Source organism: Medicago sativa, chromosome 3, assembly GCF_051527215.1.
Source record: "Medicago sativa cultivar Bolivia chromosome 3, Bolivia_mono, whole genome shotgun sequence".
Taxonomy (NCBI): Eukaryota; Viridiplantae; Streptophyta; class Magnoliopsida; order Fabales; family Fabaceae; genus Medicago; species Medicago sativa.
The window spans coordinates 6,751,472-6,816,381 of record NC_140751.1 but is presented as its reverse complement, the minus strand read 5'-3'; the positions used below and the strand labels follow the sequence as shown (position 1 = coordinate 6,816,381).

Sequence of the window (64,910 nt, the reverse complement as noted above, 5' to 3'; positions counted from 1 at the left end):
GTCTTGTTGCTCATGTTTTTTTTGTTTTCAAAGTAACAATCCTTTCGCTCTGCCCAAGGCGAAAGTGATATCATTGTAAGGGCGTGTTTGTTTCGGCATTGCCGTTATCAATAAAAGTTGTCGTTTTTCTCACGACTCCTTGTTTTTTTTTACCTTTTAGTGCCTTTTTCTTGGAAATAATGGTAATGCCAGAAAAAACCAAAACATCTGTATTTTTCTTATTAATTTCAAAAATCTGCATGAAAAACTTTTTCTAAAATCATCCCAATCATATTATGCAGATTGAACCATAATAAACCCGTTGAACACAGTGACCCTATGGTTCCTCCAAATCTTGAATTCCCTGTATATGAAGCTGAAGATGAGGATGATGATGATGAAGAGATACCGTATGAGATCACTCGACTGCTTGAGCAAGAAAGAAGAGCCATTCAGCCTCACCAGGAAGAGATTGAACTCATCAACTTGGGTACTGAAGAAAACAAGCGAGAGATCAAGATTGGTGCTGCACTTGAGCCAGAAGTGAAGAGGAAGATTATTCAGCTTCTTCATGATTATCCAGATGTCTTTGCGTGGTCCTATGAAGATATGCCGGGCTTAGATCCCAAGATTGTGGAACATCGGATACCGACAAGACCTGAATGTCCTCCTGTCAAACAGAAATTGAGAAGGTCTCGTCCAGACATGGCTCTTAAGATCAAGGCTGAAGTACAAAAACAAATTGATGCGGGTTTCCTCATGACAGTTGAATACCCCGAGTGGATTGCCAACATCGTACCAGTACCAAAGAAAGATGGGAAAGTTCGAATGTGTGTTGATTACAGAGATCTGAACAAAGCCAGTCCAAAAGATAACTTCCCATTGCCTCATATTGATGTGCTTGTTGACAGTACTGCTCAATCCAAAGTGTTCTCCTTTATGGATGGTTTCTCTGGTTATAATCAAATACGAATGTCTCCTGAAGATAGAGAAAAGACGTCCTTCATCACTCCATGGGGAACGTTCTGTTATAAAGTAATGCTGTTTGGCTTGATAAATGCTGGTGCTACCTATCAAAGAGGTATGACAACTCTGTTTCATGATATGATTCACAAAGAAGTTGAAGTATATGTTGATGATATGATTGTAAAGTCAAGTGATGAAGAGCAACATGTTGTGTATTTGAAAAAGATGTTTGAAAGATTAAGAAAGTACAAGCTGCGGTTGAATCCTAATAAATGCACATTCGGTGTACGATCTGGAAAGTTGCTAGGCTTCATTGTCAGCCAGAGAGGCATTGAAGTTGATCCTGACAAAGTCTGAGCCATCAGAAAGATGCCGGCCCCTCAAACTGAGAAGCAAGTCAGAGGTTTCCTCAGGCGTCTGAACTATATTTCAAGATTTATATCTCACATGACTACTACCTGTGGACCAATTTTCAAATTGCTCAGAAAGAATCAGCCTGTTGTATGGAATGATGAATGTCAGAAAGCTTTTGATAGCATTAAAGAATACCTGTTGGAACCACCTATCCTTGTCCCGCCAGTGGAAGGAAGGCCTCTGATTATGTATCTGTCAGTGTTAGATGATTCAGTGGGCTGTGTTCTCGGTCAACAAGATGAGACTGGTAAGAAAGAGCATGTTATCTACTATCTGAGCAAGAAATTCACCGACTGTGAGACTCGGTATACAATGCTTGAAAAGACTTGTTGTGCTTTAGCTTGGGCTGCCAAACGCCTGCGTCATTACATGGTGAATCATACAACTTGGTTAATATCCCGAATGGATCCAATCAAGTACATCTTTGAAAAGCCTGCTGTTACTGGAAAGATTGCGCGTTGGCAAATGTTGTTGTCTGAATATGATATTGTGTACAAAGCTCAGAAAGCAATCAAAGGAAGTGTCCTTGCTGAGCATCTTGCTTGTCAACCTCTTGATGATTACCAGCCAATTAAGTTTGATTTCCCTGATGAAGAGATCATGTATCTGAAAGCAAAAGACTGTGAAGAGCCACTGATCAATGAAGGGCCAGATCCCAATAGCAAATGGGGATTGGTGTTTGATGGAGCTGTTAATGTTTATGGTAAAGGAATTGGAGCCATCATTGTAACTCCGCAGGGGCACCACATTCCTTTCACCGCTCGAATAACCTTTGACTGCAAAAACAACATAGCTGAATATGAAGCATGCATCTTGGGCATTGAAGAAGCCCTCGATCTGAGAATTAAGCACCTTGACATCTATGGAGATTCTGCACTTGTTATTAACCAGATAAAGGGTGAATGGGAGACTCATCATGAGAAGCTGATCCCATACCGTGACTATGCAAGACGTCTGTTGACATACTTTACCAAGGTTGAACTGCACCACATCCCTCGGGATGAAAACCAGATGGCTGATGCTCTCGCTACTTTGTCCTCCATGTTTCGTGTCAATCACTGGAATGATGTGCCTGTAATCAAAGTGCAGCGTCTTGATAGACCCGCTCATGTGTTTACTATTGAAAATATGCCAGATCAAGCTGATAGAGATGTGAATGATAAAAAGCCTTGGTATTACAACATCAAACAATTCTTGCAGAATCGTGAATATCCACCTGGTGCTTCCAACAGGGATAAAAAGACTTTGAGAAGATGGGCCAGTAAATTCCTTCTGGACGGAGAAATCCTATACAAGAGGAACTATGACATGGTCTTGTTAAGATGTGTTGACAAACAAGAAGCTGAGAAGTTGATGCATGATGTACATGACGGTACTTTTGGGACCCATGCTTCGGGTCACACTATGTCAAGAAAACTGTTAAGAGCCGGCTATTACTGGATAACTATGGAGCGTGACTGCCACAAACATGCTAAGAGATGCCATAAATGTCAAATTTATGCTGACAAGATTCATGTGCCTCCACATGCTCTCAATGTTATATCTTCCCCATGGCCTTTCTCTATGTGGGGCATTGATATGATCGGAAGGATTGAACCAAAGGCTTCCAATGGACATCGTTTCATTCTAGTGGCAATTGACTATTTCACCAAGTGGGTTGAAGCTGCTTCCTATGCAAATGTGACCAAGCAAGTGGTTGTCAAGTTTATCAAGAATAACATCATCTGTCGATATGGTGTTCCCAATAAGATCATCACTGACAATGGTTCCAATCTGAACAATAGCATGATGCAAGCTTTATGTGAAGAATTCAAAATTGAACATCACAACTCTTCTCCTTACAGACCTCAGATGAATGGTGCAGTTGAGGCCGCTAACAAGAACATCAAGAAAATTGTTCAGAAGATGGTCACTACTTACAAAGACTGGCATGAGATGCTACCTTTCGCCTTGCATGGTTACCGTACTACGGTACGCAGTTCAACCGGGGCAACTCCTTTCTCTCTTGTATATGGTATGGAAGCAGTTCTCCCTCTGGAAGTGGAGATTCCATCTCTTCGAGTGATCATGGAAGCAAAATTAACTGAGGCTGAATGGTGTCAAAGTCGGTATGATCAGTTGAATCTGATTGAAGAGAAACGTATGCATGCTATGACTCATGGACAGTTGTATCAAGTGCGAATGAAGAATGCTTTTGACAAGAAAGTCCGACCGCGAGAATTCAAGGAAGGCGAACTTGTATTGAAAAGAAGGATAAGTCAACAACCCGACCCAAGGGGCAAGTGGACACCTAACTATGAAGGTCCTTATGTTGTCAAGAAGGCTTTCTCTGGTGGTGCTTTGATTCTTACACACATGGATGGTGTTGAACTCCCAAATCCTGTTAATGCCGATATAGTCAAGAAATACTTTGTCTAAAAAGAAAAGAACAGCGTGGTAGGTCGAAAACCCGAAAGGGCGGCCTAGGCAAAAATGCGCTTCCCGGTGGATCGAAAACCCGAAAGGGCGATCCAGGCAAAAGTTAGGGACAAAAAAAAATGAATATGAAAGAGCTCGCTGAGATTGTACGCAACTCAGGCAAGAATGAGCGCCTCGATGAGCCGAAAACCCGAAAGGGCGGTTCATGCAAAAATGAGGTCAATAAAAGACAAGTAACTATATCTGGCAAATCACCATCACCCCTTGGGGCATCTGCAACTGTCAATGGTCATCTTCATCAGAGGCTTCTGTACTTGTGAATTCAAAATTTCTATGAAATGTAGCGGTCATCGTGTTCAATGTATCACCAACCAATAAAATTACCATTTTCCAAGCTTTGTAAATCCGTGAAGTCATGCCTTTGGCTGACTTTCACTCTTCTACATCAATTTGAGCCTTTCTATTGTTTGAAACTCTATTTCATTTCTACTTTCAATGCTATATACAAAACATTTTCTTTCCATTTGATAATGTCAATGTCTGAAACAAACATCTTTGAAAATTGAAAAAATCTTTTTCTGTCTATTTTGAAAGCAAACCTGAGCAACAGGGTACATTTCCATGAAACATGTGATAGATGTTTGGCAAGTGCACCAATAACTATCGAAGTAGTAAAAATATCGTTCCCACGAGGACTGTTTTTAACTTCAATTATTCAATTTCGTTATAAAAGTAGGATGTATAAAAGTTTATTTTGTTTTGCCACTAGGCAGTAGATTTGGTTTGATTTTAAGAAATCAAATAAAAAAGTAAAGATTTGATTAAGAAAATAGGAGAGAGATGAGATCAGGTCTTCGAATCCTCTATGTTTCCCCTAATTGGTTACTGCACCTATTATTACTAATGATTCTCTAGTTTCACGATAGTTAACAAATTAGCCCTAATCAATCCCATGAGTTAGGACCCTCTTTTTAAACTACAGCCCCTAATTCCTTAGGTGGTCTAATAATCATCAAAGGTTTAAGCACGTTAACCTAATATCACTAACAAACGATTATCCATTCCTAGACTAACCATGTTTATTAGAACAATTCAATTAGGTCTAAGTCGAAAGCTATGGTCAGTAGTCATTCGATCTCACAAAATCATGTTTATATTTGATCAGGATATAAAAAGCAGTAAGAACAATTGAATTGAATGAAAACTAGAATATCATTAATAAGTAATAGAGTTTCACAGCAACATATGATCAATTAGGGTTACATAGGTTCATCTCCGACCTAATCTCTAAGAGATTTAGCTACTCATAATTGAGTTTACAAATAGCATAATCAATGAAAGAATTAAAACATACATAAACTGGGTTAGAGATGATGAAATCCTCTCCGCTGCAGCCTTCTGGGTGTTAAAATCGCACTTTCGTTCTCCAAAATCGTAACCCTTGTTCTTCAGATTGAGTGCAGTATTTATAGAAGTCATGGGCCTGACCCATCAAAATCGCGCCGCGCCTTGTTAATTGGCGTGCCGCGATTTCCCCTTTACAGGAAGTGTGTATTTTTGCTTCAAAAATCGCAGCACGGCTTGAAATTGGCGTGGCGCGATTTCCTTCGAACAGACTTCAAATTTTAAGCTTTTTGCACTCCAGAACAGTAAAAATTGCATGAGAACTCTATCAAAATGTCACAATAAGTCCCTAATATTACGTAATGACAGAATGTCATCACAACCCCAAACTTAAACCATTCCTTGTCCTCAAGGAATTTGCTTGCAACAGTGACAAACGACAGTAAAATAACAGTTACCTGACAAAACGATAGTACCCAAAAGTTCATTCTCCTTCTAGCTAAAGATGAGCTAGTTTGACTTGTTCGCATCCACCAATTCACAACTCCACGCAACAATTTGAAATAGGGTTCTACCAGTCGACATGCAGGTCTACATATTACCATATGCTTGAAAAGTTTCTAAACATCAATCAAAGTCAATATCATTACACACTTTTGAGGTCTTTAGGGTTATAACGGGGCTTAGGTGAAAGGTGGGATATATTTGGATAAGTAGGCTACACAAAATTTGAGTTAGGCATTCCTACGGAAGTTAAAGCACAAAATTCAATCCTTCAATCATTCACCTTGTGGAATAACAATCAATGCAAAGGTACTAGAGAATATTTTTAACATTTAAGGACAATCGAGTTTGAAGTTACTCGGATTTTCAATGTTTTGTCCCTTTTTCATCATTCAATTTCTCTTTTTTTTTTTGATACACCATTTTTGTGTGTATTTTGCATGACAATTTCCTATTTCTTTCATTTTTGTTCTCTAGTACCCCCACCCCAAACTTAGTTGGTTGCAAATTCCAATAGCAACCCCAAACTTAATCTTTAGCAACATTCTACAATGCCTTAACTCAGAAAATACATTAAGGGACAAGTCCTAAAAGTCTCTAGGCTTGTAATGTAGTTTGTCACCGAACAAAAAGTTCTAATCCTACCGGCTCACAATTGGTTAAGAAAGGATAAATTCAACGAATTAAAACAGGGTAGGCTTCAAAAAGGCTCACAGGACCAAGCACTTTTGCCTCAGTGTGTAATTGACAAAGACCAATCAATAATAGAGAAACAATGCAAGTTCTAGAAATGTAGTTGCATGGAAAACTAATCTAAATATAAGTAAATTGAAAAACAAGATTTGGCAATGAACCTTATGGCTGAGATTTCTGGGAGTATGTGACTACCTAGCAACGCCGTACACTTCGCCTTTGAATCAAGTCACCCCTCCTTTAGAACTTTTGGAATACCGTTTCATCAAACAACTGTTACTAAACTGGAATAGGTCACAAGAAACAAAACAAATTCATTAATAAAACAAGTGCAGGAGCAATTACAATAGGGAAATAGTTCAATGGACTTCAACATTAAAAAGAAAATAAAGAAAATACATCAAAAGAAAAATGACTGAAGATAAAATACAAAGCAGAAAATGCTAATCCATCAGTAGATCAGCCCATGTTCACATCATCATGGTAACATCTCAGCATAGGTAAGCATCCGAGACTTTTTCCAAGTCGACCCAGGCCTACACATCGTGGTAATGATGTCATCAAACGTATCCTCTGTCATACCAAATCTCTCCCTCCTCAGTTTCTCAACCTAACACTCCTCCGGTGGTTGAACATTCAGCCATTCATTAAGCGCTTCAGGGCTGAAATCAATGGTCTTGCCCCAAACAAAAGATTGAAAGGGTGTATCGGAAACCCTTGCATTTGCAAAGAATTCGACGATCACAGTTTTGTTGTTTGCTTCGTCGATCATATCATTCAACCTCGTCCACCCTCTCCTTCGTAATTCAGCCTCAAAGAACGGATACTTAACAAGCCTTGTGAAGTCAAACTTTCTCTCCCCCACAACTTCAAAACTTTCCATGGATTGGTGGAACTCTTGGGCTTGGTCATTGATGAAATGAATGGCGTTTTCGGGTGGTTCGGATGCGGCACGAGGGCGTTTGGATTTGCTTGTGGATGGTTTTGGGTTGGTGGTTTGGTGGTGGTTTGGATTGATGAATTGATGATAGGATTGTGGGTAGATGATGTTTAGGAAGTGAAAAAGGAGATGAAGATGAGAAAAATTTGTGAATGGAAGTTTAGGGAAGTTTTGGTAGAGAAAGGTAGGAAGAATGGAATGGGAAAAATGGTGGAAAAGCTGGGTTTTTATAGACTGGTAGGCAAAATCGCGGCACGCCATATAACAAGGCGCGGCGCGATTTTGATCAAACAGGGAGCATGCTTTGCTTCCTCAGGCCAAAAATTTTGTTTTCTTGAAAAATGCCTGAGTTCATTGAATTTTTGAAAAACTTTTGAGGAAAGAATCATGCAAGACATCAGTACCTTGCATGATTTTCTTTGCAGGAGGTATACTTGAACAAATTTTTTTAAAACTTTCCTGCCTCGTATTAAAAAGAAAAGAAAAATATTTTTGTATTTTTGTATTTGAAAGCAATAAAATCATACCTGAAAAATAAATAGTGGGTTGCCTCCCACCAAGCGCTTTCTTTTACGTCATTGAGCTTGACGCTTCAACCACTATTAGGGTGGCAAATATGTCAGAAAGAACACATCATCCTTCTTCTTCCTCTTGTTTGGTAGGAATTCCATGAATTTGTAGCAAAGAAGTAGATGCTCCCATGCTCTCACTGTTAAACCTTTAGAGTTTAAGCTCTCCCACCGTAAAGAAGGACGTGCTTCCATCTGCACACGAGTGATTTCCTCAACCTCCGTTGGTTCAGACTTCGGGAAAATGTCAACACTCCTTACTTTGGGATTTTCTTCCACAACAACCTTGTGACATTCAGTCTCCATCTGAACTAGATTCCTCTGAGACTCATGTGCTTTCTCAACAAGATCACCACACTGAACATCAAACTTCTCAAATGAAACTTGATTTGACACCAAGAAATCATCTAAAATATTCTGAAGTTGAGTATTGTAATCGATGTTGATCACCTCTTTCTTCCCTTCACCATCACTACCTGGTTGATTCGCCTCATAACGACCACAACTCGAGATTTTGTTGTCCAAAATTTTGATCTTAAAAGATAGCATATATTTTTCATACTGCAACTTAGCAATCTCTTCTGTGTCATAGAGGAGTAACCTGTCTATCATAGCTGCAAAACTTGGATAAACTTTTCAGTAGCACAGTACAATGAGAAGAAAACAAAGAGCATAATATATTTTTTTTTTTATAAATATATATACAGAAATATAAATGACAGAAATCCTAAATAATAACGTAATTGCCTTGTTGAAATAATTCAACAGTCCCTGGCAACGGCGCCAAAAACTTGATAGATGTTTGGCAAGTGCACCAATAACTATCGAAGTAGTAAAAATATCGTTCCCACGAGGACTGTTTTTAACTTCAATTATTCAATTTCGTTATAAAAGTAGGATGTATAAAAGTTTATTTTGTTTTGCCACTAGGCAGTAGATTTGGTTTGATTTTAAGAAATCAAATAAAAAAGTAAAGATTTGATTAAGAAAATAGGAGAGAGATGAGATCAGGTCTTCGAATCCTCTATGTTTCCCCTAATTGGTTACTGCACCTATTATTACTAATGATTCTCTAGTTTCACGATAGTTAACAAATTAGCCCTAATCAATCCCTTGAGTTAGGACCCTCTTTTTAAACTACAGCCCCTAATTCCTTAGGTGGTCTAATAATCATCAAAGGTTTAAGCACGTTAACCTAATATCACTAACAAACGATTATCCATTCCTAGACTAACCATGTTTATTAGAACAATTCAATTAGGTCTAAGTCGAAAGCTATGGTCAGTAGTCATTCGATCTCACAAAATCATGTTTATATTTGATCAGGATATAAAAAGCAGTAAGAACAATTGAATTGAATGAAAACTAGAATATCATTAATAAGTAATAGAGTTTCACAGCAACATATGATCAATTAGGGTTACATAGGTTCATCTCCGACCTAATCTCTAAGAGATTTAGCTACTCATAATTGAGTTTACAAATAGCATAATCAATGAAAGAATTAAAACATACATAAACTGGGTTAGAGATGATGAAATCCTCTCCGCTGCAGCCTTCTGGGTGTTAAAATCGCACTTTCGTTCTCCAAAATCGTAACCCTTGTTCTTCAGATTGAGTGCAGTATTTATAGAAGTCATGGGCCTGACCCATCAAAATCGCGCCGCGCCTTGTTAATTGGCGTGCCGCGATTTCCCCTTTACAGGAAGTGTGTATTTTTGCTTCAAAAATCGCAGCACGGCTTGAAATTGGCGTGGCGCGATTTCCTTCGAACAGACTTCAAATTTTAAGCTTTTTGCACTCCAGAACAGTAAAAATTGCATGAGAACTCTATCAAAATGTCACAATAAGTCCCTAATATTACGTAATGACAGAATGTCATCAACATGCATGAATGAATGAATGAATGTCAATGTCTATTTCAATACATGTTACAAGCAGATTACTCCCCAGGATGATCTGTGGTCAATGGCAAGAATGAAAAAAAACAGAATGAAAATGACAGTGAAAAAATGAAAAAAATACAAATGAAAAGCTCGCTAAGTTGAAAACCCGAAAGGGCGGCTTAGGCAAAAATGAGCACCCCGCTGATTGACAACCTATGAAGGCAATTCAGGCAAAAATGGGGCAATGAAAAGAATCTATTCCCCGGTGAATCGAAAACCCGAAAGGGCGGTTCAGGCAAAAATGGGGTTTGAGAATGAAAAATGAAAAATGAAATATTGAAAAGCATTGACCACAGATGCGAACATCCAATGTTTACCCAGCACTGACACGCCTAGCAACGGCGACCTGTACCCAAGAACCTTCCAAAGGTCCTCCTTTACAAGTCTTATTGCCCTCACCCATGGTTTTGATACGTCTCTCAAACGACGGTCTCTCCAAAGAGGTTTTCCCCTGTGAATATGTCGCAGCACGAGCCACTACGTGCCCAATCTTCCAATGTCTTGTCTGCCTTTGTGAAATTTCTCTGCCAAATTGTCAGCCAATCATGCATTTTAAGCATTCATACATGCATAATCATGCATTTTATGTGCTCATACATCCAATAATCTTGCTATACCATGCATACATGTTGCATATCCAACTGTCAAATGTCAATATCCAATGTCAATGTCAATGTTAATGTCAAATGCCAATGTCAATGTCAATGTCAATGTTAATGTCAAATGCCAATGTCAATGTTAATGTCAAATGCCAATGTCAATGTCAATGTCAATATTAATGTCAAATGCCAATGTCAATGTTAATGTCAAATGCCAATGTCAATGTTAATGTCAAATGCCAATGTCAATGTTAATGTCAATGTTAATGTCAAATGCCAATGTCAATGTCAATGTCAATGTTAATGTCAAATGCCAATGTCAATGTCAATGTCAATGTCAATATCCAATGTCAATATTAATGCCGATACCAATGTCAATGTCAATGTCAATGCCAATCCAATGCCAATGTCAATGTCAAATTCAACTTTCAATTCAATTCAAATCAATGTCAATTTACTTTTGGGCCAACAAAAATGGTCATGTCTATTTTCAAATCAAGTCAATGACAATTTACCCTCAATTGGTATCTTGTTAAACCAGACTTTCAATTTGTATCTTGTTACTGGTCAAGTGCAAGGTTCAATCCAAAAAGAACCACGTACCTGCTTATATGTCTATGTTTCCGGTCAAACGGCAAGTTCGATCCAAAGAACAGTTTGTACCCTTTGCTTATGTTTTGTTATCGGTCAAACGGCAAGTTCGATCCAAAGAACAGTTTGCACCAACTTACATGTTGTGATATCGGTCAAGTGGCAAGTTCGATCCAAAGAACAGCTTGTACCCGTTTCTTGTTTGTATTTCCTCGGTCAAGTGGCAAGTTCGATCCAAAGAACAACTTGTACCCGTCTCTTGTTTGTATCTCTCGGTCAAGTGGCAAGTTCGATCCAAAGAACAGCTTGTACCTGTTTCTTGTTTGTATCTCCTCGGTCAAGTGGCAAGTTCGATCCAAAGAACAGCTTGTACCCGTCTCTTGTTTGTATCTCTCGGTCAAGTGGCAAGTTCGATCCAAAGAACAGCTTGTACCCGTCTCTTGTTTGTATCTCTCGGTCAAGTGGCAAGTTCGATCCAAAGAACAGCTTGTACCTGTCTATTTGTTGCCCGTTCTTTCTACCTTGATGTCTATAAATCCCTTGGTGGTGTGACACAGCCTGTAGATTCCGGTTCGGTTGTCTTGCATTCATAAATGAAATGTTGCATGGCATTCATGTTTTTGAAAATCTGAAAACGTATTTTTATGTCCAAAAGCAGTGCAAATGTTAATATTTAAGTATCTTCGTCCCGTCAACTCAAAGACTCCGTCTCTTGACCCTCCGGACAAAGAAACTTAAATAGGGGCAGCTGTTATACCCTAATTTTGGACCTAAAAATACTTGTTCAATTCTTCTCTTCTTGCATTATAAGTCATCTGAACAGTCTCTGATCAATTGCATCTTTCTCTGCATTTTATTTCAATGTTATTTGCAAAATTCACATAGAAGGGTATTTTAGTCATTTCCTGCATTCAACTCATTTTAATCCTTGGAAATTGTTTAAGTTTTTAAATTGGTTTGTATAAGTCCTTGTTTCAATCTCATGTCAAAATTCATTTCAAAAAATATCAGTTGAGTCGTTTTTTTTAGTCAGTTTAGCCCCTAGGGGACATTTTAGTCATTTCCTATGTTAAAATCCCTTTCAGTCCTTTAAAAAATTGTCTGAGTCTTTTCATTTGATTTGAATGAGTCTCTGTTTCATTCTATGTCAAAATCCATTTCAAAATTTGCATTTGAAGTCATTTTGAGTCAGTTTTGCCCCTAGGGGCATTTTAGTCTTTTCATGTGTTAAAACCCTGTTTAAATTCTAAAATTTGTCTCTGAGTCTTTTAATTTGTTTGAATAAGCTCTTGCTTTAATCCCTTGTTAAAAAAATCATTTTAAAATTGCATTTGAGTCGTTTTTAGTCGTTTTAGTCCCTAGGGGCGTTTTGGTCATTTCACATAATATTTCTGATTCGTTTTAATCTGCTTTGTTGTTTTTAATCGTCTCATTTTTACGTTAATTTTCAATTTACTTTTTCAATTCAATTTTAGTTTTAATTTTCATTTTAGTCCGCGCACTTTTGTCATTTACGTTTTAATCCCTTTTAAGTTTGTTAGGGTCCAAGTGCCATGTGTCCAAATGTTATTGGTCCTTAAGAGTTTGTTACAAGTCAAGTGCCACATGTCTCTATCCTATTGGTCCAAGGTCTATGACTTAGCCTATAAATTGGTCAAAGGGTCAATTCATTCATTCACCAATCATTTTTTTTTTTTACACAAAAAAGTCACAAAAATTTCTTTCTTTTACCTCTTCTTCTTCTCTCACGTAACCACCTTTTCCTCCCTCTCTAACAACCTTTCACCACCACCTCAACCACCATAACTAACTCATCCTCCACCACTCCTCCTCCCTAACAAACTCCTCCTCCACCTTTAACCACCCTAACCACCTCCAATCACCACAAAATCACCAACAACCACCATCACCGTGATCATCCAACGGCCACTTCCATCATCATCTTCATCCTACCTCAATCATCATCATCATCATCCATCAACAACACCGTTCCAGTTCATACAATTTCATCAACAATCGGAACCAAAACGGCAATCTCGTCAAGCTACGAATAATCAACAGCAAGATATCGATAACACCGCAGTTTCGAGAATCGGCGGAGAAGAAAGGGATCGAAACAAATAGAGAAAGAAGAGGAATCATCCTGACCAAGCCGTTTCGAATTCGCATCTATCCATATCAACGAGAGAAGCTAGCTGAATCGGAATTCTTGCTGATTCCCGTCGAAAGTCCATCGTTCCTCCAATTTTAGCTCAGGTATCACCATTTTCCTTCGCCAATTCCGATTTGCTGCACTGAATGTTCTGCTAGCTTAAGATTTGTTTCCTTCGTGTTTAACGCGCCGAAATCTTGCTTCACCATCGCTGATGTATGAATCCATGGGCGTTTGTTCTTGTCTTGTGTTGCGTGATAAGAAGTGATTAGGGAAAGATGAAAGAACGAATGTTTAAGGAGAAGAGGGATGATTTGGGAGATGAGTAGGCTTCTGCGAATCTGTTGGTGTTATTGGTATGAGAAGAAGCTTATTTTGTGTGAGGGAGGAAGGTAGTGTAAAGAGAGAGCTTTGAATGTGTTGATCCGTAAAAGAGGAGGAATGGGGAAGATGATGTTATGGGTAGCAGAACCGGGTTTTATGCCATATCCATGGTTTCAACCCGTTCCATACCGCTCCATACCCACAGCCCTGCCCATCTCTTTGGGCTTGGGCCTATTTCCCCTACAGTTTGTGTTTTACTCTAGTTCTTGCTGTTCCCACACCATTTCTTGCTATTTGCGCCATTGTTTTACCTAAAATCTTCAAAAATTCCTAAAAAAAAATGTTCAAATCGTTTCCTTGATTTTTTTTAATGAATCTTGATATGTTTGTATGTTAAGTATTCATTAAAAAATGAGGAAATAATTTGCTCTTTGTTAATTCATTTCTTTTTTCATTTGTGTTAAAAATCTTGCTAAAAACTTCCAAAAATTTGTGACTTCTCTTGCAATTATTTTTGACACTTGAAACTTTTTTTTTCTATGACATTTTGGCATGTTAAAAATGGGTAAAAAATGTATGGGGAATTTTCTTGTGATTTTGTGTTACTTTTTGCTAATTTTTTGTGAGACTTTTTGTATGATCTTGATTCTAATGCTTGGCACATGCTATTGTTTTGTGATATGTGAATTTGTGATGAGTTTATATCTACATTTAATGTGTTTTCTACTGAATGTTAATGTGTTGTGGATGGTTACTTGTTTTACAAGCCATATAAATAATTGTTGGTGGAAATAAAGTGCAAATAGGCCTAATTTCATATCATGATTCCTGGCCTATAATTTTCTTGTAACTCTTATATTAGGGCTGACCCCAAAACTCTTTGAAAAATGTTATAATGTGAGGGTTATGGATCTTTTACTTGCTTAGGAATTTTGGTATTCTATTAAGTGCATTTTTGCCACTTTTTGTTGTTTTTCACCATGTTGATATGCTTCATTTTCTTGCCATTTTTTTTTCTACTATCCAATGCCTATTATTACTAACCCTTTGTTCATTGTTTCATAAGCATCTCATATCATATTTTCATCTTTTCTTGCACCTTTATTTCTTGCAATTTAATTTGTACCAAGGCTTAGAATGTAATACTTAGGAGCTTTTGTAATATTTTACTTCATGCAATTTTTAATTTCTTGGCAAAGAGGCCATAGAATGTATCTAGGGTATGATGTAAAGGACAATGGACTCTAATGATGTACACCGACACAAACACCGACACATGCACACACACCACTTTAGGTATATAGCTAGAATATGCATGTTTAGATGTATGTTTAGGATTGTATGTTTAGATGAATGCCTAGGATTTATACTTAGAAAAATCATTTTCCAAAAAATATGAACAAGCATCATTCAAACTATTTTCCTAATAAACCTTGGGATCAAAATCCCATTGTATTTTCCTTTTCTTTTTCTTAATCAAATTTCAATGAACTTTAATCATGTTTAGACCACATTTTGCAAATGACTAATTCAACCTCACAATTTCCCAATCTCATGCCCTTGAGGCCTCTTTCTATTCTTCAAATTCAATTTTCAAACTTAAAATCAACCAACAAAAACAAAAACATTTTTTGGAAGAGAACTACGGTGGATTTGATCCCTTAATCGGGTACGTAGGCAAGGAACAAAATTCCTTCAATTCAACTAAAATAAAAATCCAAAAACATTCTTCTCCCTCCAATTCTTCACTTAGAAACTTTTAGGTCTAACAACATCTTTCAAAATAGCATTTAAAAATAAAGCGCGCGCGTAGAAATTAAAGACGGTTCCTATAGGATACTATAGTCGTTATGGGTGCCTAACACCTTCCCGTAGCGAAAACAACTCCCGGACCTCGATTCTCAAGGGTTTTGCTTACTCTTTCCCTTCCCAAGAAAAAATAAGATATCACCGGTTAAAAAGGTTCAAACGTAACCAATGTTTGGCACCCGAAAACCAAGATAAAACAGCATACTCCTAACCATGTCCATTAAAGTTTGGTTTCTTCTTTCTGACACCCCATTCTGGTCCGGAGAACCAGGCATGGTATATTGGGCAACAATCCCATTATCTTGAAGAAACTTCGCAAATGGACCCATGGCTTGTCCATCCTCAGTATATCTACCATAATATTCTCCACCTCTATCAGTTCTCACGATTTTAATTTGCTTTTTGCATTGTTTTTCTACTTCAGCCTTAAAAACTTTAAAGGCATCCAATGCTTCGTACTTATTATGAAGCAAGTAGACATGCATATATCGTGAGTAATCATCAATGAAAGAGATAAAGTATTTCGGACCTGGTATGTCCATATCTGGACAACATATATCTGAATGTATGATTTCTAATATTTCAGAACTCCTCTTTGCACCTTTCTTATACTTGTTAGTCTGCTTTCCCTTAATGCAGTTTACACAAGTTTCAAAATCAGTGAAATCTAAAGTACCAAGTACTCCATCATTCACTAGTCTTTTGATTCTCTGAATGGAAATATGTCCTAATCTCCGGTGCCACAAAATAGAGGATTCCTCATTTATAACACAACGTTTAGTTCCAACTTGAACATGCATAACATTATTAGTGGCATTATTTTGCAAATTAATTGAGAAAAGACCATCGGATAATACACCATTTCCAACAAAATTAGATTTATAAAACAAATTGAAAGATGTTTCATAAAAATTGAAAGAGTATCCCAAAGGTACAAGTCTTGAAATGGAAATTAAATTTCAAGAAAAACTAGGAACATAAAAAGTCTTTTCCAAATTTAAAACAAAGCCACTACTTAAAACTAAATTGCATGTTCAAACAGCCTCCACATGAGAACGCATCTTGCTTCCTGAATAGATTCCTTGCTCACTTGGAAGTGGTTTCCGTAGGCTTGTGATGTAATATTTTTACTGCATCAAGCTATGTAAGTATTTATTAATCGTCTCCTCAGGGACTAGTGTGATATCATGGACAATACAACATCAAATATCATTTTAAGTTTTAAGAGTATTTGTTTGTTTCATTTGTAACTATGTTAACTATTTAAGTAAAATTATAAGATGGAGATTAATAGGACTTGTGATTTGTTAGGATGAGAGTTCCTTGATTAAACATCACAAGTAACCTAATGATCATATATGGGTTCTAGCTTTCCTTTGATATTATCACAAATCCCTCAACAATATCATTCTTGTCCAAACAATATTGTGAAATCTATTGTATCGTTCAATCGTCGATGTCTCGCACTATTAAATGATTCAAAAGTCGTTCTTATCATCCAATAGATGATTTCTCACTCTATTGCATGATAAGAAAGCATTAGGTTTAGATACAAAAAGTGAATATCAAAACATTTGTTCTATGTCTAGAATCTATGTTTTGATAGATGAATATTCTAGATCTAGGTTTAGAAGTATTTTTCAATCACTAATAAATCAAGCATAAAGATTTAAATACAAGAATAACATCAATATCAAATTAAATACTAGAACCATATATTTATAGATCCAAAAGATTACATAGTGCTTAGATCAAGTACCTCTACTCCCAACAAAGGAGAGTTAGCCACTCATTTTCATGGAAGCCTTGCAAGAATGAATGGAAAGGAAGGATTCAATACAACTTGTGATTTCTCAACAAAGCAAGAAGAATCAACCCTCTATCACTCTCACTCTATAAGATCTAGTCCTATTTCTCCTTCAAAAGTAGAAAAAGTATAAACTATGAACACTTAGAATGAAACCCTAGAACCAAAAGAACATCTCTAAAAAGAAGGGAAAGTAGCTATTTATATACAACCAAAAATTTGGCTACTCGCATCGCGAGTTAATGTGCTCGCCACTGCGAGCAACATTTTCTTCACCACTAAGTATGTGCCACGTCACCAGCAGAGGACGAAACCGCCCTAACTCGCAGCTGCGAGTTGATGTGCTCGCTGCTGCGAGCAAAACATAGCTCCTGCCCCTGGCAGCTTCTTTGCTACTCGCCACTGCGAGCAAACACTTGCTTCTGCCATTATTGCCTTTTTTCTTGATTTTCTTCTTTGCTTGGTGTCTTGAGTTCAAATCCTGCATAATTGGATAGAGTAAGATATATAAAGCTTAATAGGGTAATTAGCAATTATCTCCTGGCTTTTCCCTCAATATCTTGCAAAACAAGTAACAAAAGTGCCTAAAATAAGACATGAAATAAACACTTCCTAGCACTTATCAAACTCTCCCCAACTTACTTTTTGTTTGTCCTCAAACAAAAGATTGAAAACCAAACAAGTTAATAGAACAAGACACAAATACAACAAGGCTTTTGAAAACTGCTTCAGATGAATGATTCAAAGTGAATGTGCAGGCAAGTCTAAGTTTCCAACTAGTCTAGAATTCTACTACTACTATGAGATGAGTCCTATGTACAAAGTTCATATCAAATCTTTCAAATCAATAATATATTTATTCATGAACCACACCTAACACACATCTTTGAAAGTAAATAAACAATTGAAATCAAATAAATGAGGGTTATGAACACACATCCATCAATCAAGTTAACATACCAATCAAGTTATATGTCCATCCAAATATCATTCCAAAAGGCACAAAAAACATGGATCATAAGGTCTTTGAGGGTTGTAACTTGGCTTGGCTTCAAAAGAAAGGACATTTGTGGGTCAATTGAATTCAAAAGGCCAAGCATAAGGGAACATTCCTTCTATTTACAAACAAAAACAAAATTACGTGAATCCCCTTAATTATACACTAACCCTTGGTGTTTACACATGATAAGCCTTGATCTTGACAACTTATTCTATTTTTTTGAATTTTTCTTTCTTTTTCTCTTTTTCTTTTTCTTTTGAATTTATAACACCATGTTGTCTTGATCAAAAATATAATATTATTCCACTTTACTTGACAAATAAATTACATCTACCTTTTCTCCCCAACTTGAATACAAACATACCCTATTTGAATGTTCCCCTATCTTATGGCAAAAGGGACAATACAACAATAAAAGTTTAGGGTTCAACAATTAAAACATATCAGAGTCCTAAAGTGCGTCAAGAATGAACTGGATTTTGACAAAAATTAAGGACAAGTTCATCAAGCAGTGTGCTTATGAATTGACAGTTCATAATTGAGGACTCCGATTCATTTGGCTCAAGTGGGTTAGCAAGTACTCGCTCTTCTCACAAGGTAGGCTCTTTGTGGTCAAGTATATTTCACTCTTTAACAAAAATTGTGCCTTGATCACTTCCATGCCTTCATACCATTCAAATCAATTATTGGATTTAACATAAAGCGACTGAGTTAAACAATGACTGCCGGTCTCCTTGCATATAGTACAAACAATTGGAGGTTTCCTCACCTTTAGGCTAGAACTAAGTGGTTCACAAACAAATATATTATTGCGAAGAACTAGATGACATGAAATTTATACAAAGTACTCGTGTCATATTCGAGTAAAAGCCTAGAAAAACTGGAAACTTATACCTTGGTTGTGCACCTTACCACAATTAAATATCATTATCAATCCTCTATTGTATGATAAGAAAGCATTAGGTTTAGATACAAAAAGTGAATATCAAAACATTTGTTCTATGTCTAGAATCTATGTTTTGATAGATGAATATTCTAGATCTAGGTTTAGAAGTATTTTTCAATCACTAATAAATCAAGCATAAAGATTTAAATACAAGAATAACATCAATATCAAATTAAATACTAGAACCATATATTTATAGATCCAAAAGATTACATAGTGCTTAGATCAAGTACCTCTACTCCCAACAAAGGAGAGTTAGCCACTCATTTTCATGGAAGCCTTGCAAGAATGAATGGAAAGGAAGGATTCAATACAACTTGTGATTTCTCAACAAAGCAAGAAGAATCAACCCTCTATCACTCTCACTCTATAAGATCTAGTCCTATTTCTCCTTCAAAAGTAGAAAAAGTATAAACTATGAACACTTAGAATGAAACCCTAGAACCAAAAGAACATCTCTAAAAAGAAGGGAAAGTAGCTATTTATATACAACCAAAAATTTGGCTACTCGCATCGCGAGTTAATGTGCTCGCCACTGCGAGCAACATTTTCTTCACCACTAAGTCTGTGCCACGTCACCAGCAGAGGACGAAACCGCCCTAACTCGCAGCTGAGAGTTGATGTGCTCGCTGCTGCGGGCAAAACATAGCTCCTGCCCCTGGCAGCTTCTTTGCTACTCGCCACTGCGAGTTAGTGTGCTCGCCACTGCGAGCAAACACTAACTTCTGCCATTATTGTCTTTTTTCTTGATTTTCTTCTTTGCTTGGTGTCTTGAGTTCAAATCATGCATAATTGGATAGAGTAAGATATATAAAGCTTAATAGGGTAATTAGCAATTATCTCCTGGCTTTTCCCTCAATATCTTGCAAAACAAGTAACAAAAGTGCCTAAAATAAGACATGAAATAAACACTTCCTAGCACTTATCAGCTTGTCATACCCTGCAAGGTATTCGAAACATGGATTGTAGAACCAGAATCAATCCACCATGTGTTATAAATAACATTAACCATATTAGACTCATAACAGACAAGTGAGATTGATTTACCTTTGTTTTCAAGCCATTTCTGAAACTTAGGGCAATCCTTCTTCATGTGTCCCTTCTTTTTACAAAAGAAACACTTGGATTCTTTCTTAATTCCACCTTGAGGTGGTATTTTTCCTTTCCCCTTATGTTTCGCTTGATTCATGTTCTTTCTTTCAGTTGCAACAAAAACATTCTCACTTTTTTCCATAGTCAACCTTCCTTCTTTTTGAACACACATGGTCAGGAGTTCATTAATTGACCATTTGTCCTTATGTGTGTTATAAGATATCTTGAAAGGTCCATATTCAGGTGGAAGAGAGTTCAGAATGTAGTGCACAAGAAAAGAATCAGACATATCAACCTCAAGAGTCTTTAGCTGTGCTGCTAAGTCCCTCATTTGCATGATGTGCTCACGCACACCTTTCACAGTGATAAGCTTCATGGATGAAAACTTCATTATAAGGGTGCTAGCAAGTGTCTTATCTGATGTTTTGAATTGTTCATCAATAGCTTTAAGAAATGCTTGGACATTATCATGCTGATCGACACAACCACGGATACTAGCTGAGATGTTGGTCTTTATGAACATCACACTGAGACGGTTAGACCGCTCCCACATTTCATAAAGATCAACATCTTTCTGAAGGCTAGTTTCAGTAACTGCAGGTGGTTCATCTTTCCGAATAGCATAATCGATATTCATCCACCGTAAGTGAAGAAGAATTATCTCCTTCCACACCTTATAGTTTTCACCCCTTAGTTCGGGAATTTCACACTTAAAATCAAAAAAATTCATAGGCTGCATAGCTGCAAAAATTAAACATACATGCTTATAATTAAAATTTAGACTACTAAACAAATATCATGTTTTACCAACGTAAATCATGTTTCAAACTATGAACCTAGTGACATAAAATTTACCTGTGGGCTAAAATTTTATTCAATTAGATTCATATAACCGAATGACCAAACTTTCAATTTATGTTCCTTTTTCTAATTCCTGAGGGTAAGTTAGAAAATATAAATTGATATTTCATCCTAATTAATTATACAAAACATAACAAAAATTCCTGTGGGATAAGATTTACCAAGTTCAATATAATTAATTACCATCAATGTCACAACTATGATCTTCTTAAACACTTAATATATAATTTTGCATAATTAAAGATGCTGTGGCTACTCCCTAATTAATTAAAATTATATAGATCATCTAGACATTTAACTTAAAATAAATTACATAAACCGTAAGCAATTTTTAATGTATACAATTGTATGATTAGGCATAAATATCATACAACATACAAACACTAAGTGTCATATTCGTAACACACATGAAATAAGCATATGATACTACCACCACGCAACAATGCAGGTACCAAATACAACATATAGTGATACAAATATATTTATGTTGAACTGCATCATGAAGCTAAAACTAATAAACCATGACTCAATTGCATAGCATTTTAGTATTATAATAATAAAATCAAGCAATGCAAATCAAATTGGTCGCAGCAATTAAAAAGTCTATGGCAACAGTAGTAGAACAGAAATGCAAACCGTAACTGCCAATAAATTATGATAATAATATATGGCACTAAAATTGGTAATACTAAGTGCTTGAGTCGGTTCGGGAAAATGAATTTAAAAATTATAAGCATACATCTTTGTTGTTTTTGGATTTCCAAACTGTTGTATTTGGATTTCCAAATGCTATTATCTACCGAAGTTGTTACTAGGTTGAGTCACGATCAGGTCGCTCTCTTTAAGACGTTTCGTGGCACTACCCAAAATTGTGCAAGGTAGACTATCAACCACGCCGCCTCCAAGATAAAACAAGCTCAGCTACAACTGTGCGGTTAACTACTGCACCTTAGAAAACCGTTCGAGAATTACACCTTCAAATATGGTACTAATATTGAAACCACTTTAATATGGTACCATTACCATTCTATTATGGTGCTAAGACCACTCAAATATGGTGTTACCACCATTCTAACCTTAATTTCTCCAAAGTATCAATATGGCACTACGACCACTCAAATATGGTGTTACCATCATTTCTCCTCAAATAAAAATATTGAATAATTTTTATATACCATTAAGATCATTCTTGATTCCGACGGGACATCGTTTATTCCAAATAGGGACTATGATCTTAAAAGCACTCTTTATTCCGAAGGGACATATATTATCGAAGGGACTATGAACTTAAGACCATTCTTAATTCCGAAGGGACATTAAACCGAAAAGGGACTATGGTCTTAAGAACACTCTTAAAAATATGGTTCAATCGATTGATCGAAGCCACTCGATACGGTACGTAACCGCTCTATTTGAAACCGAAAGGGACAGAAAGGAGTAGAAGCAGAAGAAACTTGTTAACACAAGTCGGAGGGAGAAGAGAAGAAAAGAATTCCCGACAACTCAATGAAATTCTTTTCGGTGTGTGGAATGCACTATGTGAGTTCTCTATTTATAGGGAAAATTCACAACTAATAAGTGAGAAACTTTGGGAACAAGTAATATGATAAACTTTGGGAACAAGTAACATATTACTTTGCGATTAAGTAATTCACATATTAGATCTAGTACAAAAATATCTTAATTGAGTACTAAAATATATTAAATTTAGTACAAAAATATACTACCTCCGTCCCTAATTATAGGACCCTTTTGCTAAAATCGCGGGAATTAAGAAATTGGATATTTATATTAAAGTTGTTTGTAATTACTATTGTTTTTACAATTTTATCCTTAAGAGAGAGAATTAGTTTATGTTTTCCATATGCTATTTATTGGTGATTGAAGAAAAAGATGTATAATAAATAGGGGCATGTATGTAAAGAAATAATTAATGTAGTTGGAAATAGCAAAGGGGTCTTATAAAAAGGGACACAAAAAATTCTCAAAAGGGTCTTATAATTAGGGACGGAGGTAGTATCATATTATGTACCAAAATATTTTAGCAAAACTTGGGGACTAAGAAAGCACTTTCTAATAATGATTAAATTAATTATTTAATTTATCATTTCCAAATAATAAAATATATATCAATATATATTTTTTCTCTAGTGCTTATGTACCCCCCATTAATTAGAGGTACACCCCCACTATATAAACACTACTAATGTGTGTGTTCCATCCGATGTGGGACTTCCACTTTTTTCAATTCACACAACACTAGTTCTACCCAACATGGGAATTTGTGTTTAGTCTTTTTTACTCAATTTCCACACATGTTCCAACAATCCCCCACTTGAATTTAAAAAATGGTTTCAGAAATAACGTCAAAAACGTCTCCATAAGATTTGCTAGTAAACAAAGGTGTCGCCAACAACTTGAACCTCTGCATAGCGAGTAAAATTCTGATTAACAAGAGTTGCTTACAACATTGAACTCTATCTCATACATAGAACCCACACACAAACCATTTCATAAGGTGTATTCTAAAAGCCCGTGCGTTTATGGCCTTGCACGTGTATCCCGGTTTTAACGAACGCTCTAGGTATTCTGCCCCGAATCCCATAGGAACCGGCCCTTAGTTCCACATTCGTATAGGTGAGTCTATCAAGAGTACTCCTGTAGCTATGTACTCCACTCCAAATAGAGTATAGATCTCATTAAGAGTTTCTATTATCTCATCCTTCTATCGCTGCAGGAATCATGCTTTCTTACTTTTAACATAGCATGTTCTATCACTTGTGACTTGTTATTACCCATTGAACCTATTTCTTGGGATCTCCAGTCATGTAGGTCGGGTTACCATCACTTGTGACCTTTGGGCATTAGTCCCATCCTATTGGATGTGTTTAGGACTTTCTTTTTAGTAATTCCTTTCGTCAAAGGATTGACTAATTCTTTATCAGTACGTACATGATCTACTTTAACTGTTCCTTTTGAGAGTAGCTAGCTCTCTAATCCTTTATGTGTTCATGCCTTAATTATCGTCTCTAATGATTCTCAATTTTTGTAATAGCTGCAGACTATCACAATGATTTAACACTTCTGGAAACAGTTTTATCCACTAAGGGATCTCAATTAGCAAGCATCTTGTCAACTTGCTTCTCCACTAGTTTTCTCTAGCGTTCTCATCTCAGATTCATTCCATAGTGGACTGAGTCAATATCATTTGTTTTAACAAACAACTCCTCTAGTGATGCTCAATATGCAAACACTAGTCGCTAAATATTCATCTGAAAGATGTTCTATTTTATATCTTGTACCATTTAAGTACAATAGGTTACTCCTAGTGAAGTAATCTTAGAGTCATAATCTTCTTAAGGCACCTCATGACTCTTTCTATAGCATGGCAATGCTTCTCATCCGTCTACTAGTAAACTTGCACAAGAGTTTTACGACATTGGCAATGTTGGGTCTAATACATTCAGTGGCTTACCTAAGGACTGCCAATGATGCTCGCATATTTTATTTGTTTAACTCCATCTCAAGTGTTCTTACACTTGGATCATAATATATGATTGCAAGTTTACGGTGAAATAATAATATTTCCTTAAGAACTTCAACTTTGTCTAGGTCTTTCTTATCAATGTTATTGATAAACAATGATTTCACATAATTCATAACATGAATCTTTAAATCAAATATGAGCAAGTCATCTTTATAGAGACTTATGATCGTGCAAATATTATTTGTCACTTTCATTCATTTTATACTCGTTCGATAGCATTAGAATGTCAAATATTTCATGTCATTCCTTAAGAGTTTATTTTAGACCATACAAATAATTATCTAACTTACAGACCTTGTTTTCTTGTCCATGAATCGCAAAACTTTCAGGTTGTTTCATATAGATTTCTTCTTCTAGTTCACCATAAAAAGAGGCAACTTTCACATCCATTTGGAGTACTATCGAGTTATGAACGGCGGCTAAAGGGACTAGTACTCTTATGGATATGATTTTCGTGACTGGTGAATGAATGTCGAAGAAGTCTATATTTTTCTCTGTCTAAAACCTTTGACTACAAGGAGAGCCTTGTATTCATCAACCGTACCATCAGGTTTTAGTTCCCTTTTCCAAAATCCAAATACAACCGATTGATTTTGCAACTATGAGACAAGTCAACCAAGTGTCATGTTTTGTTAGACTCTAGAAGATTCATTTCATCGTTTATTGCTTTTTGCCATAATTCAGCATCCAATGAGGATATAACTTCTTTAAGGCTTAATGAATCTTCTTCCAATGTATAAACCAAGTTCATACTCTTTAGCATTTTTAGCTTTCTTACCTCCTTGAGGTTCTATAACATCTCGTATGATGTTTTCATAACTATTTCTAATTACATGAATGTGATTAGATATAGTGCCCCCACTAGTTCTTAATATACAAGGGGAATTTAGTTTACCCCCACTAGTGCCCTCACTATTCTTTAATTTAAAGGGGTACTTACTTCATAGAAATCAACATCTTTTAATTCTATGATCACTTTAACATTTAGGTCATAAACCTATATGTTTCGATATTTATAACATACCTAATGAATACACATTCATAGGTTCTACTAGTGAGTTTAACTCTCTTGGGGTCCTGAAGCCAAATATAGTCCGGACAATCCCAAGTTCAAAAATAAGACAAGTTGGATTGTCTTTTCTTCAAAAAATTTCTTAATTAGAATTTTTGTCCTTAGACTTGGGTACTCAATAAATTTCAATTTTCGTTATAAAAATTGAACATTCAAGCATATCAATTTTATATTCCAAAATTCACAGTCATCAATAAATATGATAAAAACATCATTTTATCATTTCTAATTTATGTGTCATCAAATTCACACATATCATAATTTATTATGTTTAGAGATTCATATTCTCTAAATTCTGATTTATATGAACTTTTGGTTCATATATCTTGACTGCAATAAATAAAATTGTCTAATTATAACGTTGGAATTAAATCCAAGTTACTCAAGTTTAAAATTAAACGCTTGTTCACACAATAAATTTTGATATGTCAAATATTAAAATCACACAACTAATAAAATAGAAGGAGAGTTTAATTTTGAACATGTCATCAAAGAAGCAGTCTTTTTCCACAAGAATGCATGATACACAAGTCTCTCTTTAAGTCTGAGTTAACTCAGTCTTATTCAATAAAAATCTAAAATTTAGATTCTTTCTTATTTTTATACGAAACATTTGGAACAAAATTCTCAAATAATTTCTAGTTCATCAAAAAATCTTTTCGGTGTGATCCATTCTTGATTTTTCAATGTTCATATTTTTGTACATATAACAGGGACCATATAGATAGTAAATTATCCTCCTGTTCCTCGATCGGTAACAAAGTATCTTTGATTAGAACTGGACGGGTCAAAGACTACTCCAAAAGGTGAAGGGAAGCAAGGCGCTACTCACTCTCCATAACCATGTGATTACTAGTTTTTACGGTGTTCATTGCACAACCAACAAACGCCAAACTATATGGATGTACAGAGGGATAACTTTAGCTATCCTCAATTAACTTTATGCTTTACCATTAAAATGGATATGCAAATTTCTTAGTGTTGTTGTTTGAAACAACAAGCACTTCGTCGTTTCAGTCGATAAATGTATTTCTATAGCTTGATTTATCCTTAATATATTTAGGGACAACTTAACCTTAATAAGTAACTTCTTCGGTAAACATAGTAGATCGAAACGTCTTAAAATTGTTGTTTTTAGATTTCCAAACTGTTGTATTTGGATTTCCAAATGCTGTTATCTACCGAAGTTGTTACTAGGTTGAGTCACGACCAGGTCGCTCTCTTTAAGACGTTTCGTGGCACTACCCAAAATTGTGCAAGGTAGACTATCAACCACGCCGCCTCCAGGATAAAACAAGCCCAGCTACAACTGTGCGGTTAACTACTGCACCGTAGAAAACCGTTCGAGAATTACACCTTCAAACATGGTACTAAGACCACTCTTTAATACTGAAACCACTTTAATATGGTACCATTACCATTCTATTATGGTGCTAAGACCACTCAAATATGGTGTTACCACCATTCTAACCTTAATTTCTCCAAAGTATCAATATGACACTACGACCACTCAAATATGGTGTTACCATCATTTCTCCTCAAATAAAAATATTGAATAATTTTTATATACCGTTAAGATCATTCTTGATTCCGACGGGACATTGTTTATTCCAAATAGGGACTATGATCTTAAAAGCACTCTTTATTCCGAAGGGACATATATTATCGAAGGGACTATGAACTTAAGACCATTCTTAATTCCGAAGGGACATTAAACCGAAAAGGGACTATGGTCTTAAGAACACTCTTAAAAATATGGTTCAATCGATTGATCGAAGCCACTCGATACGGTACGTAACCGCTCTATTTGAAACCGAAAGGGACAGAAAGGAGTAGAAGCAGAAGAAACTTGTTAACACAAGTCGGAGGGAGAAGAGAAGAAAAGAATTCCCGACAACTCAATGAAATTGCACTATGTGAGTTCTCTATTTATAGGGAAAATTCACAACTAATAAGTGAGAAACTTTGGGAACAAGTAATATGAGAAACTTTGGGAACAAGTAACATATTACTTTGCGATTAAGTAATTCACATATTAGATCTAGTACAAAAATATCTTAATTGAGTACTAAAATATATTAAATTTAGTACAAAAATATATCATATTATGTACCAAAATATTTTAGCAAAACTTGGGGACTAAGAAAGCACTTTCTAATAATGATTAAATTAATTATTTAATTTATCATTTCCAAATAATAAAATATATATCAATATATATTTTTTCTCTAGTGCTTATGTACCCCCCATTAATTAGAGCTACACCCCCACTATATAAACACTACTAATGTGTGTGTTCCATCCGATGTGGGACTTCCACTTTTTTCAATTCACACAACACTAGTTCTACCCAACATGGGAATTTGTGTTTAGTCTTTTTTACTCAATTTCCACACATGTTCCAACAATCTTCAACCTCTTGAAAGGTCTGTTGACCCGATTGAAAACATAGCAGACCCAGTTTTAACAAATTTCGATTTCATAATCATTTTAACACCAAAAATAAAAATGTTTTTCTTTATGAGCTCAACGTTTCGGTGTATCTAAAGAGCTAAAATATGAAATTGAAAATTATCAGATTCAAGCAAAAAAAAACTCAAAATCAAAACACGAAAAGCAAGGCAAAGGTTTTCAATTGCTCTGATACCACATGTAAGTTATTTCATAAAGAACAAAAGAAATAACTACTTAAACAGCGGAAACGTAAATTAAAGGATCAAGGCATACCTCCAGCCATTGCTCTTGTTTGAAGAAGTTGAGGCTCTTCTAAACCTTCCACAATCTCACTTTGATGGTGCAAGTCTTCTGAATAGAGATGTTAGGCTTAGGGAACCAAAACAAATGAAGTGCACTCCTTTATATAACTTCTGCCATCAAGAAGTTACTGAACGTGCAAAACAAAACTGCTCCTCCACTCACTCATAATGTGCAAAACAAAACTGCTCCTCCACTCACTCATAATGGGCAGTTACTAAATTTAAGGGGGAAAGAATAAAGACCATTTTCTGATTAATGGATAATTACCACTATGTGCACTTAGTGGGTAATTACCACTTATTTATTTAAATAAATAAATAACTTAATTAGGGAAAAATCCAACAAAATGTTCCTGAAAAAACCTTTTAAAAACTTTAGCTATGTCTTACTCAGAAAATTTAGTTTTCTTGTCTTCATGTTTCAACCACATTGCTCTGGATCTCTGGGCCAACAAATATCATAACTTTCAAAATGGTCATTCAATCTGGCCTCCTATCTCTTAATTTCAGAGATGATCCTATCTTGCATCGACTTGCTATTTTAGATCGTCCAGTTTCTTTTTAGTTTGAACAATTTGTTTATATTTTAACTCACTCACAAAATTAAATTCCCTAGGTTTGGTCCCTACTATACATTTTCTAACTAAAAAAATAGTGGTGTAGCATGTGGCATCATATGACTTGATGAAGCAAAATTATTGACACAAGTGAAATTACAAGAAAGTCCCCTAAACTTTTCAATTTCAACTTTAAAAATTATTCATTTTTGTAAATTTAAATAATGAAATGTAAATGATTAATGCACGAATGATTTTACATCATCACCATTTAAAATAAAAAAAAATATGCCTACCACCCTTACAAATGTAATTCATGTCCTTCTATTTTCTCACAAAGCACAAACCTTCATTTTTTATTAAATAAACAACCTTTATATTTGAACATCTATAATTCTCAAACACTCATTTAACATTGTATTTTTATTTTCTTTAGGTAGAAACTTATAAAATTTCATTAATGATAATATATTCAATGCAATTTGGTATTTCTACCAATATTTGAAAACTATTTAAAGATGTGGCCACCTTAGGTAAACTGTAGACTACCTTATTTGCTTGGATCTCCTTAAAAATTCAACATAGGAGCTTATATAATTATTGTTTGAAACTAATTTTATAGTGATGGATAATCATCTCAAACTATGTGACATCATAAGTTGAGGATGAAAAACTACCCACCACCTTTTTAACATCAAACTCAAAATCAATAGATTATAAACACAACACTGTATTTTCTCTTTATATCTCTTTTTCTATCACATCATTTATTTGTTAGATTTATCTAATCACTCTTTTTATCACTATCTCTCAAGGTGTCAAATGGATTATGAATTTACACATAGTTTTTCTCAAAAAAAAAAATCTCACAAGACTTTTAACTTCCGTGTATTGACCGTCTCACAGTTATCATTACTTTTCTTTCTTGTGTGTGATGAATAAAAACGTGTTTCATAAATATTAAAAATGGGAGTGCTCCTGAAGATATACACGGAATTAAACAAAGTTGTGGGTCTAGTTTGTTGTAAAATTAGGCATCATATTATCCCTACAAATAATAATCAATATATAAATAAAAGAATCAATAAAATATAAACAAAAATAGGGGTGCAGATCCTCTCCATTTCCTTAAGAAATTGAGATCTTCAAGTTTGTTGAGTATGAGCTTGACACGTAGCACATTAAAACTCAATGGCTGAGATTTACTGAAGAAAAAAAAGTCAGAAAACATGGATGGGAATAGTGAATACGAAGAGAGAGAATACACTTTCTCCATCTCTCACAATTGTCTCTCCGATTAACGACCTCCGTCACTTCTGCCGTCGCCGCATCTCAAAGCAAAGCCCTCCGCCACTGCCACCGTCGCGCCTCTTTGCAAACCTACCCTTTCTAGAAGCCAGCACCATATGTTACTGTGACGACCCAAATCTGCCCTTTCTCGTTCATGTTTTCTAAAAGACAACAAAGACATGAAGGTTTTCCCTTGGCATTCTAATTCTTCAATTTTGACAGATACCTTTGAATACATGTTCAATTGTTCATATCAATTTAGAGGAACTCACTTTGTATTTTATTTTACTGGCTTATTCTTTTTGCAGATTTTGCTAGTGATGATATTCATAATTTGAGCAAGACTTTGGTTGCTGTTACATGTAATGCTGATACATATATGATAATATCATAGTTGGGGGGGTTACTGAGCCAAGTCCATAAGCAATGATGAAGTTCAAGGGATAGTTAGAAACATTATGCTCAACTAGTAAAGCCTCCCATCCACTCAAAAATTCTTCTTCCTCTTCGTGTAGATCAATGCATGCTTCAAAATCTGAGCAGAATTGTGAGCTCTGTTGATATAGATGATTCACATGCCTTAGGGCATTTTCCCTTATATGCCAAGTGCACAATCCATGAAATGTTTCTGGCATGACTATAGAAAGAGCCTTAGCCATTGCTGCATCTTGATCTGTTAGAATGGTTTTAGGCTTTTTCCCACCCATTGCTTTGAGAAAGGTTTCAAATAATCATTGAAAAGAAGGGATTGTTTCATCATATAACAATGCTGCCCCATAAACAATTGTTTGTCTGTGGCTATTAAGGCCAACAAATACTCCCAACGGACGATAATTCTTATTTGTCTTGAATGTGGTGTCAAAAGTGACAACATCACCAAAGTACCCATAATCATTTATCATTTGTGCATCGGCCCAAAATATGTTTGTTATTTGCTCTTCAACATCCATCTGAAACTCATAAAAGAATGAACGATTTTCACTTTGCTTTTTGAAATGTATTAGTAATGCACCTACTTCACCATACCTTAGTGAGTGGTTCCTTTTAGTGCGAAGCAAATTTCTATGGTCTTGTCTTGTGTAACCAACAGTGTTTATTCCACCAGCTTGTTTTGACACAAATTCATGAAAATCTTTTGGTTTCAATCCAGATTCATCAGCCAATACAATTTGGGATGCTTGTGACTCAGATATGTGTCGATGAGAGCGAATCATATAAACATACTCAGCTGGCAGAAGAAGGTGATTATGTTCCGTTACAAAGTCAATAACCTTGTATTTTCCAATCTTCCGATCAAGTGAAATAACCATACGTGCTAAACATCCTGTTCTAGTTTCTGCTCGAGCCTCTTTTGTTAAGTAATCACGTTTGTTGACACCGCGTCTACCCTCTTTGGAGCACACAAATTTTCTTGAAGTAAGAACTCCATCTTTTTTGCTTTTATTTGCATATTCTCGACGGATACCAAAACCACATTTCCTACTATACTCATTATAAAATTCATATGCCAAGGCCTCAGACTCAAACTCCATTTCCAAGTGTGGTACATTACTAAATGTACTCTCTTTTCCCTGTTGCACGATATCATTCACCAATTTTTCTACACCTTCAACCATTGGATTGGATGTAATATTCACATTATCTAGAAAATGGAAAAAAATATATAAAGTCAACATGTTAATATTCATAGACATTTTATATTAATTTTATATTGTCCAAATACTTTCAAATATTCATGTTCTACGTGTGTATATTCATCGACAAAGAACAAAATCTTACCGGTGCCCAGAGGTGGTGATGAATGGTGAAGATTTGCATCATGTTCTACGTGTGTCGTTTCTACCATTGGAGCAAGCTTCAGGTCTACAATACAGTGGAACAAGGACGACAAAAATTCAGAATCGACGTCGTCGGAGGCGAGATGACACCAACGCAGAAGTGAAGCAACGACACAAAAGTGAAACCAAATGATGATGGTAAGTCACAGTAATGAGGAGAAGGAGGTTGGGAACACCATAGTATTGGTTCAGACCATAGAGAGGTGAAGGAAGTGAAACGACGAAGGAAGTGAAACCGTTTTCTTCATATTCTCTTCTAATTTTCTGAATTTTTATTTTATTTTAAATAATTTTATTTTAAAATGAATCTCAGCCATTGGAGTTTTAATGTGCCACGTGTCAAGCTCATACTCAACAAACTTGAAGATCTCAATTTCTTAAGAAATGGAGAGGATCTGCACCCCAAAAATAGAGATCAATAATCTTATCTTTTTTTAGATTTTTGTTGAATTAGATCGCCGACCACAACTCTATCAACATCTTTGACAACCAAATTAAACCTGCTACCAAATTAACTATCAAGATATGTAAAACGAACAAGCAGTGAGGTAGTCTGAGATGTGCGTAATTATACGCTAACCCCCCAGGATTTAACAGACTCTTCTCGACGTAGAATCGAAGAAACAGAACTAGCAAGAATATATTTTCAGGAAAATGATAACCCAGAATTAATTTGTGAGGGATGGAGATCATAATTGTTTTGTTTCAATATTTATGAAATTAAGCAAGTGAAAATCGTGTCCCTTCCATATTCCATATTCTGTACGTGCACTATATTAGGCAGCACACATATATTTTCAATTGAGAGAATTAAGGTTTGGCTGACCACTATTATTTCCACATTCATGAGGTATCAAAGCAAAAGTGGTTACAAAACTTTGGAATTAAAAACATGTCTCAAACCTTATAATTAATTATAGTATGATAATAGTTTTCTATTAAAATATTTTTTCTCTATTTCTCAATTAAAAATATGGGACATAAAATATTTGAAACTTTTGAAATATAATCAAAATTTACAATATAATTAACACTACTATAATCTAGCGATATACCTGCGGAGTTTTCTGCGGAAATTAATCCACAGAAATACTTGCGTATCTTATTTTTTCTATTTACAGTGAACATGGAACATATATAATTTTAAATTTAAGTTCAAATGAAATATCCAATTATTATAACACAAATATTGACAAAAAAAATAATTGGACAGAGTGTGTAGAATAAGTCACATCCATAATTAACACTACTATAATCTAGCGATAATTAGGTCTTTGACAATAATATAAAAGAGACAATTAAACCCTGATAATAATCGTGCTCGTGAGCTTAACTCAGTTGGTATGGACAATGCATAATATATTCAAAGTTCAGGGTTCAAATTCCGGCCACCACAAAAAAACATGATAATAATTAAAAATTAAAAAAGAACAATAAATTAAACATTTTTTATGCCCATTTTCCAGATTCAAGTTTCTTCGATGTCAATTTCAATAGACTAATTCATATATAGTTTTTCTTTGGATGGGCCTCGACACGTAAACAATGAGATTACATTATTAAAAAAATACTTTTTTTTTTGTTCAGCAAAAAAAATCCTTTTATAAAAAGAAAAATTATTTTATATGATTACATTATTTTTTTTAAAGAATATATATTTATGTTAAAAAAATAAATTGATGCGTTTTATCATTTCTGTTCCTGTTTTGTTCGTGCTCCTTCTTCCATTTCCAATCAAACGACGAGACTCTTCTCTTCTCCTTACCTCAAAACCCTAACTTCTTCATCTCATTGTCATCCCGATACGCCGTCACCGGTCTCCGATTCGCCGTCATCTTATTGAAGGATTATTATATATTTTGACTAAATGTAAAAATATAAATATTTTTTGCTTTCAAACTATAACAAAATGGTTCAGGGATGCTATTTCATGTTTCAGCATCCTAAGAGCATTGCAAATTGATTTTATAACCAATATATACCTTTACTATTCTTTGTCATTTTGAACTTAGAACCAACATGAAATCCTTTTTACTTGATTTATTTACTCTTTATTTATTTAAATGTTGAAAACCCTAAATGTTATTTTTAATTTTTACACAAACAAATTATTTGTTTAGGAAAATATGGAACTAAAGCACACAATCAATCCCAAATATTGAAATTCAGCTCTACGTGATATTTGTGAAAACAACTTATAACATATATGAAAACGATATGGTTCAGAAACCAAGAGAGAATCCACTCTGTAACTCTCAAATGAGAAACTCAAGTTTTCATATATTTCAATTGATGATGATATATCTTATTTATAGCAATCCTAGAGGCCAGATTGTAGTTGAAATAATAATAGTAAGGTCAAATGCATTTAAAGGTCCTTTAAGTTTTTCGTTTTTCCCAAAGTGATTCTTTAAGTTTCAAAAGTCCCAAACAAGTCCTTTAAGTTTCAAAAGTCCCAAACAAGTCCTTTTAGTTTTTGAATCGTTTCAAACAAGTCATTTTAGAGGATGATGGTGATGATTCAGATGATAGCAACAAAGAGCATTATCCACCATTTGTCATACCTAAAAAGATGACTAATTTTAAGTGGGTGTTAGGAGCAAGATTTGGTACCAAAGATGAGTTCAAGGAAGCAATTACCAACTATGCTATCTACAATATGACTTGTTTGAAACGATTCAAAAACTAAAAGGACTTGTTTGGGACTTTTGAAACTTAAATGACCACTTTGAGAAAAACGAAAAACTTAAAGGACCTTTAGATGCATTTGACCTAATAGTAATTAATACATCATGGAAACACAATCTATTAAAAATAGATATTGTCAAACATGATGACTTGTTTGCCTTAAAGTCAATAGTAGGGTGGTGGAATGGGAAAGCTGGCATGGTAGGGTGGTGGCTCCAAAGTCTATGCTATCTGAATATCTTGATTTGTATCACGATAACTTTATTTTATATTTTGTTATACAAATAACTTATACATAAACACTTACATGATACACACTTATATTACAAGTGCTTAATTAAGTTGTTAATTCAAGGGAGGGAATTCAGAAGAGGAATGCTCTGCTCATTCCTGAAAAAGTTTTGGGGATCAAATTTTGTCTTAATTTGTGCCAAACGCTTAAAGTTTCCCTTAAAGTACTTGATGCCCCAAACACTTGCTTCTGAGTAGCTTGTGTTGTCATGCTCGTTGCTACCTATATCAAGATCCCTATAGTTGTAATATGCAGCTCTTGGAGACTTTGAAACATAAGGAGTCATGTACTCATAAAGCATTCTCGTCCACTTTATATGCTTGTTGGATTCTTCAATGCTATTCACTTCCCACTTGACAAAGTATTGTATGTTGAACAAGTTTCCTTTTCTATGTGGAAAAGGGATTTCAGATTCTGAAATTTCACTCATTTTCCCACCATATGGCTCCATTATAAGTAATGCTGATGCGTCTTCTTTTAGAAGCATTTTCCAAATACCTTCTAAATCAGCTTCTGGTATAGGCTCTTCTACATAATCAGACTTGGCTATGAATGGGCTTTTGTAGGCTACCGTTCTGTTCAGCAAGAGTTCTATAGGGTCATCTTTGTTGAATCCTGCAATATATAAAACTGATTGAATCCAACTCATTTCAATGCAGTCTTTTTCCTGCAACCCTAACTCAAGGAAACTCTCATTCATTATTGCGATTAAGTTTTCTTTTCCTCCAAGGAAAAGAGAGTTAAACATTGTTTGGATTGTTTTTGAATTTGCACCACTATTTTGAGCAACTATTCTAATGAAAAGATCTTCATGCAATTTATCTGCTATGTATTGCCACCTATGAAGGAGCTTGGTTGCTCCTTGTTCCAATGTTCTTTGAATGTTGAACACTGTAACAATAGGTGGAACACTAACCAAATTTATCTTCCATGCAAGAATGATTCCAAAACTAGTAGCACTACCTCCTCTAATAGCCCAAAAAACATCTTCTCCCATTGCTTTTCTATCAAGAATTTTCCCATTTACATCTATTAGGTAAGCATCAACAACATGATCTGCTGCTAGACCATGTTTCCTTACCAAGGTACCAAATCCTCCTCCACTGATGTGACCACCTACTCCAACACTTGGACATATACCTGTTTGGATAAGCAATTTAATTAATTGTTTTTCATATAAATGTTTATGTACTAGTTATTTTTATAACAAAAGATAAAATAAAGTCAAAACTACTTTTATATAAGATAGAAATTGTTTCATAAACTATCCTTGAGAGCTTATAGATACAAGTTGAAAACAGCTTACGAACATTCATGTCATAAGTTGTTTTCATAAACTATCTCAAATAGTCTCACAAGTTCTTACACAATTATACTAATAGATAAGCTCAAATAAGTCAAACTAATTAATTACCTGCAGGGAATCCATGAACTTTACTTGCTTTGGAAATTTTGTAGTAAAGTTCACCTAATGTTGCACCAGCCTGAATCCAAGCAGATTCATCGGCAAGATTAATGTCGATCGAACGGATGTTGATGAGATCAATCATGATAAAGGGTGTCTTACAAAGATAAGATAGTCCTTCATAATCATGGCCACCACTAACCACTCTAATCTGCACACCAATCTTTTTGCTGCATAGTATGGCTGCTTGAATTTCTGATTCATGGGAAGGTGTCATAATGAGAAGAGGCTTGCTTGATGAATTCAGCCATCTTGGATTTTGTTTCAGTGATTCCAATACTTGTGGATACAATATGGATGATGAGTTGATAAACACTGTGTTTTCACTGGATTCAGAAAAGCTACTACCTATGGTTAACATGCACTGCATGAAACTTTTATCAACTGAAGTAGAAGAAGCACAAGAGATTGAAAGAGATAGAATCAGAAACACTGCAAGATAAGCCATCTCTTAATGTTTTACTACTTCCCTAACTTTTTGGTTATAACAAGTGATATATTTTTTGGTTCTAACAAATGGTATACATGCATGTATATATAGGACATATGTTCACTTGAGATGGTAGAAAATAGAATATTGAAGTATATAGAGACTAGAGAAGACGTTATTAAGCTATTTTACTTGAGTCAAAAGAAGGGATGACAGTGTTATTTCCAAAGCAGAGAAAAAACGTTTTTTGTCCTAGGCACCCCAAGCAAATGTCAGCTTTGATATTCATAAGTTGATTATGTTTTTTGTTTGATTTGTGTTAACGCTCCGGGTCCTAGGGGAAGGGGACCCTATTAATTCGGAGTTTTGTTAGGAGGTAAGTTTAATATGACAAGAATTGTTTTCTTAGAAATCGAACTCCGATTTTTTCGAACAATTCGTTAAAATGAGAGTTTATCTAAGTTCAATCATTTGTTATAAATTATGTTAAAGCTTCCTTCACTTTGGCTAGAAGTCCTAGCTCAACTGGCAAATGCCGAAATCGCAAGGCCGGACGTCGTGACCTGGGTTCGAATCCGGGACCTCATAGTTGTGTGTGAATTTAATTTTCAATGGATTACCACTTTATCTAAGAAAAAAAAAAAAGAAGCTTCCTTCACTTTGTAAAGATATTTTTTATTTTTATTTTCTATAACGTGTTCATTTTAATTTGCTAATAAAAAGATGTGAGACTTATAAGTGAAAAGCTATGAAAGAAATAAGATGAAATGTTTGATAGAGTTGAAGTGTTTATAAAAATAATGAAATCAATTCTTTTAACATTTTCATTAACATTTTCATCTTCTAGAAAATATACTATTGTGCACTTCAAAAACCTGTTACACCTGTCTCAATTATAAAGAGGTGTGTTATTTAAAAAACTATTTTCGATTAGGGACACCAAAAATATACAAGACAATATAGGTATTAATACAAAAATTAAAGCAATCAATAGAGTAAAAACACAATAAAAATGTAAGAGAGAATTGTCTCAAAAATTATACTAAAATGATCGTAAAGATAACATTTCTATTTATAAATTTTTGAAAGATTTCTAATTATAAATGACAACTAAAAACATCAAAACGTTTTGATAAACCCATTTATTATTTGGACTCTTTTTATTACTACATCGGTCCCTATATATAAACCCTTTTGCTAAAATCACGAGAATTAAAAAAGTTGATATTTGTATTAAAGTTGTTTGTAATCACTATTGTTTGAACAATTTTAACCTTAAGAGAGAGTTTGTTTATGTTTTCCATATGATATTTATTGCTGACTGAAGAAAAAGATGTATAATAAATAAGGGCATGTATGTAAAGAAATAATTAATGTAGTTCGAAATAGCAAAGGGGTCTTATAAAAAGGGACAATAAAAATTCTCAAAAGGGTATTATAATTAGGGACGGAGGTAGTACTGTTATTTTGCTTGCTCATTTATTATTTTGACTTTTTGATACTTATGGAAAATTGTGATGCATTAAATGCATCCACTAATACTAAAAGAGTTACACCCTCCGTCCCAAATTATAAGCAAAAATAATTAAAAAAATCACACTTATTAAGAAAAAGTAAAACATAAGAATTTGGAGTATAGTTTTTTTGTGTTTTCTTTGGAAAAAGGTTTATTGGAAGATGTAAAAACAATTTTCATTGGCTATTGTTTAAAAAAAATGAAAGAGAGAGAAAATTGAATGTAATTTGCATTTAATTTTATGAGAATAAACAAAAGTTTTTCTTGAAAAGGAGATTTTTTAAAAAAAAACAAGATTAAATAGGATAAAAGTTTCTCTTTTTTGTTTATATTATGCGACAAAGAAAATGGGTTTTTTTTTGCTTATATTATGGGATGGAGGGAGTATGTTACTTCATACACGTCCCTAATTCTAGGCACTTTTTTAAAATAAAAACTAAAAATTTGGGTCCTTGAATATACACAATTTTTTAATATTACCAACTAGATGGATTTATTATTTTTTCAAATATAATCTAATTAATATTACTAACTTATATCTGAATATCAAAACGACACATGTTTATGATTTTCTTCTAGCTATCCGATTGACGGGTAAGGTCAGCATATGTCGTTAGCAGTAGAGTACCGTACTATCCTTAGATATTGCCTTATGATTCCTCTATTTCATATTGATACGTGCCCTGTTTGTCGTAAGGTGTGCATGGATACTTTTGGGGAGCATGCAATTCATTGTAAGGAGCTTCTTGGTTTTAAGTACAAACATGACTTTGTTAGGTGCGCCATGTTTGTCGTAAGGCATGTCTGGATACTTTTGGGGAGCATGCAATTCTTCCTTTGCGTTGTAACCCACTGTTTTTACTAATCTCGAATTGCATCTTCTTGACATCTGGTCTTGACTTCCTGTCCATTTTTTTCAAAACCTTATTGAATTTCCTTCCAAGAAGCACAATTGCATCTGAAAAACTTTCATTAGTATCCATATCACATTGTACATCTTCCTCATCAGTGTTGGATATGAAAGCAATGTTTTTGTTCTTCTTCTCAGTTCTATCGATACAAAGGTTTGTAGCGACCCAATAAGCCACCTTCATATTTCTAGTGTCTTGGGCTTACTCAATGGTTGTGACTTTCATGTCAAACTTTTTGGGTAGAGATCTGAGAATTTTTATAACCAGCTTCTCTTCAAACATCCTTTCTCCCAAAGCACTTGATGTATTAACAATATCAAGAATGTTGAAGTGAAAGTCATAAATGGATTCATCATCTTTCATTATGAGATTCTCAAATTTTGTAGTGAGAAGCTGAAGTCTTGACATTCGCACTTTAGAGGTGCCTTCATGAATGATTCTGAGGATTTCCCAAGCATCTTTGGCCACGATACAAGTGTTTATCAACCTGAACATGTTCTTGTCAACAATATTAAATAAAGCATTCAAAACCTTGGAGTTTCCAAGAGCTAGTTCATCTTTATCTTCAGATCAGTCCTCTTCTGACTTTAAAGCAGTTGTGGCCTTTCCATCTTCGTCCATAACAACAGGATGTTCCCAACCTTTAATGATAGCTTTCCAGGTTTTACTATGCATAGATTTAAGGAAAGCCATCATACGAGCCTTCTAATAGTCATAGTTTGTACCATCCAAAACAGGTGGTCTGTTAATGAATCCTCCTTCCTTAGATCTGTCCATGAGACCATAATTTATCTTCCCTGGAGCTAACACAAAAACAGAACAGGGTACCTACTTTGATGTCTATTGAAATTCTAGCACGTAGGGGACATATGTCCTATAAGATGACCAGGACATCAGGAATGTCGAATACAATGTCCAGGATACTTAACTACGAATACTTAACACAATAAACAACTTTAATGTAAAGTGTAGGAAGGAAATAACACAAGATATTTGTTAACTCAGTTTGGTGCAACGTCGCATACATTTGGGGGCATCTAAGCCAAGAAGGAAATCCTTGATGTGCGGATTAGGCAAGTGTACCAAATCGTTACCAAGTAATAAAGTGATAAGTAAAGTATCGTATCCACAGGGATTGTTGTTTCGTCCAAACAATTCCGGTTACTTATTTTTAGTTTGATGATAAAATCAAAGAGTAAAGGATTATAGATTTGTAATTTTTATCTGTTTGCAACATAGCAAGTTACATGTTTTGGTTGCAGAAAAGTAAGCAGCGGTTAGGATTCTTTGAATCCCCCTATTTATATTGTTGGATATTAAATAACAGTAATGTTGTGTTCATTTATTTTAGGTAGACTATACAAGTGATGAGGCCGTTGGGACATTACTAACTTAATTGGTCGTCAAGCTGCACCTGCTGATCACACGTTAATCCTTACGTGTGGGGTCTATACTCTCTCAGTTGACTAGGTCTATCCCTTCAATGTTTGATTGCACCTGCTGGTCACACGGTGATCCTTACGTTTGAGGTATTACCACCTCAAAGGTAATTGAAAGCATAAATTTTATATTGGCTTTCCATGATTTCCTAAGGAAATGAAGGCCAAGGTTCCTGTAGGTCTACCCATCTATGAATCATAGGACACTCATATCACACACACAGACACACACACACACACTCTCTCTCTCTCTCTCTCTCTCTCTCTCTCTCTCTCTCTCTCTCTCTCACTTAGTAGTTCTACAAACGGGCAACCCTATCAACGTCTACTTTACCAGGGATTTAAGAGAATGACTCTACCAGGCTACGACTTATTTCCTTCAAGGAGACACTTGTTTCCTTAATTGTTAACTATTTACCTCCTAGGTTTAGTAGATTTTACTCAATAATAGTAATGTCACCTCCTAAGTACTTACTACTAGGGTCAACTCGCTTTCGGTATCTTTCGCTAGTTATAACTAATTACTTCCTAGACAAATAGATATTAGTATCAAGATATAAATATCAAGATATAAGCATCAGGATAGTAATATCAATATTAGGCTCTGTCACAACCTAAGTATCTAATTTAGCGTTGTGCAACTACAGAAATAAACTAAATTCCTAATAAAACTTAATAGCGAACAAAATATAAACGACGTTAAATTAAATAAATATCCAACAAAAATAAACAGGGGTTCATCTTAGAACTCTAACCTAAAAAGAATTAGTTACACATGGTAACTAAAAACAAATTACTAAAGATAAAAACATGCCCTAGAAAATCGAGAAGATAGAAACTCCTTCGATTCTCTAGAATTGTCTTCCTCTTGAACTGCCATAGTTCTGAATGAAAAATTCTGAATCAGGAAGGCTTGTATTTATAGTGAGAGTTTCTAACTAGGTTTGAGCTAAAAACGCGGGCTTTACCCACAAAAAAGCAGGAAAATACGCTTGTGCCCCGCACATTTTGGATGCTCGGGGCGTATGCACCATGCTCTAGGCACATGGGTGGGTAGCAAAATGATGAGTCAATAATTAGTTATTTTTATATAATATTTAGTTTCGTTTTATTAGATTTAAGTTTATTTTATTTTAATATTATTTCCTTTTTGAACTATTTTACTTCAATTGCATATTATTATATTTTATGAATAAATATTTGATAGATTGAGTCTTGGAGCAAAAGAAAGGAGTCTGGAGCTGATTCGGAGCAAAAATACGAAGATTTGGAGACAAAAATATGTCTCCCCCAAGTCAGAAGCTTGGCACGGCCCGTGCTAGCATTGGAACGGCCGTGCCACCTCCTAGGACAGCCTTTTGCTGCTTTTGCTTAGGATTCAAGCTACTCTGTTTTAGTTTTGACCAAAAAGCCCGCAGTTTCTTGTGGAACATTCTAGTGATATAATTGCTTAGATTTTAAGTCGAATGTAAACTACAAATAGAGTAGCTAGCCACCAAAAACAAATCATATTTATTCTTGGAATTCAACTAGTGACAATTGTCTTTCTAAATAAAGTTCTTCTTCTCTTTCTCTATGTCTACGATGAACATGAGTGAGTAGACTTCTCTTGTCTTGGGATTGTTGGATAAGTCTAATGACATAATCCTAATCAAACCAAGCTTTAACCTTAATTTTATGTAACCCTAATTTCTAATCTAAATTCACCGTTTTAACATGAATTAACCATTATCAAACTGTGGAATCAAAAGTGGAGGGTTTGATAATTGTTAATCCATCATCTCAAATATCAATTCATAATGCGAACGCGGAGCTTTGATATTGGAACAAGTGAATTTAGACAAGAATTGCAAAGGCAGCTAAATAGTCTTTGCAATTCTTGAGACATGGGTAGTTTCAATCCTTACAAGCTTATTTTAGTAATCAAATCAGCTAAATAGGTTTGGTTGCTAGAGGTAAACTCTCACCGGACTTGGTCGGAAAGGTGAGGGGCTAAAGGGAAACCGGTCTTTAGAAATTAGGTATTAGGTATAAACATAAGGTTATAAGTTAAGGTTTTGGTTTGTGAAGGATTTGTCATTACGATGAACCAATAATCCCAAGGCTCCTCTTATTATTATATTTTCTTTCAACCAACTGAAACCCTCTACTTTACTACTTGCTTCTCTTCTAATCATCAAATTAAAGTTAATTGAATTGAACAACTCCCTGTCGGAACGATATTCTCTTTATTACTACTTCGATAGACCGTGCACTTGCGGTTTATCCCATCACAAAACCCATGCTCATGCTCTAGGCGCATGGTGCAGCTTTCCAGACCCAGTTTCTCCGATTTTTTGTCGTTTTAGGTCTTGGCGGTCTTCAAATAACTCGCCTTGGAACTTGGGAATAGAATTCCTCCCACTGTAAAGTCTCTCGAGGCCTCTTAAATCTTCATTCTTGGTCTTTCCAAAGTCTTCACAAATCTTTGGATGTTCTTGATTTACCGATTTGTATTTCTTTGTGAATTGCTTCAAAAACCCCCCCAAAATTGCTATGTTTCAGGAAAACTAGAATTGCATACTCAAAAATAGAAAAATTACAAAAGTTTCAAAATCATAGGAAATCGTTCTAATACTCATCCTTTTTGCTGCTAAAACCTACTGAAAATGACTAAAAAAACATGTCAAGAATAACTTAAGATGACCTGTCATCACAACCCCAAACTTAAATTGTTGCTCGTCCTCAAGAAACGAAAGAAAAACATATTTTATTATTTGCATTTTTTTTCCTTCAGGAAAGACATACCTTTTCGGGAGTTGTGCTTAGGACATCTTTCATGACATTTATAGCAAGACAACAACTAACTTACCACATTAAATTCAAGCGGATCCGGATATTCAAGCGGATCCGGATGGACAAAAGTAACCTATATTCTCATCCATACTCTTTTTCCATGGTACATGTATGTATCACCTAACGCCAGTATGGCTGGTCTCTGCATTTTCCCACTCCAATCATCACATGAATGTACCTTCTATAAATTTGAAACAATTCTAAACAAACAGTCAAGTTAAAATTATTTACACACTTAGAGGACATTGAGGGTTATAACTTAACTTAGGCTAATGGTGGATATATTTGAGAAAGTAGGCTAACAAAAGAGTTTAGAGTTAGTTCATTAACCTAGGGATTCTTACTAAACATTAATGTGCTGCCAACCTTTTCCTTCCTTAATTCAAATAAGATGGGTAAAACAGTAAAATTATTTGTTTTTTTTTATTTTTGACAGAAAGATACATTTTTTTTAAGAGACCAATTATTTTTGGCTCTTGAATTTTTCTTTTTTCTATTTTTTTGTGTAGACCCATGGTCATCTCTATTTTTTTTCTTCATTTTTTCTTTTTCTGACAAATGTGTTCTACTGTTACCCCACCTCAAACTTTAAAATGTTGCTAATTTCAAAGAACAACCTCAAACTTAGTTTCAAACCATATGCAGCCATAATAATACCTCAAAGAACAACCTCAAACTTAGTTTCAAACCATATGCAACCATAATAATACCTATCTAACTCCAAGTGAAATCAAACAATGTGCATTTAAAGTTCAACTTCTAGACACACACGCCTCTTGGAGCACAAACTACGTGAATCATCACACGCCTAAACCAAATCTTCCAAGATTGCGAAACATAATACTTCGCCTTAAGCTAAGATGTCGTACTAACATGTCTAGGACATCTGGTCCAACATCTTGCTAGAACATCTTGTTTTAAAAAATACGGCCAACATAATATAAAAACCCAACAGATATGACAATAAATAAGTACTTATAAGAATTGATATGACAATAAGTAAGTATATTGATTGATTGATATGACAATATTAACGAAACATTTTAACACAAGGAACTATTTTGATTAAGTCCACAACCAATGACTATATTAAAATTTTGATACATTCAGAAATTATTGTGGATATTTGTTACACATTCAGTGACCAAAATAACTATTACCCCAAAAGTTTTGTGCTAGTAAAGTCGCACGCTTTGATATTATGTATTAACCTTGAAAGAGAAATAGTCCTTTGATAATTGATGACACTAGGTCATATAGCATTTTTGTTTCAGTTTTTATGTAATTTTAGTTGAGTTCCGGTGATTATGCATGGGTTAGAAGCTACAGAAGACACATTTCCTGTGTGCAAGCAAAGGAGATATGGTACTACGATTTCTAGGAATCATACTTTGATTTTAAACGTCCTGGAGAACTTTTGTCACTGGAAAAATCGTACTACGATTTAGTGGAGCGTCTGAAGGAAACCTGCAGTTAATGAGGCATCATATTATGATTTTTACTGATCAAAAATCTTCCTATAAAAGCCAAGCTGCGTTCTGAGCCAAGGGTTTGAAATTTTGGAGAAAGAAACTGACTTTTGGAGTTGGAGATCTGAGAAGAAGGTGGGAGACCATCAAAACTCATAGCCGGTTATCAAATTCATGTAATTAATTATTCTTTTATATTAGTTATTTGTGCTTTATCCATGAGTAGCTAAATCCATTGTGATTAGGTCAATTGATAAATCTGTTCTAGCTCATTACAATGTAATCTGTAACTCTTAATATTTATAAATGTCATTCTAGTTTATTCAGTATAAATTATTCTTAATGCTTTTATGATTCTGACCCAATATAATTGATTTTAGATCTTAGATGACTGCTGCGTTTAACTCTGACATATTTATACTGTTCAACTTAACCGACAATCTAGGGATGGAACGTTGTTAGGTTGTGACTTTTAAATTAACGTACTCAAACCTTGAATGAATATAGGTTCACCTGAGTAATTAGGGAATTATAATCAGGAGGAAAGAGGACACTGAGTCAAGGGATTGACCTGATCTATTTTGTTAATTTGGCTTAAACATAAGGGCGTTAGTGAGGTTAAGAAGCAGGTTATAAGTGAGTGATAAACAGATGAATCGATTGACCTAGTCATCTCTACATATGATTTCTCAAACCAATTTTACAACCCCCCCCCCCCCCCCCCCCCCCCCCCCCCACATTTTACAAACATCCTTAACAACAACATAATCGAGTAGAAGTCGAAACAATCCTTGTGGATACGAATCTTATAAATTTTATTACTTCAATATAGTTTAGTACACTTGCTAAAATTGTATCAATAACCATAATAGTTGTATTGGAAAACCCTAAGGCAAAATGGTTCCGGGATGCTATTTCATGTTCCAGAATCCTAAGTGCATTGCAAATTGATTTTATAACCAATGTATACGCTTACTATTCTTTTTCATTTGAACTTAGACCCAACTTGAAATCCTTTTTACTTGATTTATTTACTCTTTATTTATTTCAATGTTGAAAACCCCAAATGTTATCTTAAATTGAACTAAAGCACATAATCAATCCCAAATATTGAAGTTAAAGCTCTACATGATAGTTTGTGAAAACAACTTAGAGTATATATGAAGATGGTAACTTTATTTTATCTTTTGTTATACACGTAACTTATACATAAACATTTACATGATACAAGCTTATATTATAAGTGCTTAATTATATGCTTAGTCCTCATGAGCTTAGCTCAGTTGGTTTGGAGAATGCATAATATATGCAAGGTCCGGGGTTTAAACCCTGTCCACCACCAAAATAGTCCCCCACCAAAATAAATATTATAAGTGCTTAATTAAGTTGTTAATTCAGGGGAGGGAATTCAGAAGAGGAATGCTCTGCTCATTCCTGAAAAAGTTTTGGGGATCAAATTTTGTCTTAATTTGTGCCAATCGCTTAAAGTTTCCCTTAAAGTACTTGATGCCCCAAACACTTGCTTCTGAGTACCTTGTATTGTCATACTTGTTGCTACCTATATCAAGATCCCTATAGTTGTAATATGCAGCTCTTGGAGACTTTGAAACATAAGGAGTCATGTATCCATAAAGCATTCTCATCCACTTTATATGCTTGTTGGATTCTTCAATGCTATTCATATCCCACTTGACCATATATTGTATGTTGTACAAGTTTCCTTTTCTATGTGGAAAAGGGATTTCAGATTCTGAAATTTCATTCAGTCTTCCACCATAAGGTTCCATTATAAGTAATGCTAATGTGTCTTCTTTTAGAAGCATTCTCCAAATACCTTCTAAACCAGCTTCTGGTATAGGCTCTTTTACATAGTCAGATTTGGCTTTGAATGAGCTTTTGAAGGTTACAATTCTATTCAGCAAGAGTTCTATAGGGTCATCTTTGTTGAATCCTGCAAAATACAAAACTGATTGAATCCAACTCATTTCAATGCAGTCATTGTCTTGCAACCCTAATTCAGGGAAACTCTCATTCATTATTCTGATTAAGTTATCTTTTTCTCCAAGGAAGAGAGAGTTAAACTTGGTTTGGATTGTTTTTGAATTCGCACCACTATTTTGAGCAACTATTCTAATGAAAAGATCTTCATGCAATTTATCTGCTATGTATTGCCACCTATGAAGGACCTTGGTTGCTCCTTGTTCCAATGTTCTTTGAATGTTGAATACTGTAACAATAGGTGGAACTCTAACCAACCTTATCTTCCATGCAAGAATGATTCCAAAACTAGTAGCACTACCTCCTCTAATAGCCCAAAAAACATCTTCTCCCATTGATTTTCTATCAAGAATTTTCCCATTTACATCTATAAGGTGAGCATCAACAACATGATCTGCTGCTAGACCATGTTTCCTTACCAAGGTACCAAATCCACCTCCACTGATGTGACCACCTATTCCAACACTTGGACATATACCTGTTTGGATAAGCAATTTAATTAATCATTTGTCATAGAAATGTTTATGCATTAATTATAGTTATTTTTACAATGGAAGATAAAAAAAAACCGTTAGTTATTTTTTAAGAAAAAAATCACTTTTTATAAAAAAAAATAAATTAATAATCACTTTTAAGAGCATGCATCCGTTTGTTATAGTTTTTTTTTTAAAGAAAAAAATCTAAATCCAAAAACAGCTTCAAATTATAAGTTGTTAAGAGTAGTTTCTTAAAAATTGATTTTTTGTTCGAGGAGAGAAAAATAAATGTCAAAAGATTGATGTTATTTTGTAACAAAAAAAAAATCTTTTGTATAGTTTGTATCCGAAAAAACTAAATTATTAGTTATTACGATAAACAAAAACAAATATATTCTTATTTTTTTTTTATAAAATCTTTAAAAATTAATTTTTAAATTATTAAATGTCAAAATTACATTTATTTTAATATGTAGCAAACGGACCAAAATAAAGTCAAAACTAGATTTTTATAACCAGAGAGCTTATAGAAATAAGTTGAAAACAACTTATGAGCGTGTCATAAGTTTTTTCATAAACTCTCAAATAATCTCTCAAGTGCTTATAATAATAGATTAGCTCAAACTTCTTTAAAAAAAAAAATTAGATAAGCTCAAACTAATTACCTGCAGGGAATCCATGAACTTTACTTGCTTTAGAGACTTTATAGTAAAGTTCACCTAATGTTGCACCAGCCTGAATCCAAGCAGATTCATCGGCAAGATTAATGTCGATCAAACGGATGTTGATGAGATCAATCATGATAAAGGGTGTCTTACAAAGATAAGACAGTCCTTCATAATCATGGCCACCACTAACCACTCTAATCTGCACACCAATCTTTTTGCTGCATAGTATGGCTGCTTGAATTTCTGATTCATGAGAAGGTGTCATAATGAGAAGAGGCTTGCTTGATGAATTCAGCCATCTTGGATTTTGTTTCAGTGATTCCAATACTTGTGGATACAATATGGATGATGAGTTGATAAACACTGTGTTTTCACTGGATTCAGAAAAGCTACTACCTATGGTTAACATGCACTGCATGAAACTTTTCTCAACTGAAATAGAAGAAGCACAAGAGATTGAAAGAGATAGAATCAGAAACACTGCAAGATAAGCCATCTCTTAATGTTTTACTACTTTCCAAACTTTTTGGTTATAACAAGTGATATATTTTTTGGTTCTAACAAGTGGTATACATGCATGTATATATAGAACATTTGTTCACTTGAGATGGTAGAAAATAGAATATTGAAGTATATAGAGATAGAGACTAGAGAGAACGTTTTAAGATATTTTACTTGAGTCAAAAGAAGGGGTGACAGTGTTATTCAAAGAAGAAAACGTGTTTTGTCCTAGGCACCCCAAGCAAATCTCAGCCTTGGTTTTCATAAATTGATTGTGTTTTTTGTTTGTTTTGTGTTGATGCTCCGGGTCTTAGGAGAAGGGTACCCTAGTAATCCGGAGTTTTGACGTTGGAAGGTAAGTTAAATCTGACAAGAATTGTTTTCATAGGAATCAAACTCTGATTCTCCTAAACAATTCGTTTAAATGGGAGCTTATTAACCACTTGAGTTCAATCATTTATTATAAATTGATTATGTTAAAGCTTCCTTCACTTTGTAAATATTTTTTATTTTGATTTTCTATAAGGTGTTCATTTTAATTTACTAATAAAAAAATGTGAGACTTATAAGTGAAAAGCTAGGAAAGAAATACGACGAAATGTTAAATACAGTTGATGTGTTCATCAAAATAATGAAAACATTCTTTTGACATTTTCATCGACATTTTCATCTTCTAGAAAATATACTATTGTGCATTTCAAAAACCTATTAGAATGTATATTGGTGTGATTAGCCTTTCATAAGATTTTGTTATTCAGTAGCAAACATATTTGTGTGTTTTAAGCCTTCATAAGATTTAACCTATTTATTAGTAGGTTTATAGGTGTGGCAAGACCTTAGTGTAAAATAGACTTTTAAATAGACTTTTAGACTTCATCAGACCTTTAAAAAGTTCAAACCAATCCTTAAAAATGAGCCTATGACGGGTAATAGGTATGCTCAAGCCTATACTTTTTGAAGTAGGCAAGGCTTAGGCCTTACAAAATCCGACCCAACTTAACTCAATTCCACCCCTAATGGTGATGTTGTCTTGATAATGTTTTTTGCTAGAAGCAGTAATTCCCCTATTAAAATGACAAATATTTTAATTGAGAGTAAAATAGAGATTTATACAATAATACATTCTAGGGTTAATTATGTTTCTAGTCCCTATAAAATAACGACCTTGTAAGTTTAGTCCCTACTTAATTTTAATAGCATTTTTAGTCCCTAATTTTGTTTTTCTGCACTGAGTATTAGTCCCTACTCAATTCAAATTTGTTTAATTTATGCTTAAACTCTTAAATTTTTGAACAATTTTTTGCAGACATGTTTAGAACATTACTAAAAGTTCGTCCGCAAAAAATTATCGCAAAATTTGATTTCTACATCCAGATTTTATTACTTTTTATCTTTAACTTTTGTCGTTTTAAAAAATTCATATTTAATTCATTTCATGTCAGAAAATTTTAAATTTTAGTAAACGAACCTTTCATAGTGTTCTAATCTTGTCTCAAAAAAATCGTTCAAAAATTTAAGAGTTTAAGGATAATTAATCAAACTTTGTTTTAGCAGGGACTAAAATTATAAGTAATTTTTTTTTTATAGGGACTAAAAATGCTATTAAAATTAAGTAGGGACTAAACTTACAAGGTCGCTATTTTATAGGGACTAGAAACATAATTAACCCTACATTCTAATAGATGTAATTTTTCTTAGGGTTAATTAAGTTTTTAGTCCCTATAAATATTCACAGTTTTGTTTTTTAGTCCCTACAAAATAAAATCAAATCACACTTTTTTAGTCCCTGTGACATTTTCCTTAAGCATTTTAGGGACCAAAAATGTTGATGGAAATTTTTGAAAGGGACTAAAAATGCCGATGGAAAAATTTTATAGGGACTAAAAATACTGATGAAAATTTTTATAGGGACTAAAAAGTGTGATTTTATTTTATAGGAATTAAAAACAAAATTCTAAATATTTACAGGGACCATTTACTTGATTAACCCTTTTTCTTATATATGAGACAAAATAGTCTTCAAAAATTCTCTTTAAATTAGGACTGGAGGGAAGGGAGTATCGCTTTCTTAACAAATAAAATTAACAAAAATTCAAACAAGAAAGTAGAGTATATTTTCACAAAATAAACGTGGTTCAGATTATGATGTGATTTAACACAATATTTGTGTGTGTGTTTTTTTTTTTTTTTTTGAAGGACGCAATATTTGTGTGTTGTTAGCTGCTTTCAAAAAGTTTGTGGTTGTTGATGATGAGTTAGACAAAACATGAGTCGACAACGTGGACCATTTTTTTAACCTGAACTAAGCAAGGTACCTATGCTTTCCCTTCCATTTTTATGTATGTTTAATGTTTAAAATAAAAAAATTTATACTTCTTATAAAAGGAGATTATTTATCATTTTTTGAGGAAGATTATTAAAAGAATGGTCTTGTTAACGAGTATCCTAATAACACTATTTAAGGATTCCTAATCAAGAAAATGGTTATAGGTAAAATTAAATAGTTTGATTTTCAATACATTGAATGTATCAATTTTTATAAAAAAGTTACTATTTAAATGTTGTTAAGAAGTATCTTAAGGACATTCGTTAGCATTTCTCAGGACCAAAGAAAGTAAGAAAGTATTCTTCAAAGATGTGTGTTATCTGAACAATAATTTGTGTGACAATTTTTGGGACACTCATAACTTTATAAAGAAAAATAGATATTGATACCGAAACCAAAACAATTGAGAGAAAAAAAATGAAAAATAAATTAGTCCACCCAAATTAATACTGGTACATATTAGCTTAAAATGGTTACAATTATACTATATTTCCATTTTTTTTAAAGTAGTTTAGTGACTAAAATTTCATCTTTTCTGAAACTTGTGTTTGTAAAAAATATTCATAACCTATGGGTAGGGTACTACAATGTCATTTCCCATACCCGCGTTTGTAAAAAATACTCATACCTTAGCTCGTATCCTCGTGGGTAGCAACTTTAGTGTCGTTCCCCATACTCTATGGGCAGCTGCATCCATTACTCTCACTTTAACTATGAAAAGACAATAAAAACATAACAATTGAAATAAAACTATGTCCAAATGTTTTCAAATCAACTCATAAAATAGTACGAATCGTAGTATTTAGCCAAATAAAACATCCAAAATATCCCTAAACAATTGTGCACCAGTAGGAGGGAGCGGTTACTGTATTAAGTAGTTTTTAGGCTTAGGCTTAAATAACTAAATAATTATACACCAAGAACAAATAAATTATTTATCATATTATAAAAATATGTGTATGCGGGTTGCAGGGCTGAACATAATACCCTTACATGTGCTCATACCCATTTAAATCTTCGGGTAATTACCCGAACTTAAGCCCAGACCAATGAAAGTATAAAAATATGTGTATGCGGGTTGCAGGGCTGAACAGTATAATACCCTTACATGTGCTCATACCCATTTAAATCTTCGGGTAATTACCCGAACTTAAGCCCAGACCAATGAAAGTGGGGTTTTGCCCTATCCATTGTAGGTACCCATCAGACCTGGGTCCAATTGTCATCCCTTGTGATGTTTCCAATCTCACAATTATTTTTTACCTTTGGAATGTTAATTGTATGGTATGGTTGACTATTGCACAAAATGAACATATTTATTTGAGTTTCTCCTTCTGCACTAGGCTTTTCTCCCAGTGCACAACAAACGGTAGTTAATTGCCGTTCTTGTGAGCGATTTATAACTACTATTTCGTAGCGAACGATAATTTCTATTTTAAGAAATCAAATCAGTCTATCAAAATTGTGTAATAAATGATAGTTATTTATCGTTTAAGGTATTTTAGATAGTTTAAAGTGCATGTGAGCAATTCTAGATACGTAAAGAACAATTTTCCTCTAGTTATCATGTTTTAAATTTGTAAATGGGAAACCAAGAACATTGAGAAAACTATTAAATGTGCAGCAGCTATCATATCATGGCCCTCAAGCCCTACCATATCAACTAGTCCGTCCACTCAAAAATTTCCATTTTTGACAACCCACTATATCCGGCTGTGCTTGAAGTTGAAACAAATATCTCTCAAACGAAACATCTAAGCTGTTTCTAATTATAACCAATAAGTGGTAATCATACGTTGTTCATCCATTTTCTTATCCGCACACCAGTGAGTGTACATACATATCTTGAATTGTTGACCAAGTTAGACAAGTAGTATAAAGAAGAGAAATGTATCTTGAATTCAAAATTGTGATGTCAAATGTGGAGTCGTTCATTCTATCAATATAAACGTTGTCATTTAAATGAGTCAGGATCCGTTGACACCAGGTGTCAACGAATTTGTTGACACCAAATCTCAACCGCTCATTTAAATAATCGAAAGGTTCACATTTATTCACTTACAAACGTCACAGGATCTATCTTTCCTTGATTATACATGATTAATTCTCTCTCTAGTATCTTTTATTACTGAAAAATCAATGGCCATACCCTTCTTCATCTTTCTGCCTAAGGCTATGATGAATATTTCCTCAAGCTTTGACCAATAGGGGCGGATCCAGGATTAGATTTTTAGTGTGGCTAAAATATGTCAAACAATTTATCCAATGAAATTAAATATTATATATTATTTCGTCCAAAATAATAGTCTTAGTAGTTTTATTTGAGCTAGTTTTACTATCCCAAATTCATTTGTAACCTTAAGAATTGCTAATTAGAACAAAATAAGCTCTCAGATTTTGCTAACATTTCATTATTATAGACATCCTTCATATGAAAAAGAAATTAGAAAAAAAAAAATTGGTGTGGCAATAGCCACACTATGTTGCATTCAGATCCGCCCCTAACACCCTCTTCGAATGTAGCTTGATTATAATATAATGGTATTACTTGTCTCCAATTCTCGACTCGTAATCCTATCAAGGTTTCCTTCACAACAAAACATGCAATATACAAGAAGATCATGTATATTTATTTGTAGTCATCACCTTGATTCCTTTTCGTGATCATTCCAAATTTCCATCACCATTAATAAAAATTAATTTAATTTAATTCATTCATTGAAACAAATACTAGAATCTCGTGCCAGTAATAAAGACGTATCATAATTTTCCTTAATCCATTGATAAACTAGTTTATTCTACTCCAGAACACAATCAATGTCAAAGAATTCGGCAATAAAATATGAGAGAGAATAAGTTATGTACAATCAAGAAACGAGAGATCATGTGAGGGTTGTAAGTGAATAAATGTGAACCTTTGGATCAAGTTAAATGAACGGTTGAGATTTGGTGTCAACAAATTCGTTGACACCTGGTGTCAACGGATCTTGACTCCATTTAAATATATGTTTTCAAAATGAGTGTAGATTGTAGAAGATAAAAAAATAAGAGAGATAAAGATAAACAATATAATGTTACATAAGGTGTGTTTGTATATAATTGTTTAAATAACACCACTGAATAAAGAAAAATAAAATACAAAACCAAAAAAACAAACTGAAAATTATTTTTTTTTACTAAATTATACTTTTAAATTTCGTTACTTCTAAGCCTAATTAATTCATGGTTATGTCCCTGTTGACGGTGTGAAACATTTTTACACATACATCCAATCAAATCATGTCAACCAGATAATTTTAGGGATATTAACCTAACAAGGAGCCATCATCATAGAGTGATTTGAATGTATCATGGGCAGATTCACGGAAACATTTTCAGTGTGACTAAACAAGTAGCAACCGATTTTTAGTATTTTTGGGTCATGTTAACCGTGCTTCTTTAACTTGTTAAGGAAGTTAAAAAAGAAAATTTTAAGTCTAAAAGGAAACTTTTTAAACTTTTAATGTATTGACTACACAACTTTCAATACAAAATACTACTATATTTGACTACTTAACTAGTGCCTCTAGACACCGGTTAACATTTTCCTTTATACTTTGGCGACCGAAATATCAATCACTAATTCAATCGGTTAACATATTAGATACCGATTTTTAATTTTTCTACTCTAACAGCCGAATTTTATGTCAGTATTTCAGTCGTTAAACAGATTATAGACCAATTTTTACACTTTTAATGGCCGAACATTCGATCGCTAAAGCAGAAAATTCTAATTTTTTTTTTTTTTAAATCAACCATATGATGATTCCGCCCCTAAAATGTGTGCATGTGAAGGAAAAAATATTTTCTAAAAAATCTAAAACAAACGGATACGGGATACTAGTTTGATTTTTTTTTAAGGATATTAGTTTGATTTATTAATAGGTTGTTTTGGTTATTAATTAGCTAAAATAATCCAAATATATATTTTTTAGAGAAAAGTGCGCTATGTCCAGCTTTTTTTTTTTTTACAAATGTTATGTCGTTTTTTTGTTTTGTACATATGTTATGTCGGCATTAATAGAATTAAACATCATGATATTATTTTCTTCATTATGATATGTTTCTTTCGTGCCTTCGCACCATATAGCATTTCTGATCATATGGAGTACTCATCCACTAAGAAAATCCATTATTAGCTACCTATTTTAACTAACACTAGAACGCCGACCCGTGCATCGCACGGGTCTCACGGGTCGGAATAATTTGATACATAATAAAATGAAGAATTAATTAAGATTTTAGTCTCTATAAATATATCAAATTTCGTTTTTAATCCTCATAAATTTTTTTGATAGATTTTGGTTCCTATAAAAAATTTCAGCACGTAGTTTTAGTCCCTATTAAATTAAAATTTGTTTAATTATGCTTAAAATTTTAAATTTTTTAATGATTTTTTATAGGGTTAATTATGTTTCTAGTCCCTATAAAATAGCGACCTTGTAAGTTTAGTCCCTACTTAATTTTAATAGCATTTTTAGTCCCTAATTTTGTTTTTCTGCACTGAGTATTAGTCCCTACTCAATTCAAATTTGTTTAATTTATGCTTAAACTCTTAAATTTTTGAACAATTTTTTGCAGACATGTTTAGAACATTACTAAAAGTTCGTCCGCAAAAAATTATCGCAAAATTTGATTTCTACATCCAGATTTTATTACTTTTTATCTTTAACTTTTGTCGTTTTAAAAAATTCATATTTAATTCATTTCATGTCAGAAAATTCTAAATTTTAGTAAACGAACCTTTCATAGTGTTCTAATCTTGTCTCAAAAAAATCGTTCAAAAATTTAAGAGTTTAAAGATAATTAATCAAACTTTGTTTTAGCAGGGACTAAAATTATAAGTAAATTTTTTTTTATAGGGACTAAAAATGCTATTAAAATTAAGTAGGGACTAAACTTACAAGGTCGCTATTTTATAGGGACTAGAAACATAATTAACCCCTTTTTATATACTTGTTTAAAACATTATAAAATGTTCCTTCGCTTAAACACATACTAAGCAAAGGCAAGCATACTAACTTGGTTTTGTCAATCTGTACTTTTAATTTAACCTGTGAATGCGCGGGATCTAGTTACTCAAGCCAAATCAGTATTGAGGTTTCTTCATCAAGCATACCAACTTGGTGAATGACTATCTAACATTCAGAAAAATATTAACACCTTCCAGAGGTAGATATAAAAATAAATTTCGTACATTTAGAGGTCGAAGCGCTAATAAAAGACAATGATAATAAATTTTTGAAATAATACTTATGCCAATGAATAAATTTATTTAGGTGGACTGGAAAAAGTTTCCTTAGCTAAGTAAATATTGCCGACACAGCAACTTGAAAAAAATTAAAAACCAAACTGTAAAAAACAAAAGGAAAAAACACAGATTATTTAATGTCGGATTTATGCAGATTGAAGGAATTCGATAACAAAGCAAACGGCTCCAGCATTCGAGCAAGCTAAACATCTTTGTCGTCCTTGTGCTCAATTTTGACACGAACAACTCTGGTAGGTTTTGTGACCGACGTCTGGCCAGCTTCATCATCATCAACAGCCACAGAGTCAATGCTATTAGAGGACCTCTTAGCACCTGTTTTGGTGGTTGGTGTGTCAATCACACATGTATTTCTGCATGAGTCCTCAGCCTCTGGTACATCCTGCAGACATTGGCGACAAACAATTTGATCAATTGTGTTACGGATTAAACCTTTACGGACTCATGAAAGATTAATGTAATAATTACCATCTGAATATTTGAATTGTTTGGCGCAGCACCATCCACACTAAGCTCAACAACAGATCCATCGTCGGGTTTCTATCACGTATACATCAATAAAGGGAAGCAATTAGCAACACGATTCTTCCTTTATGTGCATTATTCTATAACAATTATAAAACCGTAATATCAGTTATGTTCTACCTTCAAATTATACTTAAACATAAACTGCTCAAGGACACCAACATCATCAGATGCCTTCTTTATGACATAATTCCGATACTTCTTTACGACATTTCCTTCACCAACCTCAACCTTGAAAAGAATTTGCTTGTCAATCAGCACATTAAAATCAGCAGGATAATCATTGTTCTACTGCTCCCTGCTCAAAAATAATAAAATGTTAGTACAAATTTTCGTCGGTAGATATACCTCATATATAGACCACACATTTATACAATTATATAATACACGACTACCTCATCATGTTCATTGATCAAGTCTTGCACATTACGCCCAATAAACTGGTTCACCTGGCGATCAAAAAGAACAAAAGTAGTGGACCATGTGTCGTCCATCACGATGACATGCAGCTTGAACCTATCAAATAATCAACTATATCAATACAATTCCACGCATGATAAAAACAAAAATTATATTCGGATAAACTTTGTTTACCTTGGGACTGCACCCTTGCAAGTTTTACACTTGCGACAACAGAGCACTCCATTGTCAACGGTGGCCAATGAAGCACACTGGGTGCATGATCGAAAGTACCAATCAACCCCAGTTTCGATCTCACATATAGTGGCAAGCACCGAACCTTGACAGATCTGTAAATATTTTGTAGCCTTTTGCATAAAAATATTGAAGAAAAATAACAAAGATGAATCCAAAAATACATCTAAAAATTTCATTAAACAGATAGCCACCTCAGTTGACTCAATCATGCTTTCAATTGTCATTCGGTTGGTGTTGAGCAAGTCATCTGATAAAGACGCGGAGCTGTTCGTTGAAATCTGGCTGACACTTCGGGTTAACTGTATTGATGCATTTTTCATTCTAATAAAAGGGCACCAATGTCAATAGAAGAGTAGCGAGACTCAAGTAGCAAGGTAAGAGACGACAACATATAACTCATGTAACCTATCCATAATAATTGGACAATAATATTTGACAGTGTTACTATTAATATTGTGCTGCTCTTTTCTGTGTGCACATCTTCTCAAACTTTCTTACTTATTACAAATTCTAACATGCCATCAGAAAACTATTGTTAGTGGATATCTTTAGGGTCGTATGCCAAATAAGCTACCCATAAACGATGGGAGGACCTCCAGACAACTTAATTACGACCAAAAAAACTTGTCTTTATTCTATAACATATAAAAATGTATATGGTTACCCTGTCATGTACGCAGCGACTTCAGGCAAATCGCCATTAAGTATTAGCTTAGTCCCATTAAAGGCATTAGCAACTCCCATAGCACCTAATTTTTCAAATATTCAACAGCAAGTGAACATAATTTCACATTTCATTCTTGATATCAACAGAAAGCACAAACTTAAAACATGACATACCTAAATACATGCGTGTCTTGCAGAACTGCAATATCAATATAGTATGTGTGTGGTTGTTATGGTTGCCAAAAAAGGTCACAATTTTGTCAGCATGTTCACCCCAAAGAGAGCAATGCAAGTGGTTGTTTCTGTAATAAAATATTACCAAAATATCAATTCAGGAACATAAGGTATATTAAAATTATATTACATGAACCAGTTACAAAGAAACAGACAAAGCTTACTCAAGATCCTCTAAAGTGAGATCAATAACCCTGCTTTTCCTTCCATCCTTTTCAGTTTCCCTTATATCACCTCTTTCAATTACATGACCAATAACATCTGAAATTACGTATACAAAAGCAAAAACAAATAACAAATGTATGAAATTCCTAAAGGAATGCTTATAGGTAGTAATAATGTACAACACACATTCAGAATTGAAGTCTTTGAAGTCTTACCCATAGACACTTCCTCGACAGTTGAAGAGAGAATTTCATTGAATGGCTTGAACTCAAAAACGTTCATAGGGATAGCAGGCGAGTGTGCTTTGGTAAAAGTTGAATTGTGCATCATACTAAGCTTATGTTTGTGTGAAGTTACCTTATAAGGACCTTCATTAAAACCTACAATTGCATTTTCAAGCTGATATGTACCCCCTTCTTCAACCATGGACCTGAACTTTGCCACCAAATCTTTTCTAGTTATGACGTGAAGACGTCCACCCTATTGACGACAACAACATCAGTAAACAGCTGGTTAAATTACATAACTAAAAAACAACAATGACATTAGTTTAATTTTAAAGCTAAGAGTGCAAACATGTAAAAACCTTTTCATCGACCAGTAACATGTTCATGAAAATGATGCTAGTGGGGACCTTTTTCTCTCGAATCAACCAAATGTGAGTACCTCGCACACACATTTTGAGGTTCTTTCTTCCTCCAGAAACAGCTGAGATTGGAGTGTATTTGGCAGACATCATTGGTCGGTTTTTTCCTTTCCAAGAAAGAGAATGCTTGCTTAGATTGAGAAGGTCTGACTAATAGGTTATGATGTATTTATAGAAAAAGGTGCAATACGTGTGAGTAGGATATGATGCTTGAGCAATAAAGAGTATTACTTATCACGTTAAGCACAAAATAGTGTAACAAAATTAGAAAATGGCCAACATTTTAGGATAAGGATTAATATGAATCAGTCTGAAATTAATATTGACATACTGTGTTTACTAAGGATTGGCATCTTGATAAGCAAGAAAGATTGAAATACTCGCTATTTTTAGGAAATAGCATAATTTGTTATGCACATTGTGTTGACTTCTCTGCATAAAAAATAAGCAATTTTGTTTACTAAAGATTGACATACTGATAAGCATGGAAAACTAGGACATTCTGTTAACTAAAGATTGACACATTGATAAGGATGAAACACATGACACAAATTAATATGAAAGAGTTTTTGCGTAAAACAGAAGAGATAATAGGGCCAATTTGTTTCGGAAGTAGAGATAAATATGAAATAGTTGTTTCGGAAAACAGAAGAGATAAATATGAAATAGTTGTTTCGGAAAAATAGGGCTATAGATAAATATGAAATAGTTGTTTCGGAAAGCAGAAGAGATAAATATGAAATAGTTGTTTCGGAAAAATAGGGCTATAGATAATTATGAAATAGTTGTAGGGCCAATTTGTTTCGGAAGTAGAGATAAATATGAAATAATTGTTTCAGAAAATAGAAGAGATAAATATGAAATAGTTGTTTCGGAAAAAAGAAAAGATAGATATGAAATAGTTGTTTCGGAAAATAGAAGAGATAAATATAAAATAGTTGTTTCGGAAAATAGAAGAGATAAATATGAAATATGATCAATGGCTAAAATTGAATGGCGCCTAAATGTGCAAGATCTAATGGCTTAGAAAAGTGGAGGGAAAAATGGGGGGAAAATATTAGGGTTAGGGTTAGCTTTAGTTGTTTCGGAAAAATAGGGCTATAGATAAATATGAAATAGTTGTTTCGGAAAACAGAAGAGATAAATATGAAATAGTTGTTTCGGAAAAATAGGGCTATAGATAAATATGAAATAGTTGTAGGGCCAATTTGTTTCGGAAGTAGAGATAAATATGAAATAATTGTTTCGGAAAATATAAGAGATAAATATGAAATAGTTGTTTCGGAAAATAGAAGAGATAAATATGAAATAGTTGTTTCGGAAAATAGAAGAGATAAATATGAAATATGATCAATTGCTAAAATTGAATGGCGCCTAAATGTGCAAGATCCAATGGCTTAGAAAAGTGGAGGGAAAAATGGGGGGAAAATATTAGGGTTAGGGTTAGCTTTAGGGGTTAAGCTTTAGTAAGTAAGATAGTTGTTTCGGAAAAGAGAAAAGATAAATATGAAATAGTTGTTTCGGAAAATAGAAGAGATAAATATGAAATAGTTGTTTCGGAAAATAGAAGAGATAAATATGAAATATGATCAATGGCTAAAATTGATTGGCGCCTAAATGTGCAAGATCCAATGGCTTAGAAAAGTGGAGGGAAAAATGGGGGAAAAATATTAGGGTTAGGGTTAGCTTTAGTTGTTTCGGAAAAATAGGGCTATAGATAAATATGAAATAGTTGTTTCGGAAAACAGAAGAGATAAATATGAAATAGTTGTTTCGGAAAAATAGGGCTATAGATAAATATGAAATAGTTGTAGGGCCAATTTGTTTCAGAAGTAGAGATAAATATGAAATAATTGTTTCGGAAAATATAAGAGATAAATATGAAATAGTTGTTTCGGAAAATAGAAGAGATAAATATGAAATAGTTGTTTCGGAAAATAGAAGAGATAAATATGAAATATGATCAATGGCTAAAATTGAATGGCGCCTAAATGTGCAAGATCCAATGGCTTAGAAAAGTGGAGGGAAAAATGGGGGGAAAATATTAGGGTTAGGGTTAGCTTTAGGGGTTAAGCTTTAGTAAGTAAGATTTATGTTGGTAGTTTTTTTTTTTGAAGGGAGCCATTTATGTTGGTAGTTATTTTCAATTAAAAAAACCACTATTTAACTGGAATTACAAAATTGTACAATTTTTATTTTTTATTTTGAGTGTCACCTTTTTTAGTGTGTGTTCATGATATTTTAACTTAAAAAATAGTTCATCACTGCTTATTACAAATTACTCTTTTTTTATAAAAATAAACGACATTCATTCATTCAAATTGATATAATATCTCGATACAATACAAATCTAAAGTCACTAAAAACAAGAAGGATGAATTTACGAACAAACTCACAACATCCATGTTAATAGCATAAAACGGCAAAATACATAAATCTACAAATATGACTATATTCAAGTCTCCGGAATACTCATGTTCCAGGATTTGCCACGTTGAAGACGTCAAAGTTATTGATCGGACGTACACTTGCTCAAAGCTAATCTTTCAACCTGAATCAAATAAACACAGCACTAAGACGGAGAAATCAAAAACACACCGCACAAAGACGAGAAATCAAAACAAACAGAGTCGTGCAGAGACGACGAAATCACAAAAAACAAATGAAAGAAAACTGAAAATATGTGGAAATCACTTATTCAATTAGGATAGAAGGAAAAATAACTCAACGGGTGATTTTAGGTCAAAATTGACCATAAATTACCCATCTTGGAGAGACAAGAAGAAGAAAGAAGTGACGGCTAAGGTTTGAAAAGGAGAGAAGAGATTTATTTATTTCGAAACAAGCCAAAACACTCTCAAAATCTCATTCCTTCATTGTAATCTCAAAATCTCATTTTCAAACAAGTCCCCACACAGAATCATTTTCTTCATTTCTTCATCAAATACTCAATCATGAGAGCATTGAATCCCAAAATCACTGAATCGGAGAGTCATTGAATCTTCATCATAAATCCCTAACAATGAATCACTAAATTATCGTTCTACATCGCTCAGAATCGCAGCTCACTCCTCAGAACCACGACTCACCGATTCTCCAATTTACACTATCAATATTTGTTAAATCACCTATTCTCCATTCTCGTTCCCTAATTGTTGGTTCTCGGTAAATTTGCATCGCTAACTCACCGGATCTTTGATTTGCAACGAATTTCGGTACTTCACCGTATTTTCTCAAAAAAAAATTGCTAGATAACTTGTCGTCCAATCCATGTTGCGGCCAATATGACAATTAATTTGCAACCAAATGCTAGCTAAATGTGTTTTGCTAGAGATTTGCTAACATTATTTTCGTAGCAAACCACAAATTTTCTTGACGATATCTTGATTTGATTCGTAAAAAACTAATAACGTATACAGTGTTTCCAGAAACTCATATTTGAGAGCTTAGAACACCTTCAATGGTGTAACTCACCATGAATGGTTTAAAAGCTTGTTTGGATTGACTTATTTTTGAGTCTATGCAAAACAGTATATGCAAATAAGTTTTATGTATTTTTTATAAGTTTATCAAAATAGTTTATGAAAAAATTGTTTATGAAGATTCACTTTTTGTCAATAAGATCTTATAAATTAACCTAAAAACTTATTTATTTGCATAAATTAATCTTATAATGCTCAAACTTTAGTCACTGCAAACAAGCCCTAAATGGATTCCACTGTGCCACATCATCTTGAGAACCTATGATGGATTCTGCAACTTAATCGATATTAACAATTCATTTGCATTTAATTTTATTTCAACAAGGAAGGATTGTTGTTTTACTAAGCATCTTCAATTTCTCTTAGTGCCATGTGGAAGACTCTAATTGTTGAAGTACACAATTTATTATGTTAACTAAGGACTTGAAAAATAAGATGATTTTGCTTATAAAATAAAGCTTAATATAAAAGTTTTGGGACCTTAGAAAAATTAATTAAAAGACCTATTATAAAATGAATCATCAATCTCTATGTATTATTCTTTTATAGACCGAGGCATTCCATTAGTTTTTTCATGTGTGCTTACACCTATTTTTCTCATTAATAGACTGAAACCACATATAGTTAAGTACTAACGTATAAACCACTTGTCATTTTAATGGCATCAACTAAAGAGGATGGAATTTTGTGTAGGCCGGCTGGTTTTGACATATCTATTTATGTTTGTGTATTATTGACCGTCTGATTTTGTTGCATTCATGAATTTTGTTTGCCGCTTAGAGTTTTCATTTTCATGAGTATTACTTTTCCCACCCTATGTCTTTCCTCGTGCGCCCTATTTTTTTCCAAAATTACCCTTGGAGTTTTCCGGATTTTATAATCCGGAATGATGTTTTTCCAGAATTTTTTTGATTTTAAGCTTTCTATTGCTGTGGAATTGGTTATGTACAAGCTACAGATTTTAAAAATAACGGTGCACTTAACATTTATGGAGAGAGGTATATTCTGCAATGTGCTGCAGATTTTAAATATAATATGAATGATATTAGTTGTCTTTCTTAATTTCTTTCTTCCAAAGGCATCAGCACTGAATGAAGTTTTCAAATACTTGTTAGGTCATGATTCTAATGCTTTGAAGTGAGTATTGAAACTTTACTTGTCTCATTCATCACAAGAGTTATGGATATGTCAACTTCATACTTTGAGCATTGTTATGTAGAGAAATAAGTACTCCAACACCGGGTTCCAAGGATTTATTCTTCCCAACAAAATATCCCAACCATTTTTTATGCAATTCAAAGCTTGTTTCTGGAAAAAAGTATTGGTCATACTAGAGAAATCCTCCATATAATCACATTCCGGATTACAAAATCCGAATTGTTTAACGTATTCCGGATTATGTAATCCGGAAACATCATTTTTCACCCTATTTGTTGACTTTCAACGTGAGTTACGGATTTTTCCGGATTTTGTAATCCGGAAAGCTCAAAAAATAGGGCGTGTTACATGATTTTTTCGGATTACATAATCCGAAAACCCCCTAAACACCATTTTTTCATGGTGCTGATGCAATCCGGATTCTATATTCCAGAATGCACCAGCACCAAATTTTTCATATGTAACAAATCTTCTAAAATTCTATGTGCATCTAAACTCTTAGAACCAGGACAAACTTTAAAAGTAAAAGTCCTTAACGATGTTGAATTTGCAAGTATGAACCGTATCAAACTCATTGCATGCTGAGAAATTCTACATGCTCTAACATGGATATTCACCATCTGCAGATTATTAAGGCAATCACTACTGCATTCTAACTCTTCTGAATGATCCGACACTTGTATGGTAGAAACATCGATGTAACTCAAGTGTAAAAATTAAAGTGTCAAAATACAACAATAAGAAATAAGTTAAGAAGCTTAGGTAATCATGTTTACATGTATAATAAGTTCAACCAAGCCAGGAGCACATTGGAGTGCACTAACAATATACAAAAGTTCTCCTCTTATCATTTGCTCCATGATTTTTACACCCAAAATTCAAAATTCCATCATTTATACTTTTTTTCATGGTGCTCATTCAATCCGGATTCTATAATCCGGAATGCACAAGGGCATTTTTGGAAAATTAACAGGGCGCGGGAGAAGACTATAGGGTGGGAAAAGTAATACTCTTTCACTTAAAATGTTCATAAAATTCAAC

At 34.0% G+C, this 64,910-nt stretch overlaps 3 protein-coding genes and 1 pseudogene across 3 annotated transcripts; all 4 read right to left on the bottom strand.

Annotated features, from left to right (window-relative positions):
- Window positions 1-30,625: 30,625 nt before the first annotated feature.
- On the bottom strand, window positions 30,626-32,022 carry LOC146935283 (protein FAR1-RELATED SEQUENCE 5-like; annotated as a pseudogene).
- Window positions 32,023-34,946: 2,924 nt separating this feature from the next.
- On the bottom strand, window positions 34,947-37,153 carry LOC146935282 (berberine bridge enzyme-like 22). Its single transcript, XM_085750465.1, has 2 exons — window positions 36,409-37,153; window positions 34,947-36,134 (listed from the first exon to the last, which is right to left on the bottom strand). The coding sequence occupies exons 1-2, from the start codon at window positions 36,905-36,907 to the stop codon at window positions 35,053-35,055; spliced, it is 1,581 nt and encodes a 526-aa protein (XP_085606591.1). The 5' UTR covers window positions 36,908-37,153; the 3' UTR covers window positions 34,947-35,052.
- A 9,063-nt stretch (window positions 37,154-46,216) lies between these two features.
- On the bottom strand, window positions 46,217-48,896 carry LOC146935281 (berberine bridge enzyme-like 22). Its single transcript, XM_085750464.1, has 2 exons — window positions 48,199-48,896; window positions 46,217-47,535 (listed from the first exon to the last, which is right to left on the bottom strand). Exons 1-2 carry the CDS (start codon window positions 48,695-48,697, stop codon window positions 46,454-46,456), a joined length of 1,581 nt encoding a protein of 526 aa, XP_085606590.1. The 5' UTR covers window positions 48,698-48,896; the 3' UTR covers window positions 46,217-46,453.
- Window positions 48,897-56,520: 7,624 nt separating this feature from the next.
- LOC146935280 (uncharacterized) lies at window positions 56,521-58,265 on the bottom strand. Its single transcript, XM_085749027.1, has 7 exons — window positions 58,183-58,265; window positions 57,710-57,839; window positions 57,456-57,610; window positions 57,257-57,377; window positions 56,982-57,092; window positions 56,805-56,876; window positions 56,521-56,718 (listed from the first exon to the last, which is right to left on the bottom strand). Exons 1-7 carry the CDS (start codon window positions 58,260-58,262, stop codon window positions 56,521-56,523), a joined length of 867 nt encoding a protein of 288 aa, XP_085605153.1. The 5' UTR covers window positions 58,263-58,265.
- Window positions 58,266-64,910: the final 6,645 nt, after the last annotated feature.

Coding starts and splice junctions, on each gene's coding strand:
- LOC146935282 (XM_085750465.1), bottom strand. CDS start 36,907: ATGGCTTATCTTGCAGTGTTTCTGATTCTATCTCTTTCAATCTCTTGT. Junction 36,135..36,408: donor AGTTCATGGATTCCCTGCAG/GTAATTAATTAG, acceptor TTATCCAAACAG/GTATATGTCCAAGTGTTGGA.
- LOC146935281 (XM_085750464.1), bottom strand. CDS start 48,697: ATGGCTTATCTTGCAGTGTTTCTGATTCTATCTCTTTCAATCTCTTGT. Junction 47,536..48,198: donor AGTTCATGGATTCCCTGCAG/GTAATTAGTTTG, acceptor TTATCCAAACAG/GTATATGTCCAAGTGTTGGA.
- LOC146935280 (XM_085749027.1), bottom strand. CDS start 58,262: ATGGGAGTTGCTAATGCCTTTAATGGGACTAAGCTAATACTTAATGGC. Junction 57,378..57,455: donor TGCAAGGGTGCAGTCCCAAG/GTAAACAAAGTT, acceptor ATTATTTGATAG/GTTCAAGCTGCATGTCATCG. Junction 56,719..56,804: donor ACAATTCAAATATTCAGATG/GTAATTATTACA, acceptor CAATGTCTGCAG/GATGTACCAGAGGCTGAGGA.